General features: G+C 47.6%; 1 protein-coding gene across 3 annotated transcripts; it reads left to right on the top strand.

Moving 5' to 3' along the window:
- The first annotated feature begins 14,259 nt into the window (after positions 1 to 14,259).
- Positions 14,260 to 54,937, top strand: HCK (HCK proto-oncogene, Src family tyrosine kinase). 3 transcript variants are annotated; one of them, XM_044918549.1, is made up of 13 exons: positions 14,260 to 14,522; positions 31,090 to 31,207; positions 33,981 to 34,023; positions 34,380 to 34,479; positions 35,267 to 35,365; positions 38,500 to 38,603; positions 41,388 to 41,537; positions 41,854 to 42,006; positions 43,490 to 43,669; positions 44,708 to 44,784; positions 50,419 to 50,572; positions 51,485 to 51,616; positions 54,281 to 54,937. In XM_044918549.1, the coding sequence occupies exons 2-13, from the start codon at positions 31,091 to 31,093 to the stop codon at positions 54,481 to 54,483; spliced, it is 1,512 nt and encodes a 503-aa protein (XP_044774484.1). In that variant the 5' UTR covers positions 14,260 to 14,522; position 31,090; the 3' UTR covers positions 54,484 to 54,937. The 3 variants fall into 3 exon arrangements, with proteins under 3 accessions (XP_044774484.1, XP_021544614.1, XP_021544613.1); XM_021688939.1 differs by having other exon boundaries at positions 34,377 to 34,479; XM_021688938.1 differs by lacking the exon at positions 51,485 to 51,616 and having other exon boundaries at positions 14,458 to 14,522; positions 34,377 to 34,479; positions 54,281 to 54,577.
- The last annotated feature ends 674 nt before the right edge of the window (positions 54,938 to 55,611 follow it).

The raw sequence follows: 55,611 nt of genomic DNA, 5'->3' as shown, positions 1-55,611 counted from the left end.
TCTGTAAGGCTTGTTAAAACACAGATCACTGAGCCGCCCCCCCCCCCCAGGCCCCCCCCCCCCCCAAGAGGGGGAAAACCCCGGGTGGTGGGACAGCTGCTTCTCAAAGACCTCTAGGGGTGGTGTAAGGATGGGTCTCCCCTTCCAGCTAGATCTCCTGGGGACAGTTTTGATCCATGAACAAGTGGTGATGTTAATGAAATTGTCTCCAGCTGCCCCTTCCAGTGTGGCTCCTTTCGTTTTGGGGTCCTGCAACTTCCTACTCCCTCCCAGCTTCCCCCCCAGAGACTCCTAGCAGACCTTCACAGCGGCATGTTGGGGAGGAGTCCTCGGGCCACTGTCCTTTGGTCACCAAATGTTTAGAGAGCATGCACTAAGAGCATGCACTAGAGACATTGTGCTAGACAAGAGGGAGATATAGAACAATTCCTGTCCCGGGGGGGCTCACGGCTTGATGGGGGAGACAGGTCCCCACATAATTACAGCATAAAGTTCTCAACTGTGAAATCGAAGAGTGAGCAACTAGCTCTTCCTAGGGAAAACAGAAAAGGCTTTGCAGGGTGGGGGCGGGTGACTTACAAGCAAGACTCTGAAGGATGAGCAAGACTTTGGGCAGGTAGAGGAAGGTAGATAGGAGAGCCCTCCAGGTGGGGCCATCATGAGCAAAGGACAGGGAGTTCAAAGGAGCATGGCACACCCCAAAACTGATAACCAGTTGGCTCCACTGGTACCCAGTGATTGGGTACCACGGCCCTGGGGGTCAGAATGAGTGCATTTTGGGGGCACCTGAGTGGCTCAGCCGTTAAGCGTCCGCCTTCGGCTCGGGTCATGATCCCAGGGTCCTGGGATCGAGCCCCGAGTAGGGCTCCCTGCTCAGTGGGAAGCCTGCCTCTTCCTCTCCTCCTGCTTGTGTTCCCTCTCTCGCTGTCTCTCTCTCTGTCAAATAAATAAATAAAATCTTTAAAAAAAAAAAAAAGAATGAGTGCGTTTTGAATCACAATTCTATCATCTGCTAGTTGGGTGACCTTGGATAAGCTCCTAAAGGTCCCTGGTCTTGGTTTCCTCATCTATAAAATGAGGATAATAATAGCATCACCCTCATAGATCTCGTAGTTTGTTGCAAGACTTCAGCAAGATCCATGTAAGAGGACATACAGTAAGTGCTCAATAAATGTGACCGTAACTATTGCTGGGAACATGGGGTGTGGAGGGTGAGGAGCAGGATTATAGGAGAGAAAAGCAGAGGAATGGGCAGATTGAGAGGGCCCTCGAAGTGCAGGTAAAGGGGAGTGACCGAAAGGGCTTGCGTTTTACTGAAGGACAGGAGGGTTGACTGGACAGCTGAGGAGAGCCTGGGCCCTGGGAGCTGGGGCAGGACCTGATGATCGAGGCTGAGACCTGAGTCAGATGGAGGAAAGAAGAGGAGAGAGCACGTTCAGGGAGGGGCAGGGGTAAGAGGGCTCCCTCCCCGCTCAGAAACGCTGCCTCTCACATCCTTTGATTAGATTCATTCTTTCATTCGTTCGTTCCATCCTTCGTTCCACAACTATTTATTTAGCACTTAAACCGTGGCCTCATGGTGTTTACGTTCTAGAAAGTTTGTATTTCTATTAAGTAATGTTGCTTGGAATTTCTGGATGCAGTCTCCACCCATTCAGGCTTAAATGATCAGAAATTGGCAGCCCTATTGGTGTGTCCTCCCATTTCTTGTCTATCCTCAGACATTTCAGATGAAGGGCAAAGGGTCTTAGAGCCAGGCCAGACTGTCCGGCCTACTTCCTGTGATGGTGAGTTCACTGTCTTCTGTGATAGCCCTTTCCATTCAGTGCAAGAGTTAATGACTGACTCCTTGCCCACCCCACCTCCCACCCCCCACCACCAGAACCCTACAGGGCACAGCTGCTCCCTTAGACCCTGGGCAGCTCTGCTGTGATGCCCAGAAAATGTCAGCACCTGCAGAAACTTCTCATTTCTGTCTAAAAGCGACTTGTTCCAAACAACCCAAAAAACCCCTGTTTTTGAAGCTTGTCGTGTAGACAAAGGGATTGTGTCTTTGATATGTAAAGAGGACATTCAAATAAATAATAAACACCCACAGTGCAATAGAAAAATAGGCAAATTATTTGTACAGTCCACAGAAAAGAAAACACAAGTAACTCTGAAATGTGGCAAGTGCCAACCTCACCCACAGTAAGAGAAACACACATTAATACATCGAGAGAACATTGTTCAGTCACTGGATTGGCTAAGTTTGGAAAGTCTGGTCACTTACCATGTGAGTACAGACATTGTCACACATTGCTGGTGGAAGGGTACGTTGTTATAAATCCTACTTAACAATATTTTAAATGCATGGACCCCTTGATGCAGCAATTCCACTGCCAGGAACTTCTACGTTTACACTTACACAAGTGGAGGTGATGGATGTGCAAGGAAAATCGTTGAGATTAGAAATAAACAAATGTTCAATGAGAGGAGACTGGTTAAATAAACCGAGGCTCGCACATATAATAGGATGCCATACAGCCATTAATAAAAATGAAGAGGCTTTCTATGAACTGATAGGAAATTATTTCCAAGATAAAGTAAGTAAGGGGGGGGAAAGCCAGGTGCAGAGGAATCACTTTGATTAGTGCTGTCTTTTTGTTTAAAGAGGGTGGGAAATTCCTTTGTGTATATGCACAGAACAGTTCTGGAAGGATCTATGAAATAGGTTCCAGTTGTCACATCTAAGCTGGAAGAGTGTATAGCTATATAATAAGGAGAGGAGGAAACTTCCATGCTGTGTCTTAAATGTTGTGCCACAAATATGAATTACAGAAAAGCAATTTTGTTAAAACCACTATTGTGATATTTATTGTACTCTGTAACACCATCTGTTTCCATGTCTGTCTGATCTCCCCCCCATCCGCCACTCCAACACACACACACACACACACACACACGTACACACACACATCGTGTGAGGAGAAGAGGGATAGTCAGTTCTGACTCATTCTTGCGTTCCCTGGAGCCCAGCATCACACCCAGCACAAAGCGAGTGCTCAGAAAATTTGAATACGTGTTCATAATGACTACCTTCTCCAAGAAGACCCCAGTTAGTCTAGCCTCATAGTATTCCTGCTCTTGTGTAGACTACTCCCACATTGAATAGGGATAGGGATGGCCTGTGTAATCATTGTGATACTTCACCTTGCTCTCCTGGATCACTCCTCCTGGGGGGAGCCAGCCCCCCTGTCAGGAGCACACTCAGGCAAGTCTTATGGAGAGGTTCGCTTGGTGAGGAATGGGCGCTTACTGCCAATGGTCCTGTGGGTGGAGGCAGCTTGGAAATGGATCTCCAGCCCCAGTCAATCCCTCAGATAATTCCAGGCTGCTCTTGATGCAGCCTCATGAAAAATCTCAAGTCAAACCACTGAGCTAAGCTGCCCCCTAATTCCTGACCCACAGAAATTGTGTGTGAGATAATAACCCTTTATAATGTTTTAAGCTGCTAAATTTTGGGTAGTTTGTTACACAATATATACCTAATGCAATCAATAAGTCTTTATTAAGCATTTACTGAATTTCAGTTCTGTGGGGGAGTGCAAGAGAAAAAGAAATGCTTCTGCCTTCAGGGAAATAGGCCATGTGCACATTCATTCCTTCAGCTAACATTTATTTTTATTTTTTTTAAAGATTTTATTTTTCACCCAACGTGGGGCTCAAACTCACAACCCCAAGATCGGTAGTCACACACTCCACTGACTGAGCCAGCCAGGCACCCCTCAGCTAACATTTACTGAGCACTTACTATATACCTGGCCCTGTGTTGAATGTTGGGTGTTGAATGAATGTTGGCAATTAAAATACACTGTAGGACAGGAGGGAACTTTCTAGGATGATAGAAATGTATATCTTATGGGGTTGAAGTTACATTGATGCATATGCATTTGTAAAAACTCAGCAAATGTACACTTAATCTTATGCACTTTGTTATATGTAAATTTTACATAAAAAATACTGTAAACAGGGGCGCCTGGGTGGCTCAGTTGGTTAAACGTCGGACTCTTGATTTCCACTCAGGTCATGATGAGACCCCCCCCATGGGGCTCCTCGCTGGCCGTGGAGCCTGCTTGAGACTCTCTCTCTCTCTCCCTCTGCCCCTCCCCCCTCTAAAAAATTCTGTAAACAAACTTTGAACTCTAGTTAATAATATGTGGGCTGAAGTAATTTACTTTGAAATGCATTTTAAAAAGATGCATTGATGATGCGGCACCTGGGTGGCTCAGTCAGTTAATTGGTTAAGTGTCTACCCTTGGTTCAGGTCATGATCTCAGTGTCCTGGAATCGAGCCCCCCCCCCCCCCCCCCCCGCTGGGCGCTCAGTGGGGAGTCCGCTGTCCCTCTGCCCCTCCCCCCACTCGTGCTCTCTTTCTCTCTCAAATAAACAAATAAAATCTATAAAAAACAAGATGAATTGATGGATAGCTACATGGACCGACTGTGATGAAGCAAGTAGAATGTCAATGGTAAGTACTGTAGGGGTTTTGTTGTAAATCCTTCAATTTTGCTGTATGTTTGGAAATTTTCATAGCAAAATGTTTGAGGAAAAGACCTTCAATAACCGCATATATCAGTCCTCTCATTTATTATTACTATTTTAATTACACAAATAAAAGCAAATACAGTCGGGCACCTGGGTGGCTCAGATGGTTGGGCATCTGCCTTCGGCTCAGGTAATGATCCTGGAGTCCCGGGATTGAGTCCTGCATCGGGCTCCCTGCTCAGCGGGGAGTCTGCTTCTCCCTCTGACCCTCCCCCCTCTCATGTGCTCTCTCTCTCTCTCTCTCAAATAAATAAATAAAATCTTTTTTAAAAAAAGCAAACACAGTCTAGGTTAAAAATGAAATAAAAAAAAAACAAAAAACCTGAGAAACAGTCCCCATCTCTTCCCCCTGATTCCAACGTTCCTGTCTTCTTCGGTGACAACTTCTGTTCTTGTCTGCTGTAAAGTTCCCACACCTTTCTCTTTGCGTTTACATATAGATACAGGTAAATACAAAACCGTGTTACTTTTTAAATGAGTGTACTTTCATACTATTCTGCAAGTGTGTCTTGGGGATCTCTCCATGTCAATTTGTGCACATTGCCTCAGTTTTAAATTGCTGAGTAGGATGTGCCTTGTTCAAGATGCAAAGCTCAGAGAGAAGGTCTTGTCAAAGAGCAGACAGCATATCAGAATTGCTGGGATGGGAACCCATTCTCCTCGTTCTGGGGCCTGGGCGCACCCCGCGGGAGTGACCACCACTGAGTGAGGGCAGGGCCGGGACCCAGGCCCTGTTATTTCGCGGAATGCTGGGGTGCGGGTGGCAGGTCTGGCTTAGCACCCCTGCCCCCTGAGGGGACCTGCCTGAGCTTGCGTGCACCCGGACCCAGGAGGAAGTCCGATGAGTGCTTCCTCTTTTCTTACCCTCCGGGGACGCTGGGGGAAGGCAGGGGGTTGTGAAACCGAACTGTCCCCCAACCCCCTTGGGGGGGGACGGGGAAACCCATCAGCTGGAGGAGGCCACGCAGCTGGGGGCAGAAAAACAACTTCTTGGGCTCCCCTCAGCACCCCCATTCCTGCCCAGTCCCGCCATACTCCTGAGTAGGAGGTCAGTTGACTCTAGGATGGTACCTGGTGTAGGTAAGCTTCCAAGACACCCGTAGTCTACCCATTCAGCCACAGGAGAAAGCCCCAGTTCCTTATCAGCTTCTGCTGCCATTTCCAAGGCTGATTTTCCACCTGTCTGTGCCCAGGGGCTTCAGGCACCGAGGACACAGAAGTGTTTGTGGTTCATCAGTCAAGCCAGGCTGTTCCTCCCTCCAGTCTTTGTCAGGCTGTCTCTTCTGTCTGAAAAACCCTTTGCCATGATCTTCTGTTAACATCCTTTAAATGTTGACCTATCACCTCCTTCAAGAAGTCCTCCTTGATGCACCCCAGGCTGGACCAATATCCCTCCTACTTGGTCCTACAATATGCACAGCATTTTCCACTCTGTATCTGGGTTATCAGTTTAAGTTTTTATCTCCCTAATTCATTTGGATGTTGCTTGAAAACTATCTTGTTCATCTTTTTGTGCTTCCAGCCCCTGGCAGACATGCACATATTAAGCCCTTAATAAATATTAATAGAATTAATCAAAGAATGAAGGGTTTGGATCTCAGTGCTATTCCTCACTGGCTGTTTACAAACTTTGAACTTCAGTTTCTTCATCTGTAAAATGGGCACGTGAATAGTACCTTCATGGAACTTGCAAATAAGCAGAAGAGACAGACAATAAACACATTAACTTATTATAAATACGTACATGAAAAGTTCTCTGGAGAAAACTAAGGCAGGGTGAGGGAAGGAGCTAGAGGTGATGGAGAATGGGGGAACTTTAGGAAGGGGCATCAAGGACCTGTTGGTGTTGTGAGTTTCTCAGGGGCTGGTCTTCTCAGATTTTCATTTGCCTCTCTTGGAAAATGAGGGCAGCAGTGACCTGCCTGGGAGGATATTGCTGTGAAGTGAGCACTGGCTACTTTGCAAATAAAAGGGGAAATATCTGAGCCCTGAAATAATGATTGTGGCTCTCTTCCCCATCCCCCATACTGTTTTGAATATAGAACAATCAACAGTGGTCCCAAAGAATTTGAAATATGAAATGCAAATGCCTTCTGAGATAGGAAAACATATTCTTGAAAGAGCCATCGCCTGACTCAAGGTGAAGGTGAAGCCTGCGTTGTTCCCCAGCTCCTGCCCTCCCTCCAGGACTGAGCCCTGGGATGTGTCCTTTAATCCGAATTTGTCTCTCTACTCCTCAGTCTCCAGGGCACACTTACTGAGTTTGTGTACTCATTACAAGCACGGGCTCTGGAGGTACACCGGAGACTCACAGACCTGGGTTTGAATCCCAGCTCTGTCGCTAGCTGGTTGTGTGACCTTGGGCAGGTGTCTTTACCTCTCTGAGCCACCCATTTATAATCATTCCTATCTCAAAGAGATTAAATCAGATGATATAAGTGAGGGCGCAATAATAAGAGCTTTTAATGCAATAATTTAATGACCTGGTGAAGTAGGTACTCTTATCATTCCACTTTGCAGATGAGAAAGCAAAATCACAGCTAGCGAAAAGTACTCAGTCTAGCTTCAATGCCTTTGCTTCCATCATTCCTCCATCCCTGACCCATTGTCAAGTACACACCAAAAACTTTTCTTGACTTTTCCATCCTCTAAAAATCCTACCCAGCCTCAATTCTACCTCTGTCTCTGATATTCTTTTAAGATTTTTTATTTTTAAGTAATCTCTACACCCAACGTGGGACTCAAACTCACAACCCCAAGATCAAGAGTCACATGCTATGCAGACTGAGCCAGCCAGGTGCCCCTGAAGTCTCTGATTTTTAAATTGACTTTTAATTTTTGAGTAGTTAATATATTCAAGTGGTCCAAAATTCAAGAGTACAAAGGGTATACTGGGACCAGTAAGTCTCCTTCCCTGCTCTGTCACCCAGCCCATCAACACTTGTTATTATCTGTCTTTTTTATTATAATCATTCTAATGTTGTGTAGTGACATCTCATGGTGGCTTTAATTTGTATTTCCCTAATGACTAATGATAATAAGCATCTTTTCACATGCTTGTTAGCTCTTTGTATAATTTCTTTGGAGAAATGTCTATTCAAATCTTTTGTCCACTTTTCAGTTATGTTGTCTTTTTATTGTTGAGTTGTAGTGTATATATATTTGGGATACTAGTCCCTTAGGAGATCTGTATTTGCCCCCATTCTGTGCATTGTCTTTTCATTTTCTTGATTGTCTCATTTGCTGCACAAGTTTTTAGTTTTGATGAAATCCAGTTTATCAGTTTTTGATTTTTTTCCTACCTGTGTCACATTTAAGAAGGCTTTGCTTAACCTAAAATCATGAAGGTTTTTATAGTTTTAGCTCAGACATTTAGGTCTATGATCCATTTTGACTTATTTTTGTGGATGGTGTGAGGTAGGGGTCCATTTCATTATTTTGCATGGGGATATCTAGTTCTAGCACCATTTATTGAAAAGACTATTCTTCCCCCACTGAATTGTCTTGGCACTCTTGTTGGAAATCACTTGGCCATAATGTGAGGGTTTACTTCTGGACTCTCAATTCTGTTCCATTGTTACATATTTCTATATGACAGTACCACACTGTCTTGATTACTGTAACTTTATAGTAAGTTTCAGAGTCCTCCAACTTTGTTTTACTTTTTCAAGATTGCTTTGCTGTTCTGGATTCCTTGTGTTTCCATATAAATTTGGGGGTGAACTGGTCAATTTTTTTTAATAGATGGGAATTATGTTGATCAATTTGAAGACTATCATCACCTTCACAATATTAAGTCTTCCAATCTAAGAAGAAATGTCTTTTCCATGAGATATCTTTCCCATCCGATGAGATGACTTTGTTTAGGTCTTCTTCAGTTTCTTTCAAGGGTGATTTTTTAGCTTTTAAATTATCTTGCACTATTTTTGTTAAAATTATTCCCAAACCTTTTATTCTTTTTGGTGATATTGTAAATGAAATTGTTTTCTTAACCTTATTTTCAGATTGTTCATTGCTAGTGTATAGAAATACAATTAGTTTTGGGGCACCTGGGTGGCTCAGTCAGTTGAGTGTCTGACTCTTGATTTCAGATCAAGAAATCAAGGGTCGTGAGATCAAGCCCCATGTTGGACTCTGTGCTGGGTGTGGAGCTTGCTTAGGATTCTCTCTCCCTCTCTCCCCTTGCCCCCCCACCCAAATACATAAATAAATAAATGAAATACAATTAGTTTTTATACATCCTCATTCTTTTTGACAACAGCTTGGTACTCCATTATTGTATTATCATTTATTTTCCCAGTCCCCGAATGATGGACATCTAGATTATTTCCAACCCTTTCCTAGTAAAAGTGGTGCTGTATTGACTTCCCTTGTGCATACTCATGAAGTCTCAAGTATTCTGATCTTTTTTCTCTCTGAGCTCTTACAACTGTCAGTTGCCACCACCCTGGCCCACGCCACCATCATATTATCCTTGGATGACTGCCTCAGCCTGCTCATTGGGTTCCCTGCTTTCCTCATGCCCCTCCAATCCATTCTCCACCCAGCAGCCAGACAGATCCCATTAAAACACAAGCCAGTGTGGCTTACTCCTCTGCTCAAAACCTTCCAATGGCTCCCATCTTGTGTCAATTAAAGTTTTATATCAACACCAAGACTTCTTGGCCTCACATTCTGATTTCACTACCTTTCCAATGTCATTTCCATCACTCTCCTCTGCACCCACTCTGATCCAGCTACATGGCCTCCTTTATTCCTTAAACACACCAAGTGCGGTTGCACCTCAGGACTTTTGCCGTTATTGTTCCTTCTGTTTGGAACACGCTTCCCCCAGATTATCACGTGGCTCACTCCCCCAGTTCAGCAGGTCTCTGCTACATTCTACCTCCTCAGAGAGGTCTACCCTGGCCACTCTGTCTCAAGTCACATCCCACCCTCTTGCTCTGATTTATTTTTCTTGTAATCCTATCACCCTTGCACATAAGATGTCAATTGATTTTCACGATGATTCACTGAGATAAATACTATTGTCATTTCCACTCGATAGATGAGGAAACTGAGGCTCAGAGAAGTGATTTGATTTGTTCAAGGTCATTCAGTTGATAAATGGCAGTGCCAGGGTTTGAACTCTAGATTGATGCCAAAGATGCAGCATTTAGCACTACTTCTTGTGGTCAGCTATATTCCCCATGACAATGAATGAATGAATGAATGAATCGATAAAATGTTTGCCACCCCAAGTACTGGTAAGGCAGTGTTCTAGGATAAATTTGTAATTGTATAAATGTTCTTTGATGCTAATATGAGTTAGACGGGAAATATTTTTTTTTAATTAAAAAGAATGACAATACCAAATAGGCAAGGATGTGGAGAAACTGGAAACCATACATTGCTGGTCGGAATGCAAAATGGTATAATTGCTTTGAAAACCAATGTAGCAGTGTACTATCAGGTTAAAATATACACTTACGGTGCTCGCTTCGGCAGCACATATACTAAAATATACACTTACCACTTGACCCAGCAACTCCAGTCCTAAGTATTTACTCAAGAGAAATAAAGCATGTCCATACAAAGGCTTGTACATGAAGGTTCATAGCAGCTTTATTCATGTAACCAAAACCTGAAAACAACGCAAATGTCCATCAAGTAAATGGATAAACAAATAGTGATACATCTATACTGTGGAATACTACTCAGCAGTGAAAAGGAACAAAATACTGCAAAATGTAACAACATGGAAAATCTCAAAAGTAATATGGAAGTAAAAGAAGACAGACATAAAAGAAACATATGGTATGATTGCATTTATTTAAAATTCTAGAAAAGACAAAGCTAATCTACAATAGACAAAAAGCCAAAAACAGGCAATGAAGCGGGGGAGAAGTTGACTGCAATAGGGTATAAGGGAACTCTTTGGAGTGGTAGAAATGTTCTATATCTTGATTAGGGTAATGGTTACACAAGTGTATACCTTTACCAAAATTCATCAAGCTGAGTATTTTAATGGTGCATTTTATGTATAAAACTATGCCATAGTAAAGTTGATAGGAGCTTTGGAAACATGCACAGATTTTTACTGCAGCATTACTTCAATAGCAAAAAGAGGGGTAGGTAGAATTGGCTGTTAACAGGACAATGTTTCAGCTGTCTGTGGTCCTTTGCCATCAGAATGACAAACTTATGGAAGAAGGTGTAGCTGATGCTAATGATGACCCTCTTGTGTCCTCAGAACATGTATCTCTCTTCCTGGAGGCTCTCTCTCTGGTGGCTGGAGTATGCATGGGGCAGGCCAGAGTGCTGAAGGATTAATACCCCCCAGGAGCATCCCTCATCCATTGTCTGCCAGGAGTTGGTACATAAATGCCTCAGCGCCCTCATCTTCCAGGAAAGGTAATTATGGAGTGGGAATACTAGTGTCTCCAGAATTCCCTCTCCAGCAGGAGTGAGTTCCAGGAGCCCACAGTTGTAATTGGTTGCAATGCTCTCTTAATTGGCTTTCTTCCCTCTCCTATCTTATCCACCTACACCCCTACCAGTGTTTTCTGCATCTTCCAAATAACCTACTTTCAGGGGCGCCTGGGTGGCTCAGTTGTTAAGCGTCTGCCTTTGGCTCAGGTCATGATCCCAGGGTCCTGGGATTGAGCCCCGCATCGGGCTCCCTGCTCAGCGGGGAGCCTGCTTCTCCCTTTCCCACTCCCCCTGCTTGTGTTCCCTCTCTCACTGTGACTCTCTCTGTCAAAATAAATAAATAAAATCTTTAAAAAAAATAACCTACTTTCACTTGAATCCATGTCTAGGGTCTACTTCTGGGGAACTCAAATTAAGGCTAATGGATGAGGGGCACCTGGGTGACTCAGTTGGTTGAGCATCTGCCTTTGGTCAAGTCATGATCCCAGGGTCCTGGGATTGAGCCCCTGTGTCGGGCTTCCTGCTCAGCGGGGAGTCTTCTTCTCTCCTTCTGCCCCTCCCCTGCTCTTGCTGTCTTTCTCTCTCTCTCAAATAAATACATGAAATCTTTTTTTTTTTTTTTAAGACTGATGGATGATACCAAGAGTCAGTCAAGATGTGGGGAAATGAGGGGAGGGGGTTGGGGGGATGTGGTAACTGGGTGATGGACATTAAGGAGGGCATGTGATGTAATGAGCACTGGGTGTTCTATAAGACTGTTTGAATTAATTTAAATAAAAAAAGATGTGGGGAAATGTTAGGAGAAGAATTTTGGCAGCAGCCATCTGCAAGCATCCATCATTCTTGGCAAAGCAAATCTTTACAAAATTCTTACACCAGTCCATCAGGGACATGGTAGCCCAAAGCTGTGTGCCATCTAGGTGTCCATGACTAGGGGGATGGACAAATAAACTGTGGAGATGTAGACAATGACCTTTAGCAACATGGCTAAATGTTAATAACAGTGATGGAATTGGGGGGGGGGAAGCACAAAATTAAGTACTATTAAAGTAAACTAAACACAGAATTAAAATTATTTTTAAAGGGGCACCTGGGTGGCTCAGTCAGTTGAGCGTCCAACCCTTGGTTTCAGGTCAGGTCATGATCTCAGGGTCCTGGGATGGAGCTCCACATCGGGGTCCGAGCTCAGCGTGGAGTTTGCTTAAGACTTTCCCTCTCCCTCTGCCCTTCCCCACCTAAAATCAATCAATAAATCTTTTTAAAAATTTATTTTTAAAATCACATATGTGTATTTGAGCACAGATAGCAAACACATTAGAGCAGGGTCATTATCTTTTAATTCATGGTTCTGCCCGCCCCCCCCCCCCCACAGATTTAATTATGTTTGGAGACATTTTGGGTTGTCGCAAGTGGAGAAGGAGGTTGCTACTGGCATTTGGTAGGTGGAGTCCAGGAATGCTGTTCATCATCCTACCTTGCCCAGGACAACCCCCCTACAACGAAGAATTATGCAGCTCAAATGTCAATAGTACTGAAGTTGAGAAGCCCTGTGTAGCCCTGCACTCAGCAGAGTATTGCTGAATTAATGAATGAATGAATGGATGAGTGAATGAAGAGATGATGGTAGCCTGAAGTGGCTGGTAGCAGTGGGAATACAGAAAGGCTGTAAGATTCTTACACATCTTGGAAGTGTACTTGGCAGAATTTAGTGCGACAATACCTCTCTTTTTCCAGGAGCAGATGTGCTCTGTCCTTGCCTGGTCCTGGGCACATCTCATTCATGTGGGACCCTCCAGCCGGGCATCCCGCCCCCTCAATTTTCAAAGTCATCCGAGCTGCCGGAAACCGGCCAAGAATGAGCCAGGGCGGTGCCTGCGGGTGAGAAACTTTGCATGCCCTTTGAATAGAGCGGGGCCTGTGGAGTGGAACCCACAGACCACAGAAGGACCCGGAAGGCTTGGGACACGGTGTGGGGGAGGGGCCTGGGCTCGTAGGAGTGGATTGAAATGGTAGGGAAAACCCGATTAGAATGCTAAGCGGGGAGGGGGGGGAGTGGGAGAGGGGCGATTAGAATCCTGTGAGAGTGCCGAGGATAGGGGTTAGGATCCTTGGGGGCTGAGTTGGAATCTTTTGATGAGGGGTTAAAATCCTTGAGGGTAGGGTTGGAATTTTTGGATGGATCGGATTGGAATCCTGAGGAGTGGATTAAAATCCTTTGGGAACAAGATTGGGATTATCCAGGAGCAGGATTAGATTCCCTGGGGTTAGGGTTATGAATCTGGAGGGCTGGGTCAGAATCCTTTGAAGAGGAGGATTAGGCTCCTTTGGTTGGCTGGATTAGAATCCTTGGGGGCAGGATTAGAAAACTCCGGTTGGGTGAGGGTAAAAAATCCTTCAAATGTGAGATTCAAAATCCTTTTGGGGGCAGAATTAGGATTTTGAGAAGAGATGGTGTTGCAGTTCTTGTGAGGACGGGTTTAATCCCTTTGGGGACCGCATTAGGGTTTGGGGAGGCGGGGATTATAATGCATTAGGACAGGTGTAAGGTATTTGGAGGAGGGGGTGGGGTTAGAATCTTTGGGGGACGGATTAAAATTCTTAGGGGCGGGTTTATTATCCTTCCGGGCGGGGTTAGGATCCTTAGGGGCAGAGTTAGAAGCCTCGGATGGGCTGTGTTTAAAAAAAAAATCCTTGGGGACGCCTGGATGGCTCAGTCGGTTAAGCGTCTGCCTTCCGCTCAGGTCATGGTCCCAGGGTCCTGGCACTGAGTCCCTCCCCGGGATCCCTGCTCAACGGGAAATCTGCTTCTTCCTCTGCCTCTGCTCCTGCTCTCATTCTCTCTCTCGCTCTCTCTCTCGCTCTCTCTCAAATAAACAAATAAAATCTTTATTTAAAAAAGTACTTGGGCGGTGAGGGGCGCCTGGGTGGCTCAGTCGTTGGGCGTCTGCCTTCGGCTCAGGGCCTGATCCCAGGGTCCTGGGATCGAGCCCGCATCCGGCTCCCTGCGCCGCAGGAAGCCTGCTTCTCCCTCTCCCACTCCCCCTGCTGTGTTCCCTCTCTCACCGTCCCTCTCTCTATCAAATAAATAAATAAAATCTTAAAAAAAAAAAAGTCCTTGGGCGGTGGGATTAGGGTCTGGGAGGTGGGGTGTGGGATTAGAGTCCCTGCGGTGGGGTTAGACTCTTCAGGGGCGGGGTTAGGCTGCATGAGGGTGGGGTTAGAATCGCTCAGGGCGCGGCTAAGGAACCCAGATGGCCTGTGGGTGCCACCGCGTCCCTGGCAGCCGGGACGCACCACCGAGGCCTAGAGGCCAGCGGGAGGGGACGCGGGCGGTTCAGCGTCAGGGGAGCCGGAGAAGCCGCGCGGCGCCCAGGCCCCTCAGAGCAGGGCTCTTGCCTCTTCTCGAAAGTCAGCCCGTCTCTCTTCGGGCACGGGAGCCCCGGGACCCCGGGGGCTGCTGAGCTGGGGGGGCGCTCGAGCTGCGAGGATCCGGGCTGCCCGCAGGACGAGGAGCGGGCGCCCAGGTGAGTGGCGCGGACCCCGCCGCTGAGCGCCGCCTGAGGGTCTTGCTGCGGGGGAGCCCGGGGTGGTGGGCAGGGCCGGCTGGGGTGCGGCGGGAAGGGGCGGGCGGGGGGAGCGGCGGGCGGGCAGGGGATGAGGGGCGGGCGGAGGAGATGGCCCGGCTGCGAACCTGGAGCAGCTCTGGGGAGGGGAGCTCTGGCCACCGAGTGACTTCCATCCAGCCTCCACTTCTCGGAGCCGTCCAGGTTCCCTTTCTGCAAAGGAAAAGAAAAACGAGAAGGAAGGGATGGGGCTTCACGGAGACCGGGAGGGGAAGGCCCTTACGGTTCCTGGTGGGGGTGGGTGACGGGTCACGGCGGGTTGGCAGGGGGTTGGCAGCCGTCGTGGGGAAGGGGACAGATGGCCGTAGGCGTGACGTGCGAACCACGCCCGGGCTGGGCTGCAGCTGGGCCGGCTCGCCGCGCTCCCGCCTCCTCCCGCCCTGGGCGCTGGTCCCCAGCAGTTGTGGGTCAACACTCAAAACCTCCCAGACAGACCGACCACAGGGTGTCTGCCCCGTCACTTTCCTCTTCGTCAGACCTTGGGCCAAGTCGCTCTCTCGCGCCCAATTCCAGTTTCCTCCTCTGTCAGACGGGGCTATTATTCTTTCTCCAAGGCTATAATGAGCTAGAGTCCATGGGGGTCATGCAAGGGCAAGTGGGATTCTGGGAGCAACCTGCCTGTTGACCTTGAGCAAGGGATTTGGCCTTCCTGTGCCTCCGTGTTTACACCTATAGGTTGGGGTTATTAATAATAATGACTCCCTCACAGGGTCGTTTTGAAGGTTAGGTTGTTATTGATGGAAAGCTCTTAGAGCACAACATGACAGGTATACATGTTAATACACGTGAACTATTGTCAGAGTATCACAGTCTAGCCCAGTGCTTCTCAAACTTTGGCAGTATACCAGAATCACCTGGAAGGCTTGTTAAAACACAGATTTCTGGGCCCTGACCCCAGAGTTCCTGGTTCAGTAGGTCCGCCTGGGACTCTGAGAATTTACATTCCCACGTGATGCTGTCGCTGCTGGTCCAGGGACCACGCTTTGAGAACCACTGCTGTAGACTTTGGCCAGCACAGAGAAAGGCTTCAATAGATACTGGTTCCTTTATCCCATGGCTTTCTCTTCACTATCCATTTTTTTTCGGGGGGGGGGGAATGTTAAAATAAAGAAAAGTGAAGGGAATAATATACTAACTATCCCATGAACCCTCCACCCAGTATTAAATGTTAGCATTTTGTTATGTTTGCTTCTGATTTTTTTTAAATAAAATTATTAAAAGTGACAGATAAAATTGAAGCCTCTCCACCTTGTCTCTCTCTCAGTCCTGCTTTTCTCCCTCCCCAGAGGCAACCATTGTCATGAAATATAGTCTTTTCTAGTCTGTGCCTTTAAGAATTTATTACATAGATATGGATGCATAAATAATACATAGAATTGTTTTTCTGTGTTTTAAAGATCTCCAAAAATGCTACCCAGCTGTGAGATTCTTCTGCAATGTCGTTTTTCTTTTCCTTGCCTGATCATTAAGTTGTCAGGGTCTAGCCAGGATGAGAAACAGAGGCATAAATAGTCCATTCCTTCTCAGTGGAGTGTCCCAGCAGGTGACCACCCTACCTTATTTCTCATTTCCCTGTTGCTGGACATTCAGGTGTGGAACAAGGTATTTATGACAACAAACTATTGTGCTGGGACCATCCTGGTTGTATGGCCCTGATGGGGGTGGGAGGGTGCAGGTGTTTCTTGGGAAAACCCCAAGAGCTGGATGGTCTCCAGAGGGGGCATCTGTGGCCCTCTCTCATTGTGTGGGAGGAGGACTGAGGCCTGGAAGGGTCACCCAGGGAGTCTGGGTCAGAGAGGACAGAGGGTCTGGGTCTGCTGACCTCTCAGGGTCGCTGTCCCCGGTTTCCTGTTCTCCACTGCTGGACAGGAAAGATCTTCATCTGCCTGACACTTGGTAGAAACTCAAGCAATGGAAACATGACTCCTTTAAAAAAAGCTTTTTGGATAACAAATATTTTAGTTTATTTTTGTATAGTCTTCTTTTCTGTGCACTTTTTATTTAACATAATCAGTAAACTGCTGGGTATACAATTTTCATCCTACTTCTTTGCTTAGCACTACATTGTAAACATTTGCCCATGTCATTAAAATATCCTAGGATTTTTTTAAATTGGCGTTTTATTTTTTTTTAAGATTTTTATTTATTTATTTGACAGAGACAGATAACGAGAGCAGGAACACAAGCAGGGGGAGTGGGAGAGGGAGAAGCAGGCTTCCTGCCGAGCAGGGAGCCCGATGTGGGACTCGATCCCAGGACCCTGGGATCATGACCTGAGCCGAAGGCAGACGCTTAATGACTGAGCCACCCAGGCGCCCTGGCGTTTTATTTTTTAAGTTTATTTATTTATTTAAGTAATCTTTACACCCAACATAGAGCTCGAACTCATGACCCCAAGATCAAGAGCCACATGCTCCTCCAACCAAGTCAGCCAGGGGCCCCAAAATATCCTTGGATTTTTTTTTGTTTTTTATTTTATTCTTATTTTTTTAAGATTTATTTATTTGAGAGAGAGAGCAAGCAAGCACACAGAGGGAGAGGGAGAAGCAGGCCCCCCGCCGAGCAGGGAGCCGATGTGGGGCTCGATCCCAGGACCCTGAGATCATGACCAGAGCCGAAGGCAGACGCCTAACCGACTGAGCCTCCCAGGCGCCCCCCTTGGATTTTTTAATGACCACATATTATTCCACTGTTTGGGTACACTATAATTTGTTTAACCATCCTAGGAAAGCACTTTTATGTAGTTTACAATTTGTAAATTCTTTGGAGTCAAAAGTCACATAGCATGATGAACTTAACCATTTTAAAACTAACAATTTGGTAGCATTTGGTACATTCACAGTGTTGTGCAACCACCACTTCTGTATGGTCCCCAAATATTTTCATCTCCCCAAAAGGAAGCACTGAACCCATTAAAGCAGTCACTCCCCTTCCTCCCTCCCCCCAGCCCATGGCAACCCCCAGCCTGCTTTTTGTATCTTTGGATTAATTTACTCTGGCTTCTTCCACATAAGATAATGTTTGCAAGGTTCACCCAAGTTGTAGTATGTATTGGTATTTCACTTCTTTTTATGGCTGAATAATATTTCATTGTTTGTATATACTGCAATTTGCTTATGTATTCATCTGTAGATGGAAATTTGGGTTGTTTCCACCTTCTGACTCTTGTGAATAGTGCCGCTGTGAGCATGTGCCTACAGGTATTTGTTTGAGCACCTGTTTTCAATTTCTTGGGTTTATACCTAGGAGTGGAATCACTGGGTCATATGTTTAACTTTTTGAAAATTTGCCAGATTGTTTTGCACCATTTTACATTCCCATCAGCCATGTAGAGGGTTCCAATTTCTCCACCTCCTTGCCAACACTGGTTGTTTTCCTTTTTTAAAAATTCCTATTATTATAGCCATCCTAGTGGGTGTGGGAAGCATGGATCTTAATCTCACCCCAACCAGGCTGCTCCCTGGGGGCCCTGACTCCTGAGGGTGAGGAGAAAATTGTCTGCATTCTAGGGACCAGCCAGGTCTTGCACTTTAAACTCTTCCTGGAAAGTAAGGGTAAAGACATGTTGGTCTCCTAAACCACTGTATCACTAACACATAGTAGGTGCCTGGCACATAGTAGGGCCTCAGAAACTTTGAAAGTAGGAATGTTGAACAACCTCTCCCCTTCCTTGCCTGAGATACTTCAGCACATAGGTGTATTTCAGTTGGCCCCACGTAGTGATTTTTTTTTTTTTTTAATGAGAGAGAGAGAGAGCACATGAGAGGGGGGAGGGTCAGAGGAAGAAGCAGACTCCCTGCCCAGCAGGAAGCCCGATGCAGGACTTGATCCCAGGACTCCAGGATCATGACCTGAGCCGAAGGCAGTCACTTAACCACCTGAGCCACCCAGGCGCCCGTGATTCTTTTTAATTAGTTGCCAAGTTTTAATGTCAAGAGAACTCACACAAATCTGGATTTCTGTCTTTTGAAAAACTATGAAAGTTGGTAATCGTGGGACTAGAGACTCTGTCTCCCATGCCCCTCTGCTATTCACTCATGGCAGGTGAAGTTGTTTTTTTTTTAAATTTTTTTATTCTTATGTTAATCCCCATACGTTACATCATTAGTTTTAGATGTAGTGTTCCATGACTCACTGTTTGTGCATAACACCCAGTGCTCCATGCAGAATGTGCCCTCCTCAATACCCACCACCAGGCTAACCCATCCTCCCACCCCCCTCCCCTCTAGAACCCTCAGTTTGTTTTTCAGAGTCCATCGTCTCTCATGGTTCGTCTACCCCTCCGATTTCCCCCCCTTCATTCGTCCCCTCCTGCTACCTTCTTCTTCTTCTTCTTCTTCTTTTTTTTTTCTCTTAACATATATTGCATTATTTGTTTCAGAGGTACAGATCTGAGATTCAACAGTCTTGCACAATTCATAGAGCTTACCAGAGCACATACCCTCCCCAGTGTCTATCACCCAGTCACCCCATCCCTCCCACCCCACCCCCCACTCCAGCAACCCTCAGTTTGTTTCCTGCAATTAAGAATTCCTCATATCAGTGAGGTCATATGATACATGTCTTTCTCTGCTTGACTTATTTCGCTCAACATAATACCCTCCAGTTCCATCCACATCGTTGCAAATGGCAAGATCTCATTCCTTTTGATGGCTGCATAATATTCCATTGTATATATATACCAACTCTTCTTTACCCATTCATCTGTCGATGGACATCTTGGCTCTTTCCACAGTTTGGCTATTGTGGACATTGCTGCTATAAACATCGGGGTGCACGTACCCTTTCGGATCCCTACTTTTGTATCTTTGGGGTAAATACCCAGTAGTGCAATTGCTGGATCATATGGTAGCTCTATTTTCAAATTTTTGAGGAACCTCCATACTGTTTTCCAGAGTGGCTGCACCAGCTTGCATTCCCACCAACAGTGTAGGAGGGTTCCCCTTTCTCCGCATCCCCGCCAACATCTGTCCTTTCCTGACTTGTTAATTTTAGCCATTCTGACTGGTGTGAGGTGGTATCTCATTGAGGTTTTGATTTGGATTTCCCTGATGCCGAGTGATATTGAGCACTTTTTCATGTGTCTGTTGGCCATTTGGATGTCTTCTTTGGAAAAATGTCTGTTCATGTCTTCTGCCCATTTCTTGATTGGATTCTTTGTTCTTTGGGTGTTGAGTTTGATGAGTTCTTTATAGATTTTGGATACTAGCCCTTTATCTGATATGTCATTTGCAAATATCTTCTCCCATTCTGTCGGTTGTCTTTTGGTTTTGTTGACTGTTTCCTTTGCTTTGCAAAAGCTTTTTATCTTGATGAAGTCCCAATAGTTCATTTTTGCCCTTGCTTCCCTTGCCTTTGGTGATGTTTCTAGGAAGAAGTTGCTTCGGCTGAGGTCAAAGAGGTTCTCCTTTAGGATTTTGTTGGACTCCTGTCTCACATTGAGGTCTTTCATCCATTTGGAGTCTATTTTTGTGTGTGGTGTAAGGAAATGGTCCAGTTTCATTCTTCTGCATGTGGCTATCCAATTTTCCCAACACCATTTGTTGAAGAGACTGTCTTTTTTCCATTGGACATTCTTTCCTGCTTTGTCGAAGATTAGTTGACCGTAGAGTTGAGGGTCCATTTCTGGGATCTCTATTCTGTTCCATTGATCGATGTGTCTGTTTTTGTGCCAGTACCATACTGTCTTGATGATGACAGCTTTGTAATAGAGCTGGAAGTCCGGAATTGTGATGCCGCCAGCTTTGCTTTTCTTTTTCAATATTCCTCTGGCTATGCGGGGTCTTTTCTGATTCCATACAAATTTTAGGATTATTTGTTCCATTTCTTTGAAAAAAGTGGATGGTATTTTGACGGGGAGCAGGTGAAGTTTTGCAGGGGCTGCCCTGTAGACTACCCTGAGCTGTTGGTTTGCACCACCTTTTCTTGGATTACTTTCCTCAAGTGGGTACCCCTGTAGGCCCCTAAGGCCATTTGAGTTTTCAAGTCCTGCCCCCCAATCATGACAAGGCCTCTCCTTTTATAGAAAAGAATGTCAGGTCCAGAAAGGCTAAGTAGCTTTCCCGAAGTTACACAGCATGCTACCTGTACAATCTCTCTTAGCCTCCATCTTTCTAAACAACCCCCACAGCACTTTGATCCCCACCCCGTGTCTCCAATTTCCTCCACCCCAGGGCTGGGAGTTTTAGTATACTTCCAGGGGTCTGGGTAATGATGCACAAGAAACCCTTGCAAAATGCGCCCTTGTTCTTGGCCGGTGCCTGTGGCCACACATGCCGCGCCGTCTGCGTGTCACTGCACCCTCCGAATGGCACTGCCCTGGGGCCTGCATTCCTGATACTACCCTAAGACACCCACCCAAGCTCTCACCACCACCCTGAAATCCTTTGGTCTGGGAGATTTAGGTGCAGCCAAGCAAATAGGAGACCTTTCCTCATCTCTGCCAGAGAAATGAAGAACCATAAATAGAGCACGGGTGACCTGAGTGTGAGTGCCCACATTGCCTCATAGAAGCTGCGATGCATTCGGCAAATCCCCTCACTCTTTGAGTCTCAGATTCCTCGTGTGAAAAATGGGAATAAGGATACTACCTCCCAACTCACGTAGTACAAGTCCTTTGATGTCAACACACAAAAAACTATACTCCATATTTTCTGCAGGCCTGTATGTCTTAGTTTGAGTTTCCTTAGAGGCAGACCCTAGAAAAGGTGCCATGTGCATTTACTATTCAGTCTGTTTGGGAGAGGATCCCAGAAACCCCTGGGAGGAGAGTGGGGAAGTGAGTCAGAAGAGAAGGCGGCCAATAAAAGTGTGTTATCAAGCCAGTCACTACCGCGGGCACTGGGAGATCACTTCCGCTGGGAGCCCTGGGAGCCAGTGAGTATGCACGGCAGGTGAGGGAACTTGGGAGCCAGTGAGCATGCGCAGCAGGCGAGGGACTTGAGGTATTTATCCTCCTGCTCCTGTCAGTCACTGGTTGAAGGCTGCTCCTGGGGGATTTCTCTAGCACTTCCACTTAGCCAAGCTCAAGGGCGGAGCAGGTGCCAATGGCCACAGAGAAATCTCTCAGGCAAAGAAATACAGAGGCTGCCAGCTGGAGTGCTCTGAGACTGTAAAGGGCAGAGTGGTGGGTGGCGCACCGACAGATAGGCGTGCGTGCGTCCATATGCATGTGAGTCAATGCAGAGGCAGCGGCGACCTGAGGGGGAAGGGGTGGCCATGGAGAGTCTGTCAACGGAGTAATCCAAAGGCACCTTAGATCTATCTGTAAGGCTTTCCTTTTTAATAAGGACGATGTACTTACTGTCTCACCAGGTGATGAAAGGTAATTTTAAAAACAAAATACATACCCTCCAAAACAGAAAAGAAACTGAGACTCTGTCAAGTATAAAAAAGCAGCTGTCAAAAGGTCAGAGCATGCGTTGTTGCGGCTTCAAGGTTTCTATTTGTGGGGGACAGATTTGGGGGCAGCTGACCTTGGAGCATGATGGGAAATTAGAGTTAAATGTTGGCCCCCCTGCCCTGTCTGAAGGGGGCAACCTCCACTCAGTTCCAGTCAAGGAGGGGCTTCATTCTTCTCCAAGCAGAGATGAAGAAACACGGATATCCCTTTCAGTTTAAACACACATTTATAACTTGTTTCAAATCAGGGCACCCAGGAAGCTGAAGGAGACTTCATTCAATTATTCAAGAATTTACTGAGCACCTACTGTGTCCTTGTTTTACACACTGAGATAGAGCAGTGCACAAAACAATCACTACCCTCATGTGTCTTACATTCCAAGGATGACAGATGATAAACAGATCCCTAGGTAATTTATTAGTGTTAGTTCAGGTCCTTTGAGAAGCAGACTCTCATCTCAGATTAAATATGCGAGAAATGTATCAGCGAGAATGCATGTGGGGGCAACTAGGAGAGGCTAGGAGAGTCAGCACATGGCAAGGCATGTTGGACTCCAAATAAAGGAGAAAGGGAAGGAGGGAAGGAGGGCAGGAAGGAAGAAGTGAAGGAGAGGCGGAAGTATCTTAGACACCAGTGCAGCTCCAAGGAAAGCTTGGCAAGGCTGTTGGGGAGCCCTTAGCCACAGCCTCCTGTCAGAGGTCCCGCTGCTTCAATATCCCTGCCACATTCCATCACTGGCTGGAAACAGCCCATGGCAATAGTGATGATGGATGGCAGCTGGGGCCGTTGGTCAGTTCCACTCTCTGCTGTCGGAGATCTGAGAGGCCCATCTTCATGGCTGCCACATCAGCTGCGGGTAAAGCCATGAAGAATACAGCTGGGAAGGGCTAGAAAGTGATGGGAGGTGAGGGTGGGTGTTCCTATTCTTTTTTAAAGATTTTATTTATTTATTTGACAGAGAGAGACACAGCGAGAGAGGGAACACAAGCAGGGGGAGTGGGAGAGGGAGAAGCAGGCTTCCCATGGAGCAGGGAGCCTGATGAGGGGCTCGATCCCAGGTCCCTGGGATCATGACCTGAACCGAAGGCAGACGCTTAATGACTGAGCCACCCAGGCGCCCCGGGTGTTCCTATTCTTAACCAGGGTGATGAGGGAAGGCCTCTCGGAGCAAGTGAGATCTGCAAAGAGACTTGGGTGACGTGAAAGAGGCGTTTGGGGTGAAGAACATTCCAGAAAGTAGTATGTGCAATGGCCTGAGGTGGAAGCATGTTTGGGGAATTGAATAGCGAGAGGCTAGTGTGGCTGGAAAGGAAACATCAAAGGAGGATGGCAGGACTGCAGGGTTGGGGGAAGGCCAGATCATGGAGCCTTGTCAGCCACAGAGGGGTCTTGGGCTTTTATTCCAAGTGAGATGGGAGTCCCAGGAGTTGTTAAGCAGAGGAGGCATATGACCTGATTTATATTTTAAAAGGCTTGCTGGTCTATAAGAGGCAGAATGGGGATTCAAACCCGGCTCTTTGTGACATCAAATCGCATCCTATAGGTTTCCCAAACTTGCCTGCCACGTGCTTACCTTAGAGATAAAATTATTCTAAGGAGGTTCACAATTGCTCTTGAATTCTGGACTTGAACAGGTGACCCGGAGGTAACAACGAACATGCTAGGAATTGACTACATGTTTAGAACAAGTAGTTGACACACACGCATGTTAGAACCAGCCCTCTGGCCGAGTCAGGCGAATGACCAGAGGCCTTGAGTTCCTCTTCAGCATGTTGCTCTGTCACTTGCTGTTGTGTAAACCAGGGCACAATGCTCACCCTCTCCGGGGTTGCTGGTCCACCTGTATAATGAAGGTCTCTCCAACCCCTTCCTGTTTGCAAAGTCCAAGTTCTGAGCTCTTTGATCAGAAAGAAGCTGAGGGTCAGGAAAGGGGAGAGATGAGGAGTCAGGGGTGAGCCCCACATGTCCATTAGGAATAACAGTCACTTGGGGTGTTTAGGTGGTTCATTGAGAAAACAGTCAGGGAACCAGAGGAGGGGGATCCGTAGGGCTCTGCACACCTGGAAACTCTTCCGGAAACTGTCCCTGATGGGGGAAGACATTTTCTCCACCTCCATGGCTGAGCTGTACTGAGAAGGGAAAGTTCCTCTAATTGGACAGTCTTGAGCCCTGGGCCCCTGGAGGTCTACCTTCCTGAACTTCCTGTTTGGGTTCCTCATCCTCATCGTGCAGTTCCCCACTGTAGCCTCTGGGGTTGACCCCAGTGGAGGATGAGAGGCAAGACAGCTGGTTTCTCATTCTACCTGCCACTGACCACCTGGGAAACCTCTCTGTCGTGGATTTCCATTTCCCCATCTGTAAAATGGGCTCTTAATTCTGGTCCTGCTGATTTCAGCCAAGTATGGTCAGGCCTGTAGAAGGTTGAACACAGTATATTTACTCCACAAATGTACAGGGAGGGCTTAATACATGCCAGACACTTTCTAAGCATGGCGTCAGTGCCATCAGCTTCTTGGGGTCCATATTCCATACCTCCTCACCTATTCTAATGGATCTAGTACCCTCTTCTCATCCATCAGAACCTACTATCTATGAAGTCTTTGCCATAAGCCATTTACACTTAGGTATGAATTACAATCCCTGGTAAGAATTTCCTCTGCACTGGGCAACACTCTTTGACGTTTAAGGAGGGCAGAAGTCCAACTCAAACTGGCCCATGCAGGTGAGGGAGATTATTGGGAAGTCCACGAACACATCCGCTTCAGGAAGGGCTGCAATGAAGGGCTTGCGAATCTGTGTGTCTCCATTTCTTGGTTCTGCTTTGCAACTCTTTTCCAGCCAAAGGCCAATGGATGACTCTTAATGTCCAGGATGGAGTCACGTGTCTACCTCTGCTTCTGTTACTACAACTCTGCTTGGTCAGACTTGGTCACAGACCCCCCCCCCCACACACACACCTACAGCCAGAAGTTGAAGTCAGTTCTACCCCAATCCATGAAATGAGGATGAGAGAGAGGTGGTTCCCAAAGGAGGACTGGGGAGCTGTTCTCGGAAAAAGGGGGAGCAGAGACTATGCAGGAAAGAACTATCATCCAACATCTTGCTTCATATTTGGATAAACTGAGGCCCAGAGAGAGGTTGGGAGTTGCCTAAGCTCACACAGTGAACTTATGGCAGAGGCGAAACCAGAATCCAGCGCTCCTCAGCCCCAGCCCTCACAGGCCTCTGCTTGAGCCAAAAAGCTCCTTGAAAACCATCTTCTGCCCACTCCACAGGATGCCCAGGCAGCACCCTGGCCTCTCCCCCTTGGGTTTCACTCTGAGCATGCAGGAGGAGTCCCTGAGGCTCCACAGCCTGCATGGTGACCGTGGGAAGCACCCAGGGCAAATAAACTGACCTTTCTCATTTCCCTTCCGTGTAACGCGTGCAGAAGCTGAGGGGGCAAGGAGCGGGTTTCAGTTTCCAGGAGCTTCGCAGTGATCTGAGGAAGTGTCTTTGCCAGGGGTCAGCAGTTCTAAGCTAGTCTGGGACCAGGCAAGCAACTTCTGCTCTCAGAGCCTGGTTCTGAGTCACATTAGACAAGAATCATGTGTTCAGAGGTTTTAAAAAGCTTTTCACATCCCTGTCACCCAGGACGTCAGGCCATGCCTGAGAAGCAAGGGCCTCCTACTTTACAGGGCAGAAAATGCAGCTCAGGGGAAGTGACCTACCGAAGGTTATACAGCCAGCCAGTGGCAGAACCAGGATCGAAACCCAAGTATTCTGACCCCAAGTCCAACCCTCACTCCACTACATTAGTGGATCTCACATTTTAGGGTGTATAAGAAGCTCCTGAAGAATTATGAGAAATGCAGATTCCAGGCCCTCATCCCCAGAGATTCTGCTTCATTCAGTCCCAATTGTAGCCCAGGGATATGCAAGAAGCAGTGAGGACTATTTGGGTGCGAGCAGTAAAAATCCGATTCAAACTATCTTAGACAAAATTGAGAATTTATTTGCTCATAAACTGGAAAAATCCTGAGGTTGGCAAGTTTCAGGCATCGCTGGATCCAGGTGTTCATACATGTCTTCAAGAATCACTCTGTCTCCATCGCTCAGCTCTGCTGACCTCTGTGATGGCTTCACACTAAGACCGTGCCTCCCTTCATGATGTCAGAACGACTCCCAAGTGCTCCAGTTCCCTACATCTACACCTACACCTACACCTACACCTACATCAGCTTATTCTTATAAAAATAGAGTGCCTTTTTCCTCATTTTCCCAGCAAAATCCCAGGGCCAATTCTGATGGCCTCAGTTGGAATCACACTCATACCTATAACTGAATCAACCACTGCTGGTTGTCAGGGGGACGTGGAATCCTCTGATTGGCCAGACCTGTATCAAGTTGTCAATCCCTGAAGGCAAGGGAAGGGTTAGCCTTCGGAAGCTCCTTGCATTGCGTGGAAGAAGGCTGATTTCTCAAGGAAAATCCAGGTGCTGTTATCAGAAGTGGGATGGATGCTGAGGAAGCAAGAGTAAATAGTGTTCACTGCTTCTCAACTAGAATGATCACACAAATCATCTGGACCTTGTTGAAATGCACATTCTGATTGGGGGCAGGCTGTGATTCTGCATTTCTTTTTTTTTTTCTTTTTAAGATTTTATTTATTTATTTATTTATTTGGGGGGAGGGAGGAGGAGCAGAGAGGAAGGGAAAGGGAGGGGGAAAGAATCTTCAGTAGACTCCTTGCTGAGCATGACCCAGATGCAGGGCTAATCTCTCAACCCTGAGATCATGACCTGAGCTGAAACCAAGAGTCGGACGCTTAACCAACCGAGCCACCCAGGTGACCCTTTGGAACATTCTTGACTTTGACTGAAATCCTCCCCATTCTTCAAACCCAAATGTTATCCTGCTGTTCATTATTATAAACAGGTTGCTTTTTCTATGAACATATTAACATACACATGTTAGTAGCAGAACCCAGATGTATTCATTTTACAAAAATGGCTTGATATTATATATCTTTTGAATTTTTTTTTAAAGATTTTATTTATTTATTTGATAGAGAGAGATACAGCGAGAGAAGGCACACAAGCAGGGGGAGTGGGAGAGGGAGAAGCAGGCTTCCTGCCGAGCAGGGAGCCCAATGTGGGGCTCGATCCCAGGACCCTGGGATCATGACCTGAGCCGAAGGCGGACGCTTAACGACTGAGCCACCCAGGCGCCCCTGAAGTTTGTTTTTTTACTTGTTAAGTGTCTTGGCGATCTTTGCACGGCTTTGACTGTCTTTGCCAAAATGTAACAGCTTCTTTGTGACTTTGGAACATAATTCTGTATGTTCAGTCTTCCCTTTTCAACTCAGTCCCTGGAACAGGAACCATGTCCTGATGCTTTTATTTTGGACTGATTACAGGCTCTGGGCATGCATTTATTCACTAATTGTGATTTAAGCTCCTACTATGTGCCAGGGAGATGCTAAGCCAAGCACTGAGGGACACAGGCAGGAGTAGGACCAGCCTCTGCTGTGCTGCAATGATGGAGACATTCTGTGTCTACACTGTTGCGTTCAGCAGCTCCCAGCCACAGGTTGGCTATTGAGCACCTGAAACATGGTGAGTCCTAAGGGAGATGGGCTATACCTCTAACATACACACTGGGATTGGAAGACTTAGTGTGCAAAAAACAAGTATAAAGTATCTCATTGGTAATTTTTTTAACATTTAAAAATTTCATTTATTATTTTTAAGTAGACTCTCGGCCCAATGTGGGGCTTGAACTCACGACCCCAAGATCAAGAGTCGCACACTGTACTCACGGAGCCAGCCAGGTGCTCCTTATTGATAATTTTTATACTGAGTACATGTTAATAATTTTTGACATGTTAGGGAAAATAAAAAATGTACCTTAAAATTAGTTCACTTATTTCTATTTACCTGGAAAAATATGTCTGTAGAAAATTTTAAATTATATACACAGCTCCCATTACATTTCCAGGTCTGGTGGTCACAAAAATGAGCATGTCTGAGGCCATGCCATGCCAAGCAGTGGAACAGTTCTCCCGGTTTAGGGGGACAGTCACATTTTATACAAATTTGACTCCTGCCAGTATATAACTTTTTTAAAATCATATTTTATTGTGCAAAAATTGAACTAATGGGAACTCCCTATTTTCAAAAGTCAACTTCTTGGGGCGCCTGGGTAGCTCAGTCAGTTAAGCATCTGACTCTTGATCTCAGCTCATGTCTTGATGTCAGGATTGGGAGTTCAAGCCCCACACTCGGCTTCAGGCCTACTTAAAATTAATTAATTAATTAATAAAGTAAAATACAAATAAAGAGTTAACTTCTTAAGTGTTGCTGTATCTCTAAATTCCTGGGTCAGAGGAATTGCAGTCTGTGTTTGCTTTATCCTCCAGGGCAGGTCCACGTTTGCTAGTAAACAGAATTGGTTATGGTTAACATTTCTATAGTGTTCGCTGTGTGCCAGGAACCTTTACATTTTTCAACTCATTCCGTGCTCACCACCACCCTGTGCGGTAGAACCCCAGCGTCCTTTCTCAGAGGTGGCCTTGGATCATGCATCAACATGAGGACAGCAGAGTCCCGTCGCTCAGGACCCTGTGGCCCTCTCGAATATGTAAATTGCTGGTATAAGTGATACTCAGTAGGTGCTCAGAGAAGCAGAAGGAGCTGCCCTGCATCACACAGCAGTGTCCTTCCCAACACATTCTTATATAATCAAAAAAATATGAAATGTAATATGGTTGTATGCCATACAGAACCACACAATATGCTGTCTTATTTCCATAACTGTAATACCCATTTATCACAAGTCAAAGAGAGGTGTTTTAAATGCATATAAGTACATTATAAAGCAGTGATTAATTGTGATAATTTTTCAAATTAATGATCCAGCACTCTGGGAGTCTGAAGAAGTTCCTTATTTTATTCACAACGGGCAAATGAAGCAGAAACCGCTTAAGTCTTGAAGTGGTAAATTGTTGCCAATTCCCACAAGGACAGACAAAAACATCCTTGTGAATAAAAAGAATCTTTAAAAAAAATAACTCCCCGGGGCGCCTGGGTGGCTCAGTTGGTTGAGCGACTGCCTTCGGCTCGGGTCATGATCCCAGGGTCCTGGGATCGAGTCCCGCATCGGGCTCCCTGCTCTGCGGGGAGCCTGCTTCTCCCTCTCCCACTCCCCCTGCTTGTGTTCCCTCTCTCGCTGTGTCTCTCTCTGTCAAAAAAAAAAAAAAAATTTTTAAAAAAAAAAAAAAAAAAAAAAAAAAAAAAAAAAATAACTCCCCTAAGCCTAGAAATATGGATTTTTTTTTCTTAAACCACAAACATGTGTTTATTTTAACAAGATAAGGAAACTGAGTTCTGATTTAGAAGAGAATTACAATTGTGTAGAGCTGAGGAAAACAATTACTCTCTCATGTGGCTGCTTATGGCTCATCTTCTCAGCAAGTACATGTGAGCATTTTGAGAGAGGAAATAAAACATTTCTGCCACTTTTGCAATTAAGTTTTGACTCTGAACTGAACAAACATGTTTTCTTTAAGTATCTTTAAATTTCATGAACCCATCGACAAAGTCTGTCAGCTTTACCTCCAAAATGTCCCCCTGAATCTGTCCATTGCTTACCTCCCTGGTGGTCACCACTCCTGGGCCAGGCCACCAGGATCTCATGCCTGGACTCCTGCGGTGGACCAGGTTCCCTGCCCTGCCTCCTAGAGTCCCTACTCCACGCAGCAGCCATTATTTGAAATGCAAATGAATCCCATCATTCTCCTGCCTAAAACTTTCCAGGTTTCCCATCATCTTTAGAATCAAATCCAGATTCCTCCTTGGCTGTAAAAGATGTGGCAGCCTTGTCCCAAACCACACTCCTCTTCCCTGCCTGTGACCTCCAGCCACACCAGCCTCCTTTCAGTACCTCATTCTCTCCAAGCACATTCCAGCCTCAGGACCTTTGCTCTTGCTGTTCCCTCTGCCTGGAACACTGTTCCCTCACTGTGTTACATGACAGGCTCCTTTGTGCCATTTGGGTACCAGGTCTGACGTCACCTCCTCAGAGAAGCCTTCCCCAATCACCCTGTCTAAAAAAGCCCTGCAATGTTGTTTCCTATCACATCCTTGATGATTGTCCTCACACTTTTCACTAACTAAATTTATCTTGTTATGTATTTTTTACCTGTTTATTGTCTGTGTCTCCCATTCATCCCCAGGGTGAGCTCCATAATGGCATGAACTGGCTTATCTTATTCATGGTGTAGAAGAGTGCTCAGTAAGTGTTTACTGAGTAAACAAAGGAATGAATGACCAAATAAACTTATGAGAGAAAGAAGGAAGAAAGAAAAAGAGAGGGAGGGAGGAAGGAAACTATTATAAGGCAGTTATAAAATGATACAAGGAAGATGATGCCTTGACTATTATTTAGCTAGATTGTTTGAGCCATATTATGTGACCTCATCTTGGTCATTTAATATAAAATGGTAATTTATTACATGATAGTATAGTTTCACTTTACTGTTTGCTCTGAATCCCACGCTGTGCTAAGTATTTCCCTGCCTACATGTTTTCTCATCCTTCCAACACCCTGCGAGTATGTTGTATTATTATTATCCCCACTTTGCTGATGAGGAACTGAGACTGAGGAGTAGGGTGAGTGATGAGTGAGGTGTTGGTGGGGTGGAGGGGTAAAGTGTCAACTCAAGGCTTTCTGATCCCAGAACCTGTGGTAACTACCACCCACTCTGCTCCAAGGCTCTGCATGTTGAATTTTGATCATCCTCATGATTTATTCTCTGAATAAGCTCCCTATTGCAGGGGTCCTTGGTAGCATGACTATGACAACTTGTCAGCTCTGTGTGGGTATGTGGCAGACAAGGACGTGGGGAAGCCCAGAGGTGGCAAGGGTGGACTGAGTGGGCTTGGCAGGGGCGGTGGGGGGGGTAGGGGGAGACAGGGTAGGGGAGAGGGAGCCAGCCTGAGGGCAGGGGACCTGGAACCCAGCATCTAGGACTCCCTGTGTGGGGCTCTGGGCAAGCCAAGCTCACTTCCCTTATCTCTGATGCAGGATGGGGTGCATGAAGTCCAAATTCCTCCAGGACAGAGGCAAGGTCTCAAAAACCGAGCCCAGCACCAACCCACACAGCCCTGTGTATGTGCCAGATCCCACGTCTGCAAGCAAGCGGGTGAGTGGGGGCAAAAAAGGGGTTTGGCCGCCTGAGGGGCTGCCCCATGCTGTCCCAAATTGCCCTAACAGCCTCCTGTTTTCCCAGCTGTCAGCAGGGTATGTTTGGGGTGACATGGAGCTGGCCCGTCACCAACAGTGTGCCCTAACTCTCTGAAATACATCTGCACCAAGGACCTGGGGCAATGCCATCACTCCTCCTTGTCCGGCTGCCCAGGCCTTGGCCCCTCCGCCCGGGCTCCAGGGACCAGGTCCTGGTGGGCAGGGCAGAGGCCCCGAGCCTGGGCAGTAGCACGAGCAGTGCTGAGAGTAGTCAGTGACCTGACCAGTAACAACAACAGTCGAAGTAGTGATGGTAATGGTAGTATTAGTGCTATAGCAATAACCATAATAACAATTGTAACAGCAAGATCTGCGGGAGTATAATGGCAAGCGCAGGTGCAGTAAGTAAGAGAAGTAGTCATACCAGTAGAGGTATTTGCTTACTTATCCTCTACTTACTCGGGGCTCACGACGGACCACGCACTGTCCTAAGTGCTCTACGGTTATCAACACCTTAAAGCCTCACAGTAATCCTAGGTCTCAATTTTTATTTTTTTATTTTTTATTTTTTTAAGATTTTATTTATTTATTTGAGACAGAATGAGAGAGAGAGAGAGCTCATGAGAGGGGGGAGGGTCAGAGGGAGAAGCAGACTCCCCACCGAGCAGGGAGCCCGATGCGGGACTCGATCCCGGGACTCCAGGATCATGACCTGAGCCGAAGGCAGTCGCTTAACCAACTGAGCCACCCAGGCGCCCCCTAGGTCTCAATTTTGATTACACAGGTGAGACACAGAGTTTAATAACGTGCTGAAGGCCGTACGGGTAGTGAGGGGTAGGGTCAGGATTCAAACTTGGGCCGTGCAAGTGCCAAAGTACCAGGGGTTGGAGCAGGAGAAACAGAGGCGGAAGGCAAATGCTAATGAGGAACCGCAGTCAGGGCGGTACTCCTGGTGATAATGGGGGTCACAGTTGCCACGGCGGCAGGGCCCCTGGGACTGCAGTCGTGAGAGTGATAGAAGAGAGGCTGTGGCAGCAACAGTAACAGAACCAGGAGTGGTGGTGACGGTACTATAGTTGCAGGAATGGCTGTAATAATCTGCTATGTTCTAGGCACTGGGGCGAGGCGCTTCTACACCCTTAGTCCTCACCAAAAGCTATGAGGCAACAGTTACGCCACTGTGACTGTGACTAAGGCTCAAAGAGGTGAAATGCCTCCCCGGGGCCACACAGCTGGGAACAGCAGAGCTGGGTCTTTCTAACCCCGAGGCTGGGGTGCTCTCTCCTTCCAGGGCAGGCCCTTAGAAAGTTCTTCCTCAGATTGAAGGGAGGCCTATTGTCTCATAACCCTGTCCCCTTGTTCCCAAACCTACCCCTTAGTCCCGCACCAAATACAGCCACTCCCTTTGCCCCAGGACAACCACTAGAGAATGAAGGCAAAGATCTTATCCCAACCCACCCATTCCTTCCAAATCATCTTTTCACACGACATGGGTTCCTGGCCTCTCTCCATTCTGCTTGCCCTTCTCCAGGCATGATGTCTAGAACAGGGCTAATTTTGGGAATGGGGGGGAGGGCAGTGGAATTGTCACCTCCCTCCCTCTGACACTTGACCTCTATTAATACATCCTGAGATGATATGAGCTTCTCACACCAGTGATGTCCTGAACTGACATCCTAAACCCTTAGTCACTCATAGATGTGTTCTCTCTCCTAACCTGCATGGCCCTGGGCCCTTTCTGTGGCTAGGGCTCCAGGTTCTCCAAGGCCTTCTTAGCTTGACACCAGTAGGAAACAGAGGGTTTTCTCCCACCAGTTTTTGGTTGTCTTCTGAGCATCATATTTAAGGGATGCTCTTATCAGCCATTTGTCATTCTCCTGCAGGGCATTAGTTCAGTGGTAAGTTAGTAAGTGTTCCTCAGAGAAAGGGTTCCCAGGCCAAATCAGTTTACAAAATACTGGACAAAACAGGCTCCTTCCCTGTGGGAGTCCTCAGAGCTTTATGAATCTTAATGGGCTTTGTGGATCTCCCCCCCAAAAAGACAAACTTCTCATTGTTTCCCATACCTGTTTCTCTAAGTTTACCTAAGTGTGCAACATGCAAACACATTCCCCTTGAAAAGAAAAATCACAAATTACAGTGAAAGCTACAGTTTCTTCTGACCAATGTCCTGCTCACACACATAGAGTTTGTGTCCACAGAACGTATTTAGGATGTGTGTGTACGTATTCTCTATGGATCGTGTTTCTCATTCTGAAGAACTAGCTTTGTTCACTTAACAGTGTATCTTTAAGGCCTAGTTGTGCTGGGAATGAAGCTCCACCTCCCTGAGGGCTGTTGGAGCACCACGTGTAGGCATCAGATCCCTTCTGGATGATCACTTAGGGTCCTTCATATACATAATGGAGGCTTTATGCATGGAACATGTTGGTAGACCTACAGCTTCTTCAAACATATCTTAGAAAACACTGATCTGGACCAAGCCCCTCACCATATGTCAGGGGAGGCCCCCAGTATGTCCAAGGCCAAAGCCACAACCCAAGAGACCTGGATCTTTGTGGTGTCCCTCATGGGCTGTGTGACCTCACATATGTCCCCAGCCCTCTCAGATCCTCCTCCCATGACACACAGGGCTGGGATGAGATACTCTTGGGTGTCCGTTTTGACACAGACCTTCTGTGGCTCCCCACACACTATTAGATTCATCCCCTTCTCCCATTTCTTCCCCACAGCATCCTGACAACAGCAAAAACAACCCACCAGGGTCCACAGATGGTAAGTATTTGGCAAACGTAATGTGGTGGAGTCTTGGGTCATGTAGAGGGTTAGGTTAGGTGCTTCGAGATTAAGGCAAAAATCCCAAACAGTCAAAATCACCCTTGCAAATCTTTTAAATTGCTCCCAAAGTACTTTGTACAGGCTATTTTGTTTCTATTACACTGTCTACTAATGCAAACCTTTAGCTTTAAACTCTAGAATCGCACCCCACATGGCAAAATCCTTATTTATACCATGAAACAGACATGTCAGTGGGTCCAGGGCTGGGTGCCAGTTGTTGGGATAGGAAACACCCAGAGCTGTGGTGGTGCTCAGATAAAGCCTCACCATCCCGCGTGTCTCTCTCCCAGCAGGTCCTGATGACATCGTTGTGATTGCCCTTTATGATTATGAGGCCATTCACCACGAAGACCTCAGTTTCCAGAAGGGAGATCAGATGGTGGTCCTGGAAGAGTGAGTCTCTATCCCACTCCTAAGACATAGCTACCTCCAATATTCAATCATGCTCTCTTTTGTGTGTCAATAAAGAACCTGATAGACTATCTTATACTAGAGGGTAAATGGCTGATAAGAATCATAATAGAGGATGAAGGGTTTGCTGTTAATCTGGACGAGAGCCACAACAAAGGAGCTTGTGTACTTACTAGCAGTGTACATTCAGGCAACAATGAACAGGTGAAAGTACTTTCTCAGGGAGGCCTTCCTCGGGCTCCTGTAATTAAGCTACAGGTTTATCTGTAGACCAGACCCTGCGGAGGTACCTTTGCATTCACAAATCTCTGGATCTCGAAGTTTCCTACCTCCAGTCCCCTATAGTCTTCACCCTCCGTGTAGTGTCACTGTGTGCTGGGGCTCAAGAATGGGAGTGGTTATGCTTGGTCACACCACTCTCTGTGGCTGTTAGCCCAAATGAGTCTGCCATGGGCACAGGACCCCATACCCTAAGTATGGACCACTGCAAGTCCGGGGGAAGAGTGGGGCCAGAGGCCTAGGGCTGTGGGCTATGAATGCAGGGACGGGGCTTGATTCTAGACCCTCGGATGCACAGTGGGGACTGTTATAAAGATCCCTACCCTAATGATGGAGTGCGTGCTGGGGGCTGGGACCGTGGTGACCCTGCCTCTTACCCTATCTGCTTCCTGGGTTTGGGGGGTAGGTATTCTAGGCCAAGGATGGGGGGCCCAGGAGGACCAGGGGATTCCCTCTGCTCCCTGACTCCTTTGCTCTCTCCTGTCCTCAGGTCTGGGGAATGGTGGAAGGCTCGATCCCTGGCCACCCGGAAAGAAGGCTATATCCCAAGCAACTACGTTGCCCGCGTTGACTCTCTGGAGACAGAGGAGTAAGTATTCCATTTTTCCTGCCCCACAGAAGGAAGTATGAGCAAAATCCGGTTTGTTCCTGCCTCGGCGCTCTGGCACTCACTGTCTCCCCTGCATGACACGCTCTTCCTAGGGATCTGCTCTTGCCTGGCTCCTTCTCGCCCTTCAGGTCTCAGGCCACCGCCCTAAGGCGGATCCCCTGTGGGGATCTCTCGTGGAGACCTGTTTTGTTCCCTTCTGAACACTTCTCGCTAGCAAGAACAATCTTGTTTCTGTGGTTGCTCACACCTTCACTGCCTGTGTCCCCCACTAGGTGGGAGCATTTGAGGACAGGGACCTTGTCTGTCTGGCAGGGCATCCTCAGCACAGGCCAGCCTGCAGTAGGTGCTCAATACATATTTGTTGACTGAAGGATATGGTCACACCAAAGAGGGTCTTCTGAGAGGCGAGCCAGCCCACACCTGGTCAGCCATCCCTCATTTGGTTCATTCAGTAAATATGTGCCCGCCCATCACCAAGCCCTGTGCCAGACAGGGGACTACCCGTGCCCTCAGAGAGCTCCCTGTAACACGGCAGGCTAGGCTGCAGGTTCTCCTCTGTGTCTAGCTTGACTCTGAAAACATAAACAGTTATAGGGCATTCATGCATCCGTCCCATCACCCAACAGACATTTGTTGAGCACCCAGCAGCCCTGTTCCAGGGACACAAGGTGACCCAGGGCTGCTCCCTGGGGATGTTCACAGCGTGGTGGGCGAGATTGGCCAAGCTACGGGGCGATGACAGATCCCGTTCACAAGCAGCCATTCAAAAAGTTAAGAAATGGCGGTCCCTATAGTTTTCTCTCTTCTTCCTCCTCCCTCTGGCTCAATGGTGTTGAGGATTTGAAATGCTGACCTATTAAAAATTAAAATGTTTGGGCTTTCCCCATCTTAAAGTCATGCCCTTCTTAGTGCACATGAAACCTCTTTGCTGTGTGAAGTTGGCCCCTCTGTGGCGGTGAGGAAGGCCCCTCTCCCACCTCTGACCCTTCTGTCCTGGACCACCCCCTAACACACCCCCTACACGCGGCAGGCGGGGCTTGGTTCCTTCTTACTCGTTCTAGGCTTTCTCTTGGGGCATCCAGTGCTCTGCTCCCAGACTCCAGGATCTGAACACTCACAGAATGCCCACACCCCACCTTTCCCAGCAGCCTTAGAGGAGGCACCTGCTGGTGGTACTCCTCAAGGCAGCATTCTTGCTAAATGGAAAAGGCAGGGTGCAGACAACATGTATTATGGGCTATCATTTGTGAACAAAGGTCATTCTCGGTCTTGAGTACATCACCATCACCTGGAGGGCTGGTTAAAATGCTGGTTTCTGGGCCCTGCTCCTCAACTGTCTGATTCATAATTTGCATTTCTAACAAGTTCTCAGGTGAGGCTGATGCTGCTGGTCCAGGGACTTACCTTGAAAACCACTGACCTAAACAGACATAGGGCTTGCCGAGTGCACTCACACATTCTTGAGTCTGCATCAAGGAGCCGCCAGCAGAGGGTGCCTTGGGGGAGGGTGGGCAGGGCATTGGAAAGGAAGGGGGGGTGGGGAGGAATCTTCCTCCCCCTCCTTGAAGTAGACAATACTTTGTTTCAAAATGCAAATAGTGGGGAAGGACATAGAACAGAGTGAAAAGTCTTCCTTCCACCCTATCCCCAACCAGCCACTTCCCCTCCCCAGAAGCAACCAGTTTCTTATGAGTCTTCCCAAATGCTTAATACTTGTGTAAGAAAATACATATATCTCCCTTTATTTTACACCAGTGGCAGTTACTACACACACCGTCCTGCACCTTCCTTGTACAGGCTCAGTGTCCATCATGCAGACGCCCTACGGTCCCCTCTTAGTGGTCACTGAAACCGCTTCCAATCCTGGGCTATAGTGACTCTCCTTGTGTATCTGTCATTTCTTCCTTGTGCAAAATCCCTGGGATAACTTCCCAGGGGTGGGATTGCCAGGGAGACAGCTCTTACCCTGTACCCTGTTATATTGCTTGAATATTTCACCGTAGCACAAATCAGTTCAAAAATGAAAGCAGGGAAGGCAGGTGGGCAGTGTCCCATGGTGACGAAGAGTGTGGTTTCCAGAGTTAGATCGCCTGGATTTGAATCCTGCCTCCACTACTTCCTAGCTATATGACACCAGTCAAGTAACTTGCTCTCTCTGTTCCTCAGTTTCCCCATCTATAAAATGGGGATAATAAGGGCCATAATTCCATACAGTTGTTGGGTGGATAACAAGAACTTGATGAATGTTAGCTGTCTTTCTCCCCTAGTTGATACAGAGGAAACAGAGGCCCAAAGAGGGAGAGTGACTTGCTCAAAGTCACATAGCAGATTTGTGGCAGGTGCAAGCCAGCTGACCTTAGGTCTGGGACGTTTTCCATTACAGCACACGAACCACTCCTCACCCTGCTGAGGGTAGGAATGGATTTGGCTGCTGCTGCAGCTTGGGCTTTTCCACTCAATATCCCAAACATTCAGGGAGAAAAATGAAAAGGTCCAAGTATAAAATTATTGAAATCTCACATTTTAGCTTGAAAATTCATGTTGACTTTGTATTCAACTTTGTACACACAGAAGAGGATACATTGTAAAGTTTACAAAGTTCAGGCCCCCACTCACATGGACGTCTGAGATCCTGAGAGGATGCTCATGTGTACCTCTGAAATTGGCAAAAGCAAGATTTTGACCACAGTTGGTTAAGACTGCTGTATCTTACCAGTCAGTTTTTCTATCCATCACCATATCCCTCACATTGGGTGGCAATGAAATGACCCATGGGCATTTTGTATTGTAATGCTGTACTCTTTTTCTCTAAAAAAAAGTTTTTTCTTCTTCTTTTTTTTTTTTTACAGTTATTTTTGGGGAAGTCTTTCTTTTGGTATTATTTTTCTTAAAGAAAGCTCCCCAAACTGCATAAGTTTCCATCTCAGCAAACTGAATTCACTCCTGGTAAAATGTCTGTTTCCGTATCAAAAGAATGGTTATTTTCCCCAAAAGAATCTTGTGGGAAAATCGATGCTACAGGAAGCCAGGCTCTCAGTCTCTTGGTGCCCGGTGTGAACGGGGCAGGACCCCCTACCCCAGGTTCACACGCTGCTCCCGCCCCTCTCCACCAGGTGGTTCTTCAAGGACATCAGCCGGAAGGATGCAGAGCGCCAACTCCTGGCCCCGGGCAACGTGCTGGGCTCCTTCCTGATCCGGGACAGCGAGACCACCAAAGGTGACGCCAGCCTTGCCCACCCTGCCCCACCCTGCAGGGGTACCCTAGGCATGACTGGCCACCACTCTCCTTCTGCAAATGCCCCAGGAGGGCTGAGCCACTCACCCAGCCCACCAGACTGCCAACTTTTCTCTTGCCCTTTGCTCGAGCCTGGTTTATGTGTCCTCAGCCTCTGTAGTTCCTGGTTGGGTACCTGGACGTAGGCCCAAGTGGTTGTGGACCCCGAAAAACAATATTCTGTTGAAGCTTGACCTTCACTAGCTTATATTACTTAAAATACCCATCACAGTATATCTTGTCCAGAAGCCTGATTCCCCCTCCTTCCATAAGGAAGGGGTAGACCAGGCCGCCGGAAGAGCCCCAGGCCAGCCTCCTCTGAGACTCTGCTTAAACTGGCTCTTTTGATGTTTTTTGGAAGTTTTCATGTTGGCGAACTACTTCCTGAAATTCCTGTGCTGTGACGGGGGCTTTCTGCTGGGTTGTCACCCAGGAAGGAAGAACAGTACCCAAAAACATCACATAAACTAGCATCCATTGAGGCTAATTTTTCCAAAGGAATGGATGTCAAGAAGGAGTCTCGTGATTTCAGACTTCCCACGTGGGGTGCACCTTAACTAATATGTTTGGTCTCAAAGCTGCTTGGCTCAGATTAAGCAAGTAAATTGCATAAAGTGTGACCTCGCAGTATCCTGAGCAGTTTGGGGGACATCCATCAAAGGCATCTGCGTGGCCTTGTTCTCTACCCCTAGATATCCAAATCGGTCAAGCCCGAACATGGTAGGATAATGCCACTCGCCATCACTGTTTCAGGCCAGTGCATATTTAGGCTTTATTTCCTCCCACGCAACCAGCCCCCTTCAAGCCTCAGGGCAAGGGAAATAGGACAAAAAAGGCAAAGCTGTGCACGGTCCCCAGCTTCTCTCCAGCTGCTCCCAGGACAGCTGGGGGACTGATTGAGCTGGTCCATCCTGAAGATAGTGGCTGGGGAGACGAGAAACCACCCCAGCCCTGAAGGGCAGGAAGGTGAGCCTGGTTCACTCTCACAGGTTCCGCCAGACGGAGGACCCGAGGGGCCTGTTTAGCCAGTTTAATAAAACTGGCACCGTGAGTGCCCTGAATCCCATCCTGCTGCTTCTCAGATTCTACCCCACCCCTATCTAGTATCAGTCAAGCCAGCCTCACCTTGGCCCGGCAGAGTGGCAAAGAGTGGGGCCCGGAGCCAGCTGCCTGGGTTTGAAACCTGGCTCTGCCCCTTCCCAGCTGCATGACTGCAAGTGAGTTAGTTCACCTGCCTGGACCTCAATCTCCTTGCCTCTAAAATGACGGTGATCTAAAACCTTGACCTCATGGGGTTATTCATTCACTATAATGAATAACATAATGCCTTATATTCATATAATTACAATCCATTTTTGTGACAATTATTCATATTCACTCACGGTTTATTTGGATGAAGTTCTTAGAACAGTGGCTGGCATATCTGGTCAATTGTTATTCGTGCAACAATATCTGATAATTAAAAGAATTAATGCTGTAAAGCACTCAGGATGTGAACACTCAGCACATGTCGGCTCTCATCAGCATCTTTATTATCTCGATGATGAGATACATCATCGAGATACATACAGATGAGGAAGCTGTACTCCTCAAAATCCTATGACATAGTACCCACAGTGCACATAGAGCAGATGAGAGACAGAGAGGCTAATAGCGTGCCCAATGACGCACAGCTTGCAAATGCAGAAGCATGGTCAGGGACTGAAAGACTTGTGTGTTTCTGGTCTGTGTGATGTCATGCTCATTAGGTTCCTACTACTGCTGTCACAAATGACCACAAACTTCGTGGCTTAGAACAAGATAAATTTATTATCTTACAATTCTGGAGGTCAGAAGTCTGAAATTGGTCTCGCTAGGCTCAAGTCAAGGTGTCCGAAGGGCTGGTTCCTTCAGGACATAATCTGATTCCTCGCCTTTGTCAGCTTCCAGACGCCAGCAGCATTCCTTGGCTCATGGCCCCTTTCTCACATCCCTCCAACCTTGTGTTTCCATCTTCACCTATCCTACTATTGACTTTGACCTTCCCACCTCCTCTTATAAGGACCCTGTGATTCCCTCGGGACCACCTGGACAACCCACAACAATCTCCCCATCTCTAGATCCTTACCAGGATCACATCCCCCAAGTCCCTTTAAACTAACAAAGTCATAGGTGCCAGTGATTAGGACACGGACATCTCAGGGGGCTGTTGTTCAGCCTACCATGACATCTAATGTTGACATTTACATTTCAGTGTTTACATTTCAAGAGTCAGACTGCGTTCGTTGTTGTGGATCTTTTTGTTTGTTTCTGAGTAACCTATTTACCAATCTGATGTGGTGTCTTGGCTTTTGTGATAGATGATAGATGATAGATAGATCAAGATAATGAAGATGCTGATGAGAGCTGACATGTGCTGAGTGTTCACATCCTGAGTGCTTTACAGCATTACTTCTTTTAATCATCAGGCAATGTGATGAGCTATGGAGGTATGATGACCAACCCCATTTTACAGATGAGGAAGCTGAGGCACAGAGCAGTGACATGGTCACTTGTTCAGGGTCTCACAGCTGGACATGGAGGAGACTGGATGAGAACCAGAGAGCCTGACCCTACAGCCCACTCTTCCCCTGCACTCCGCTGCCCTGGTGCCCCCACGGGGGTGCCAGGAATGGGCGTCAGGGTGCTAACATGAGGTGGCGGGCTCTGAGATCTCACTCCTGAGGGGTTTTTCTCTGGCCCGTGCAGGAAGCTACTCGTTGTCTGTGCGAGACTATGACCCCCAGCACAGGGACGCGGTGAAACATTACAAGATCCGGACCCTGGACAGTGGGGGCTTCTACATCTCCCCACGGAGCACCTTCAGCACCCTGCAGGAGCTGGTGGCCCACTACAAGAGTGAGTCCTGCCCAGGGCTGCATCCCAACCAGGGTGGACCCGTCTCCCAGGAATCCTAGTGAAGGGTGCGCTGCAGCCTCTGAGGCCCGCTGAGCTCTTCCTGACCCTCCCCAGACAAATAGCTGCTTTGAGTCTCTGGAAGTCTTAGTCCTGTTGAACAGGAGGGTCAAGGTGACATCTCATCATGCTCTGTCCTCGTGTCCCCGATAGCGGTAACCCATTGGAACATTGGCCACAGGCAGTGGACCGGGCAGGGAGGCCTCTGAGGGGAAGTCTCTGGCTGGCTGCCCTCAACTGACCAGGGGCTGTGTTCCAGAGGGGAGTGATGGACTCTGCCAGAAGCTGACAGTGCCCTGCATGTCCTCCAAGCCCCAGAAGCCGTGGGAGAAAGATGCTTGGGAGATACCCCGGGAATCCCTCAAGCTGGAGAAGAAACTTGGAGCCGGGCAGTTTGGGGAAGTCTGGATGGGTAAGGACCCAGGGCCAGAGGGTGGAGGGAGGGCCGAATGAGGGAGGTCATTGCTTCCAGGAACGGCTGGAGGCAAAGTGGGGATGCCACCTAGGGGGGAAGGGGAGATATGAATAATAACCGTAAAGGAGCAATTCCTCTGAAAGCAACCACATTATCCTGCTATGCAAACGCTGATCTGCCTTTGAGGCCAGGTTTGTTGGGGTCCAAATCTCCCCTCTGGGCAGGAGGGGTCCCCCTCCCCTCCCTCGTATGGAGCTGGGACAGTCCACCAGTTTGGGGTTGAGATCATCAGAGGCGTCTTAGGATGATGGAAACTAAGAGTGGGGAAATGTAGTTTGGAGATTTTTCAGGTACGTTCAGTGTTGGCAACTGATGAGCAAGCTGCTCTGAGCACCCGTCATGTGCCCAGCGCCCCGCGAGGGCATTGTGGGGCACCAGAAAGGCGTGCATCACCCCTGTCGTCCTGCCCCTAATAACTTGAGAATAGCAATGCCTGCTTTGCGGAATGCGGGGTAGGTGCAATGCCTGGCCCAATGCCTGGTGCACTCCACCATGTTCCAAGTGGGAGCGAGGACAACCTACAGAGATGCAAACAATTCAGCCAGAAAAAATAAATTTAAAATCCACACATTTCAACTACATTTACAGAGACACTGCTGTATGCCAGGCATTGAATAAGACAATGTGGCAGAGAAATTATAGAGAAGAATGTAAAGTGGATCTGAGTGATAAGGTTGGAAAACTAAAAATATTATATAAGGCCTTAGACTCTCACTACAGGAAGACCTCAAATCTAGATTTGAGCTTCCTGGCAGCCAAGGCAAAAATGGAAACACAGTAATTATGAGATTTACAAGATCAACAAGATGAGGCAGGGGTGGGGTGGGTTGAGTCCCTGTGGTGGGAGGGGGAGCTGGGTGCTTGAGACTGACTGATATGCAGGCCGATTGGTGCACAAAAGGCAAGGGGGTGTTTGGTGGATGATGAAGCTGGCAAGGTGGGCGAGGCCAAATCCTGCAGGGTTTTGACCATGACGAGATTGGTCATTTAATTGAGAGCAGTGTTGCGATTAAAGCATTTTAAGCAAAGACGGTGTGTGTGTATGAGTAAGTAACAAAGCAAAGGTGGTGTGTATGTGTGTGCACCAGGAACAATCTGAGTGAGGTTCTGAGGTTATTCTTGAATCCCTACAACAGCCCTTGAAAGGCAGTGCTGATCATTTCCACTTTGCAGATGAGAAGACCACAGTTCAGAGAGGTTAAGTGACTTGCCCAAGGGTACACAGCTAAGAAGTGGTGAACCAGCCTTCTAACCCACATCTTTCTGAGGCCAAAGCCTGCATCTCCCTTCCCCTCTCTGAGGGCTGAGATGAACAGGGAAGGCGTTCTGGAGGAAGCAGTTCTGCAGCGGGGCCTCCCAGGGCCATGGGGGAAGGAGCAGTGGGTTCTGACCACCTTCCCTGTTCCCTCTCCTGCTCCAGCCACCTACAACAAGCACACCAAGGTGGCTGTGAAGACGATGAAGCCAGGGAGCATGTCTGTGGAGGCCTTCCTGGCAGAGGCCAACCTGATGAAGACTCTGCAGCATGACAAGCTGGTGAAGCTGTATGCAGTGGTCACAGAGGAACCCATCTACATCATCACGGAGTTCATGGCCAAAGGTGCTGCACTCTGGGCACTGGGGATGCAGGCGTTGGTTCATACTGGTCAACTGCACACTCAAAGGTGATCCTGACATGGTTCTTGCCCTCCAGTCCGGCCAGGAGCTCTTCTGACAAGTACTTATTGAACTTGAGTACTTGGGCCTTGACAGGCAATGGCCCAGCTCTCCTGGTTAATGGGGTGAAATCATTTCAGGGGATGCCAGGAGAAGGGGAGCTCATGGAGCTACAGGAGAGGGGACTGGGTGATGGTAGGAAAGGCTTATGGGTTTAGGATAAGCCTTCGAGGCTGGGGGCAGCTCCGTGCCTCTCCTGTAGTCTTCCGGGTCTGGACCAATGCTGTGGAAAAGAGAGTTGGCAAAGCATTCCTTCCAGGTTGCCCCCACCCTGCCCGCCCATGATCCAAGATTTCCCAGGGATTTTTTTTTTTTTTAAGGCCACCACTTCACCACCATCTTCAATCCTTGCCCATTTTTCGATAAACAGAAACATCTCACACAACCTCATTGGGTGTGATTTTGAAATCTCAAAATGCTTTTCATTTTCTAAATACACAATTATGCCAGCACCAGGAAAGCACGCCCCCCCCCCCCCCCCCCCCGTTAACCAGGCTCAGAAAGCTATCTCCCTCAAAGAAATCGTGATTGTCCCCATCCAGTAATCACAAAGTCATTTTTAAAACACTGAAATTCTAGTTCCCAAATATTAGACATGGTAAATAAATATTCTTATTTAAATCTGTTACTTTTTTTTTTTAAAGATTTTATTTATTTATTTAAGAGAAAGAGACAGAGACAGAGCATGAACAGGGGGGAGGAGGCAGAAGGAGAGGGAGCACCAGGCTCCCCGCTGAGCAGGGAGCCCAAAGCAGGGCTTGATCCCAGGACCCTGAGATCATGACCTGAGTGGAAGGCAGATGCTCAACCAACTGAGCCACTCAGGTGCCCCTATTTCAATCCATGACTACGAGCAATTTTAACCATACGCCAAGGGAGTGTGAGTACTGAGTAGTACGTGTTGCTTCCCCTCCCCCCACAGGAAGCCTGCTGGACTTCCTGAAAAGTGCGGAGGGCAGCAAGCAGCCATTGCCCAAGCTCATTGACTTCTCAGCCCAGGTGAGAGTCAAAGGGGGATGTTGGGGGGGGGGGGGGCGGCCAGGAACTCAATGATTTCTTTAACACATGCTTATTGGGCTCGGGCTATAATAGTACCAGCAATAACAGGTGACAGGCACTGAGTGCTCAGTATGAACGTACAGTTGACCCGCAAACAATGTGAGTTTGGACTGCGCTGGGTCCATTTAGAAGCAGATTCTTTTTTTATAAATAGAGTACAGTGATGTAAATGTATTTTCTCTTTCTTATGATTTCCTTAATAACATTTTCTCTTCTCTAGCTGACTCTATTGTAAGAATACAGGGTATAATACATATAACATATGAAACACGTATAAATCCATTGTTTACGGTACTGGTGAAGCTTTGGGTCAACAGTAGGCTATTAGTAGTTCAGTTTTGGGGGAGAGAGAAGTTGTATGTGGGTTTTTGACTGTGCAGGGGTCCTAACCCTCGCGCTGCTAAAGAGTCAACTGTACACTTTTTGTATGTGTCTTGCAGGCATTAACACATTTGTCCTCACATCAAACTTAGAGAGTGGGATTTTTATTATCTATTTTTTTTAAGATTTTATTTATTTATTTGAGAGAGAGAGCATGCGAGAGAGCACATGAGGTGGGGAAGGGGCAGAGGGAGAGGGAGAAGCAAACTCCCCACTGAGCATGGAGCCAGCCAACCAGGGACTCAATCTCAGGACCCCGGGATCAGACCTGAGCCGAAGGCAGACGCTTAACCAACTGAGCCACCCAGGCGCCCCTTTATTATCTTATGTAAGACTCCTCCAAAGCTTAGTAGCTTGAAACAACAACAGTTTATTATTTCTTGTGATGCTGTGCGTTGACTGGGGTTGGCTGGGTGGTTAGACTGAGGTCAGTCACATGGATGCATTCTGTTGAGAGCTTGCCTGGGGCTAGAATGTCCGGCATGGTGTATCAGCCTCTGGGATCTCTCTCCTGTGGCCCCTCGTCACTCAGCAGTCCAATCAGGGCTTCTTTACAGCACGGTGGCTACGTTCCAAGAGGGAGTGTTCCAAGGGACCAAGCCCTAATGTGCAAGCGCTTGTGAATCCTCTGCTCCCATCATGCTTTGCTACTTTTCATTGGCCAAAGCATGGCCCACGGCCCAGCCCAGGCTCAGGGTCGGAGGGGGCTGCATAAGAGCATGAGTCCTAGGGGCGCCTGGGTGGCTCAGTCGGTTGAGCGACTGCCTTCGGCTCAGGTCATGATCCTGGAGTCCCGGGATCGAGTCCCGCATCGGGCTCCCTGCTCGGCAGGGAGTCTGCTTCTCCCTCTGACCCTCCCCCCTCTCATGTGCTCTCTCTCTCTCATTCTCTCTCTCAAAAAAAAAAAAAAAACTTTTAAAAAAAAAAAAAAAAAAAAAAGAGCATGAGTCCCAGGAGGCACAGTCCATTGGGGGCCACCAATGTAACAGTCCAGCCACAGACAAGTCATCCCATTTTACAGAATAGGAAAGTAAGGCACTGCGAAGCAGTTGAGTGCAGATGAGGAAACTGAGGCCCAGTGAGATGAAGTAGTTTGCCTAAATTACTGTGTTGAGGTGGGAGGATACAGCAGCAAATGAAATGGAGAGTATTTCTGTCCTCCCAGAATTTATAGACATTAAACAATTGGATGTCTAAGAGAGGCATTACCCAAGTGGTCCTGGATCAGCGCCGAAGGATGCGGTATCCAGCAAAATAAATAATGTAAACAAACCAAAGGACCACTTGTGAAAATCCCATTTTCTCTCTCATTTTCCCTTCACTCTCTGCAGTTCCTCTTACTCCCCGCTTGAGTGCTTTTCGCTTTTGTCCTCTCTCATTCTCTCCTCTCTGTTGGAAAACGGGGGAGGAAAGGGATGCTGTGGGAGGTCGTGGCTGGAACAATTAGCCTGGTCCAGGAGCAACCCAGGAAGGCTTCCCAGAGGAAGTGGCTCCTGGGCTGAACCCTGAAGGATGAGTGGAAGTTAGGCAGCTGCATTGGAGAGAGGAGGGTACTCCAGATGGAAGAAACAGCCTGTGCCAAAGCCCATGGGAAAAAGCAAAAGAGCTGGGCCTGGTCAGCCCGTACCTGGGGCTGGCAAAGATGAAGGGGGTGTGGTTTGCAGCCTGGAGGGTGTTAAGGGAGACCTGCCTAGGGCCTTCTGGAGATCCCTAAGGCAGAACTCATGGGGGTATGCAAATCCCAGGAGAGGAATGTCCAGATATAGATATATACAGATATATACAGATATATATAGATATATATAAAGGCTTTAAATTTTGGAGTCTGGAATGCCGGAGCCATATGGAAATCAAGGCCTGGCATTTTCACTTTAGTGGTCCCTGTCCCTAGGGAAACAACAGTCTGGCCTATAACTAAATTATAACCATCAAACTGGCAGAACTCTTGTTGGGGGAGAGTCAGCCTGGGCAAACGCCACTCTCCCTGCTTCACAGATGGGAGAACAGAAACCAGGAGCAGAGGGCCCAGGGAGAGGAAGGAGGCAACCTGGGACCAGGTCTTCACCTCCAGTCCCGGAAAGGCAGACGGTGCAGTAGAACATGTCTCACCCACTGGCTGTATGGGCCTCAGACCTACTACAGGCCTCGGGGTCTTCATTTGTCAAATGAGGGAATTAGACCACATCTGTGCTTCTCAAGCTCAAAAGCCTTTTATAAAGCCATAAATCTGTTGGTCAAATGAAATCTTATACAGCAGCTGAACATTTTAAAATAGGTCAAAACAGAGCTGATCAGATTGAAGAGAGTGCCCTTTGCTTTGTCCCCCCACCCGCCCCACCGGCAACCCCGAGGAATCAGTGGGATTCAGTTGGAAGAGCCCAGATTAGGCCCTTCCAGCTCTGATTTTGTGGTTCCCTGATACTCTCAGAAGGAAACCCAAGTTTTTGTTTTTGTTTTTGTTTTTTTCAAACCCAAGTTTTAATGCCCAACATCAGGGCAGCCTGCTTGGTGGTCATGAAATGTCACCACTTCATCAACCCCTAGCTCTTAGACTAACCCTGAGCCCAGTGAACCTCTCCATTATTCATTCATTCAATCCTTGAGAAACAACACTATGTAAGCATCTGGGCTTAGGAGTCACACAGAGTTTTGGTTTTGAACCCAGCTCTGCCTGTGTCGCTTTGAGCCAGATGCTTAACCTCTCTGAATGTCACTTTCCTCACCAGGGAGCATGAAGAGCCACAATTGAAGTGAAGACTTATGTGCCACTGTTCTACACCTTTGATGTAGACTTAGAGGATTCATCCTCACATGACCCCTCAGAAGCAGGTTCGGTTGATGTCCTCCCTTCTACGGAGAAGAAAAGTAAGGCAAGAGAAGGGAAGTAGCTTGCTTGAGGTCCCAGAGCTGTGGGGCTCAGGCTGAGCTGGTCCAACTCCAGAGTAATTGCGGAGTTACTTAGGCAGTATCCTCTACAGTCTCCTAAATTGGGTTAATCCCACCTGCCCCCCGAGTGCATGCGAAAATCAGTAACATGAATGTCTGCCTGTGGGTACTGAAAAAAATGGTAACTAGCCGCATTAGTGCCAAATCCAAGGCCAAAAGTCCAGGTAGAGTGATGGATCAGTGCCCAGACCCTGAGCAGGGATGCTGGAGTTCCACTATTGGTCTCCACTTGGACCAGTTACTTATTTCTCCAGAATTCAGCTTTCTTGCCCGTGACGTAGGGCTGATAGCAGGCGCACCTCCCCAAAGCACAGAGCAAATGCTGTTTAAGCTCAAGTATCCTCTCATAGTAAATGAGGAAGCTACAGTGCCTGCCATTAGCATAATAGCCCTTGTTAACTGTTCTGTTGTCTGAGGACTCCTGATAAATCCCTTCCCCTCCCCACCCCTCTGCCCCCCACAAGACCTTGTCTCATCTCACCCCAGGCTTGTGACTCCAAGCAAAAGCAGTCTCAAGTTTTTGTTACAAAGTCTGAAGCCTCACACCTCGGTTCTGGTAGCCACCAGGTTCCCCCTGCTGACCACTTCCCGCAAGTGCGCCACCCCTTGCCTCTGACCTTGAGCAGGCTTGTGTCTTGGTCTGGTCTGTCTTGCCAGGCTACCCGACCCCACCCCACAAATCTTACCAGATTGCACCCAGCTGCAGTCCTCCAGAGCACTGGAGTTCTGCTTTAATTAGAGGCAACATGGGGCACATGGATTGGAAATCTGCAGACTGGTTTGAGTCTGACATTGAGAATTTTCCTGGTGGGATGATATGGAAAAAGTGTCCCCTGCTCTGTAAAACCGAGATTGTAATAACACTTGGCTCGAGGAGCTCAAAGGCCAGTTTGTAAGCCATAAACACTGTTTTCTAGGTGTCTGGGTGTTAATTATAAACCTCTTTATGAAGGTTAATGCACAAGCCCTTGAAAAAAGGTCCCTAAGGGGGCACCTGGGTGGCTCAGTCGGTTGGGCATCTGCCTTCGGCTCAGGTCATGATCCCAGGGTCCGGGGATCGAGCCCCGCGTCAGGCTCTCTGCTCAGCGGGGAACCTGCTTCTCCTTCTCCCTCTGTCTACTGCTCTGCCTACTTGTGCGCACGCTCTCTCTCTCTGGCAAATAAATAAAATCTTTAAAAAAAAAAAAAAAAAGTCCCTAAGGAAAGATCCTACATCTTTCCATCAGAGGCTTCCAGGGACCAAGAATCCAAATATCCATGAGGGACCCATTGTGAATGAGAATTCTCCATACAGTCTATTATTCATTCAGCAGGCATGATGGCATTAAAATATACATCAGACCATGTCACACTCCTGCTAGAGGACTTCTACCATCTTCCCATTGCGCTCAGTGTACAATCCAACCTCCCCTCCAAACCTAGAAGGTTCTTCACAGTCAGCAGCCTCCCTCTCAACCTCAACTCCCCCCACCCCGCCCCCATCTCTCTGTGGCAACTTCTGCTCAGCCACCAGTTCCATGAACACCAAATTCATTCCTACTTCTGGGCCTTTGCATGTGATGTTCTTACTGCCAGGAATGCTCTTATTTGACACACTTATTGTCACTACTCAGATCTTTGCTAAAATTTCACCTCTTCAAAGCAGCCTTCTCTGACTACTCAATCCAAAACCGCAGTCTACACTTCATGTCCTGCTACCCTGCTTTATCCTTTACGGCACTTACTACTACCTGCAGGGGTCTTGCCTGGCTCACCAGCTGTTCAAATAATATGCCTGGCACCCGTGAGACACTCAGTAGATACTTGTTGAATGAATACATGAATTTTCCCTACCCAGGCTTGAGGATGAAGAAGGTACAAGAGATACAGCAGAATATGACATTAGCCTAGCTTGTCTTCCAGAAAGAAGGCTGGGGATGAGAAGACCTCATAGTATTCTGGTGTGTGTGTATGTAGGTCCCGAGGAAATAACGCCATTGCCATTGCTCTTTCCTCAAAGTAGTCTCTGGAAGTCTTGGAATCCCAAAGAAGCTTCGAAAGTGACCCAGCCCTCAGATTCCCCCCCAACCTAGATGGGGAGATAGAGAAATGCCAACCTGCGCTCAGGACCCTTCCACAAGAAAGGGGAAGCTGGCACACACATTTTCCCATTTTCTCAAACTTAGACACTCCTCTTGTGTTTTTGGGTGGGACCCGCCTTGGGCTGGGCCAGATGTGAAGATGAGGATGTCTCTGTTTTGGGTGGAGATTGCAGAAGGCATGGCCTTCATCGAGCAGAGGAACTACATTCACCGAGACCTCAGAGCCGCCAACATCCTGGTCTCTGCGTCCCTGGTGTGTAAGATCGCCGACTTTGGCCTGGCACGTGTCATCGAGGACAACGCGTACATGGCTCGGGAAGGTAGGGAGCGCTGCCAAGGGACCCATGGGGCCCACTTGGATGGGTTGTGAGCATTGAGAGTCAAGACATGTGTCTGTCTCCGTATTAGCTATGAGTTAGTAAGCTTGCTGGAGTCCTTCTGGACAGAGTATCCTGGTCTGTAGACTCTCACCAAGTGACTCTGCTCAATTTTAGGCTGAGCTAGCCAAATGCATGTGGAAATTAAGGGTGAGAGCAACTTTATGCATAATAGAAAAAACTGGGAAGAATCCAAATATCCATGAGTAGTGGAACCAATATATAAATTGTGGTACATTCATGTAATATAATATTAGGCAGCAATGAAAAATTACAAACCACTGCTCCACCCAACCAAATGGTTGGCTCTCAAAGACATAACATTGAAATGAAAGAAATCAGACCAAAAAAAAAAGGAGAGCTGGATGGCGCCATTTACATAAAATTCAGAAACAGGCAAACTTGTGTATGAATAGCAACATAATTTGTGACAGCCAAAAAGTAGAAGCAACAAGACCACATTATTCGGCCACAATAAAGGACGGAAGGACTAGATGCTTACCGTGGATAAACTTTCAGAACATCGTGTTAAGTGACAAAGACTGCATATTGTATGATTCCATTTATAGAAGTCCTCAAGGACTCTACTCTTTGGGAGCTGTAGTTCACTGGGATATTGGCTGAATCAATGAGATAGTCCAGAGTGCCAGCTCCCCTGGCACGCCCCAAACCCCTCTGCCCCTTCCCCTCCACTCTAGACATCTGTCCTCAGGATGGATAGCCCTTGCTTCCGTGGAGGCTGGACGTAGGGGCAGATGTTAGCAGCCTTGCCCCTGTCCTGCTCCTCACCCTAACAGACACCCAGCCCTGACTGCTCCCAGACTGTCTCTGACTCTGCTCTGTCCAATCCCACAGGGGCCAAGTTCCCCATCAAGTGGACAGCCCCTGAAGCCATCAACTTTGGCTCTTTCACCATCAAGTCAGATGTCTGGTCCTTTGGTATTCTGCTGATGGAGATCGTCACCTATGGCCGGATCCCTTACCCAGGTAGCGAAGGGGGCATCAGCTTGCAGCTGCTTCCATGGCCCAGCCTGGGTCTCTTCTCTTGTCAGTGTATTCATTCAGATGGAGTTCTTGATCCTTGCCCCCAACCTCCCCTCATCTGCCCCATCTCAGTTAAAGGTACCACCATCCACCCAGTTTCTTAAACTGAAAATCTGAGGACATCTTTGGCCCTTCCTTTTCTCTCACCCCTTACTACATCCAAAGCAGTCCCAAGGTTTTGGCCACTTGCCTCCTAAATACATGCTCATGTCTAACTCCACTGTCTCCACCCACATTCAGGCCAACATCATCTCCCACCTTGATGGTACAGTGGCCTCCTACGCAGTCTCCCTGCATTTGTCCCTCTCCCCGACAGGCCATTCTCCACTGAGGCCAGAGGGATCCTTGTAGAAGTGTGAAACAGATCTTGTCCCTTCTCCACCTCTAACTCTTTAATGGTCTCTCATTGTAATTGGGACAAAATCTCAAACTTCTAATCATGGCCTGTAGGTCCTACATGATCCAGCCCCTGCCTACTTCTTCAGCTTCATCTCATTCTGTACCCCACCATCCAGTCATCTAAAGTATCTTACATGACCGCTACTTCTCATTTGTAATACCCCATATTGTCTCATTCATAGTATTTGTTGCAATTGACAACTACAGATTTGTTTAATATTTTCCCCCACCAGACACTGAGCTCCGTGAGGTCAGAAATCATGTCTGTATTCCTCACTAGTGTATGTGTACTGCCCACCTCTGTTCTTGGTACATGGTGGGTTCTTAATAACTGTTTGTTGAATGGATTAATTTATCCCCATGCCTACAGGCAGCACCCTACGCTGAGTAGACCAGGCAGTCACAAAGACATACCCAACATGTAGATTGCCTGTGAGTCCATAAATAATGTTATTCTCTGTTCCTTTCTGGTTGAGATGTCTCCTGTTCTGTAGCCAGAACACTGGGGAGAAGGAGAAAGGCAGATATAAAGAGCCCCTGACTTTGTATATAAAGCATCCTGAATTTGAATCTCACCCCATCAGCAATTACACTTGGAGAAATTCACTTCACTTCTCCTACCCTAGTGTCTTCACCTTTAAACAAATATAGGTAATGGTGTCTACCTTGCAGACGTGGTTGTGAAGATTAGAAGTAAGAGGTATAGACAGTTGGTTCATTCCTTGGTTTTGATCGAATCCCTCCTGTGTGTTAGGCACTGGGGATATGGTGAGTCGAGCACATTCTAGCCTGGAGGGACACACACACACAACAGACACACACTCTCAGCTGGAGGTTACTTCTGAGCAGAGAACGAAGCAGGGTGAGTGAGAGGGAGTGACTTGGGGGCACCTGTGGTGCTCCCCAGCTCCTGTCAGAGCAGGTCCTATTTGAGTTGAAAGACAGCTCAGTGAGGAATTAGGGGAAAGATTCCAGGTAGAAGACACTGCTAGCTCTTAGGCTCTGAGGTGTGTCTGAAGAAAGAACAAGGAAGCCTGGTAGCTGGAGACAAGGAATGAGAGCAGATGGTGAATGATGAGGTTGGCAGGGGCCAGATCAGGGAGGGCCCATGGCCATGCTGAAAACTGTGGACTGTGGATGTTAGTGTAAGTGTATGGAAGCCATTGGAGGGTTTGAGTCAGGGAAGTGGCATCATCTGCTTTCCATCTTTAAGTGATGCTTTGGTTCAGCATGGAGAGTGGATTGGGGGCTGGGGAGAAGGTAGCAGCCACAGCAGTGGGATAGGGAGAGGTGGTGGAGACAGAGGTAAATCGATGGGTTGATAATATCTTTCAAAAGAAGGAAAAATGTGACTTGCTGATATGGAAGGTGAGAGAGAGAAGAATCAAGATTGATCCTCTTGGTTAATTGAGCAGCCAAATGGGTGATAGTCTGGGGTTAGAAATTCAAGAGTTCTGGTTTAGCCCTTTTACATTGAGGTGACTTGTAACATCCAAGTAAAGATGTTGAAGGAAGCACTCGGATATAGGAGTTTGGAGCTCTAGACTGATAATGTAAAATTGGGCATTGTAGACATGTAGAAGATTGTTCTTAAGGATACCTCACATAAACTTCAATTGAACAAGGAAATAGTCCCATTCACAGAGTGACACTGAGACAGACTGCCTGTTTTGTCTTGAGAATACACCAGTAAAAGCCAGGCGTTGGGTTATGGAACCAAATCCATTAGGATGCATTAGGCTCTAAGTAAGAAAATAACTAAGAATGGCAGAAACAATAGGCAAGTTATTAACCTCCATGATAAGGAGTCTGGCATTGGTGACTGGCTAGTTCAGGTGCTCAACAGCACTCAGGTCTGTGGGTTCGCTTCTCTGTGATTGTCTTCCCCGTGTGGTGCTTCAGCTCCAAGGATCAGGTCGTTTCTCAGTGTCGTTGGAAAGAGGAAGGGTGTATCTTCCAAGGGAGGAACACCTTTCCTGGCAGTCTCCCGGGACAATGCTCCTCAGCTGCCATTGGCCAAAATTGGGTGCCATGGTCCTGCCCTAGCTGTAGGGGAGGCTGGGGAAGGGGTACCTGGCTTTCATAGTGGGGGGGGCTCAGCTCCCAGGGGAGGTGGGAAGTGATAGCTGCTGGGGAGGCAACAGTCTCTGTCACTCCGGGTTTCCCTGTCCCAGTCCCTCCCTCTTTAATTCCATGGCTCCTTCTCAGGGATGACAAACCCTGAGGTGATCCGGGCACTGGAGCATGGATACCGCATGCCTCGACCAGAGCACTGCCCTGAGGAGCTCTACAAAATGATGACACGCTGCTGGAAGAACCGCCCTGAGGAGCGGCCCACCTTCGAATATATCCAGAGTGTGCTGGACGACTTCTACACGGCCACTGAGAGCCAGTACCAACAGCAGCTGTGATGGGCAGACCCGGGCGGGGTCTAAGAGGTGCCTCCAGCGCCACCTGCCTGGTGCCGGCTCACCCTTCCCAGTCCCAGACACCACCCACCCCCAGTTCCAGCCACAGTTCCTCATCTGTCAAGGGGCTGAACCGGAACAATCTCTTTTTGACTCCAGCAATCTACAATCCGCCCCCCTCAGGAGACCCCAAGTTGATATTTCTATTGCCTGGGACAGCTGGATTCCAGTTGCAGCTGTGGTTTGGATGGGAAACTTTAAAAATAATGCAATAAATATTTAAATAAAAGATACAAATGCTAAAGGCTTTACTGACAGATCAGCTTGTCCTGTCCTGCCAGTTCCTGAATATCATCTATTTGCCCTTTTGCTGGATGACGAGTCAGAAAGGGGGGAAGGACCCTTCCAAAGACCAGGAGCATGAAGACAAGTGGGGTCCAAGGCTCCCAGGGTTTCTAACTGCCCCCAAATAGTCACTGGCTGTGTTAGTTTCCTCTGGCTTTTGTAACAAATGACCACAAACTTGGTGGCTTAAAACACAAATTCATTATCTTACAGTTCCAGAGGTCAGATGTCTGAAATGGGTTTGGCAGGGTTGTGTGCATTTTGGAGCCTCTAGGGGAGAATTCATTTCCTTGGCTTTTCCGGCTTCTAGAGGCTGACACGTCCCCGACTCATGCTTCTCTTACACTCATCACTCCAATCTGCTTGTCATCACGGTTCCTTCTCTGTCCCCTGCCTCCCTCTTTCTCTTGTAGGGACACCTGTTGGTACACTGGGCCCACCTGGATAATCCAGACTAACTTTTCCATTTCAAGATCCTTAATCACATCTGCAAAGCCCTTTTTGCTACGTAAGACAACACATTCACAGGTTCCAGGGATTAGGACAGACATCTTGGGTGTGGAGGAGGGACATTATTCTGCCTATCAGACTGGCACAGGGACGCTGGATGGGTTTTTATCTCCAAAGAGCTGAGTTTGCCAAGATGATAAGAATGATTTTTCATGACTGGGGCCCTGACTTTCCCGACAACCTGCACTGATACACGAGCTGATTAGTCTGGGTCTCCCCTAGGGCTGCAGGGCTGTCCACAGCCTGGGCATTTCCCATGGCCAAGCAGCCATCATG

Source organism: Neomonachus schauinslandi, chromosome 10, assembly GCF_002201575.2.
Source record: "Neomonachus schauinslandi chromosome 10, ASM220157v2, whole genome shotgun sequence".
Classification (NCBI taxonomy): domain Eukaryota; kingdom Metazoa; phylum Chordata; class Mammalia; order Carnivora; family Phocidae; genus Neomonachus; species Neomonachus schauinslandi.
This window is presented reverse-complemented; position numbering and strand designations above follow the sequence as displayed.

Coding starts and splice junctions, on each gene's coding strand:
- HCK (XM_021688939.1), top strand. CDS start 31,091: ATGGGGTGCATGAAGTCCAAATTCCTCCAGGACAGAGGCAAGGTCTCA. Junction 31,208..33,980: donor CCACGTCTGCAAGCAAGCGG/GTGAGTGGGGGC, acceptor TCTTCCCCACAG/CATCCTGACAACAGCAAAAA. Junction 50,573..51,484: donor CGCGTACATGGCTCGGGAAG/GTAGGGAGCGCT, acceptor CCAATCCCACAG/GGGCCAAGTTCCCCATCAAG.